Source organism: Nematolebias whitei, chromosome 9 (genome assembly GCF_014905685.2).
Source record: "Nematolebias whitei isolate Nwh7 chromosome 9, NemWhi1, whole genome shotgun sequence".
NCBI lineage: Eukaryota > Metazoa > Chordata > Actinopteri > Cyprinodontiformes > Rivulidae > Nematolebias > Nematolebias whitei.
The window spans coordinates 26,205,097-26,257,753 of NC_056506.1; the positions used below are offsets into that span (position 1 = coordinate 26,205,097).

The 52,657-nt window shown below is 39.3% G+C and overlaps 3 protein-coding genes across 3 annotated transcripts; all 3 read left to right on the plus strand.

Moving 5' to 3' along the window:
* The first annotated feature begins 944 nt into the window (after window positions 1-944).
* rgs18 (regulator of G protein signaling 18) lies at window positions 945-11,968 on the plus strand. The gene is made up of 5 exons (XM_037681602.1): window positions 945-1,102; window positions 1,492-1,596; window positions 1,814-1,875; window positions 7,838-8,004; window positions 11,714-11,968. The coding sequence occupies exons 1-5, from the start codon at window positions 981-983 to the stop codon at window positions 11,966-11,968; spliced, it is 711 nt and encodes a 236-aa protein (XP_037537530.1). The 5' UTR covers window positions 945-980.
* A 22,375-nt stretch (window positions 11,969-34,343) lies between these two features.
* Window positions 34,344-35,177, plus strand: LOC119414508 (regulator of G-protein signaling 21-like). The gene is made up of 4 exons (XM_037681603.1): window positions 34,344-34,376; window positions 34,549-34,633; window positions 34,715-34,881; window positions 35,001-35,177. Exons 1-4 carry the CDS (start codon window positions 34,344-34,346, stop codon window positions 35,175-35,177), a joined length of 462 nt encoding a protein of 153 aa, XP_037537531.1.
* Window positions 35,178-44,331: 9,154 nt separating this feature from the next.
* Window positions 44,332-45,354, plus strand: LOC119414509 (regulator of G-protein signaling 21-like). The gene is made up of 5 exons (XM_037681605.1): window positions 44,332-44,476; window positions 44,574-44,633; window positions 44,717-44,778; window positions 44,875-45,041; window positions 45,169-45,354. The coding sequence occupies exons 1-5, from the start codon at window positions 44,394-44,396 to the stop codon at window positions 45,352-45,354; spliced, it is 558 nt and encodes a 185-aa protein (XP_037537533.1). The 5' UTR covers window positions 44,332-44,393.
* The last annotated feature ends 7,303 nt before the right edge of the window (window positions 45,355-52,657 follow it).

Here is a 52,657-nt window from a genome sequence, read left to right on the forward strand (position 1 = left end):
CTGGGTGGAGTTTGCATGTTCTCTCCGTGCATGCGTGGGTTTTCTCCGGGTACTCCGGTTTCCTCCCACAGACCAAAAACATGCATGTTAGGCTGATTGGTAAGTCTAAATTGTCCCTAGGTGTGAGTAAGAGAGTGAATGGTTGTTTGTCTCGTGTGTCTCTATGTGTCCCTGTGATGGACTTGTGACCTGTCCAGGGTGTACCCCGCCCCTCGCACAGTGATTGCTGGACATGGGCACCAGCGACCCCCGTGACCCAAAATGGAATAAGCTGGTAAAAGCTGGAAATGTATAGATATATATAGATATATATCTATATATATATATATACACAACAAGGAAGAGGGCCGGCAATGGAGGAGGGGGCGTACCAAAGAGACCATCTTATCACAAGCAGAACTGGTTTGTTCCACTTTGGAGTAAGCTGCTGGAGGAAGAATCAGTTTTGTTGTGTGTTTTCTCTACTGATGAAGCCTTCTGGACCAAAGGCGAAACGTTTCAGCACAACAAAAAAAAAAAAGACACTGTCCAGATGACTTGACTAAAAAATGTTGGATGATATGACAGACGGACGAACGGACGGGTGGACAGACAGATAGATAGATAGATAGATGGAGGCACTGAAACAGCATTGAAGTACAACTTTGTTTTCTGCTAAATTTTACAAAAAGGCGTCAGCACAAACCAAAACAAGAAATACCACCATGAGATCCACAATAAAACATCACTGCAGATGAGATGGACACGTTGTTTTACCCCCAAATTTTATGCAAACTGTTGACAGGATGTTAAACTCACAGGGGGTTTCTGTGTCACAGATGAAGCTGTTACACCATTACAGGAAGTGGAGCAGGTATGAGAAATGAAATGCGAGCAGGGTTTATAAAAGATGAGGTGGTTTGTCAAGTCATGGGTTAAACAGCTTTTCGAAGCGCTATTTGTGGCCTGCCGCTTTGCACACCAGACACTGAGAGGACAGCATGGAGACGCTTCTCTTTCTATTTCCTCAATTTAACTACATGGCCCCAAAGGAGGAAGCATATTTCAAAATGTTTGCTGTAGGGAACTTGCAGACACCAGCGATGAAGGAAAATAGCAGCAGGTTGGTGCAAGAACATACATTTTATCTGATATTTAAGATTGATTTTTTTCATTTGATTGACTTTATTCGTGTATGCATGTACATGTATACATTTTTAAAGTTCGAGTCAAAGATCTGACAACTACAGGTTTTAAGAATATAAGCAGCAAAAAAAAAAAAAAGGCAGTTTTCTTTTAAATCAACAGTGAAACTTTTGCAGAGATGTGTCAGAACATGTTGGATTACTTGCTTTTCAAATCAAATTTGAACACAAAGATGTGTAATTTATTGTGTGCTGCCACCACAAAATGTCTGAGAAGAGGAAAAGTCTGCGATGAGTTGCTGATTTGGTAAATAGTGCCACAGCAGCAGATCAGACGGTAGAAGGTGATATATTTTCTTGTTTGCAGACAGAAAAACAAGGAGAGGAAAAGCCGACTCGGCCTTTTTCTCACCAAGTCAGGCTCCCATGAAAACGTCAGCCCCCATAAAACGACAAATACAACATCAAGCAAGTAAGGCACAATCTATTATTGTTCATATTGAGCTACTATTATTTTAGACAAGCAAGATTATTTTTTAACCTGTTTCCAGGACACTCTATTACTCATTAAACACACACAGAGACCTGACATTCAGACCTTTCTCTAAAAGCCTGAACACTGTTAGCTGCATCATTAGGAAGAATCTCACTGCATGTTCGATTTTCCATTTATTCTTTCCCATTTGCAGCATCTCAGTGGAGGCAGCCTTACATTGGAGCGATTCCTTTGAAGAACTCTTAAAGCACACAGGTCAGATTGCTGTCTTAAACTTTTCAATGATGTTAGGTTGAAATTGTTAAATAAAAAAAAAAAAAAAATCAAATAAAAACTGACGGATTTCTGTTGTTTTTATCAATTTTTCATATCCTGGATGATTGAGAATCACGGGCGAATGTTTGAACTGTTGTTCTAAACTTGTCAGAGCTTTTTCTGCATTAGAGGTATAGATTGCAGCACGGGACTAGAAGCAGAAAATAGAAAATAGAGATTGCAGGAAGAGGTTTGCTGCATTTTTGTAACGTTCGTCAGAGCCGAGAATAATACAGAAACTCTGCAACTTCCTCCTTATCAAAAAAGCTAGACTTTAAGTGAACATTTAAACAATAGAAACTTCTGTATTCGTTCATTATTTTGGAAATGTTTTGATTTTTGAATATTATGCCATTCTATATGTTGGAGTTAGGCCGGCCAGCCTCTTACAGCCTGGTTCAGATCACTGCAGCTTGTCTTTAACACAAACAGAGAAGTATGAACATTTTTACCCAGTGCAGCTTCCCTTTATTGGCTTCCTGATCATTTTAGAATGGTCTTCAAGTTTGTTTTTTAAATTCTTTTTATGACCTGAGGCCCTGAATGGACAAGCTCCTGTGGACCTGTCTGACCTCTTGCAGCCTTTTGGTCCCTCCATACCCCTTACATCAGGGCTATTCAACTAAACTGCTCAGGGGCCACAGTTACTGAAAGCCAGCAGCTCAGGGGCCGGACATCCATCCAAAGTCATTATGTAAATAAACCAACAATGATCTGTTGCCTTTTAAATGTGTTTATTTTATTGCATTGAATCATGAATGCAATACTCAGAGCCCAAAACCCAAACCCAGAACCCCCCCAAATTATAATTATTTTTATTTTTTTATGAAGTGGGATTGAAGTCACCAGTCTGCGTGGGCCACCAGTTGAATAGCTCTGCCTTAGATCAATGATTACTTGTTAGTTGTCTCTAGGTCCAAGCTGGTCCACAGAGAGGATCAGTAATGCCACTTTTCCACCACTCCTCCTCAGCCCTGATCAGATCAGATTGGATCTCCACCGCACTTCAGGATCGGTTCTGGAAGCGTGCCCAAAATCTAAAATCCTGCTAATGAGAGTTCTGCAATGAGTTCAACTCAAAGCAGTCTGCTCCTCAGATAAATAATGTTAAATTGTAATTTTTAAATATGAATGTTCCTGTTAACTTGTTTTATATATGAATATTTTTGTTTGGTTCCCTGAGACGACTTCTGTTGTGACTTGGTGCTATAGAAACTAAATTAAATTTGATGAACTGGATTCTACAAAAATATCTATGTACATGTATAAAATTATATATTTTTCTTCATCATTTGATGTATTTGCACTCATTGTGTCTACTTTTATTGTTCAATTTAGATGTATGGTTTTGTTTCTTGTATACAGATTATTTTATTTTAGCTTTGATTTAAAGTGTAATTCTTGTTTTGTGATTTGTACATCTGTGGGTTAGAATAACGTTGAACTAAAGGCCGTAGATCTTCTTTAAACATATTTGAGGGAAATATTCCTGAGAGATCCAATAATTTTGCCTTTTTATGATTTTTCAGCTGAGTTAACTTTAATTAACTGATTATTTGATAAAGTCAAAGTGAAAACAGGATTTCATGATAAAGCCGGCACTGTTTATTTATTTTTAATCTTCACTGATTAAAAAAAAAAAATTTTATACATAAAATGTTTAAAAAAAATTAAAAAACATTTATACCCTCTGTTACGGTCCTCCCGCCTGTCAGGGCTCGGAATCCGGCCTTTGTGAGCACGCGGGGCTGAGGTCCGGGCCCCGGCCTCGCATGCTTCAACAGGTCTGCAGCTCGTATGATCCTCCGCAGTGACTCCGCTCGCTCTGAATTTTGTTATCGGTCACCAAACACAAAAAAAAAATCGCCTGGACTTTAGCATTAAACACGGTGTTGTCGTTCTCGTTTTTAAAAGCTTAAAAATAGATCCAGCTGCTGCTCCGAGTTCCGAGAAATTGCAAATGGCGGATCGGTGAAAAGTTTCTGAGATCCAGTGACTCCTCCCCCTGACCAATCAGTGACCAACAGTGTTCTGACGTCACGTTTAGATGCCGACTCAGCTCGAACGGTTCCACCAGAGAAGCAGGGACAAAAAAAGGGTCAGAATCAGCCTCGAATCGGCTAAAAAGTACTGTGGAGTAGCGCTGTTACCGTAGCGAGGTGAGCAGTTGGGCCTGAGGAGGAGTGGTGGAAAAGGAGCATAATTTGGTTGTTGCAGGGCCTCTAGGCTGATCTATAGAAATGAATGGGTCTTTGGTTGTCCCAAGGTCCAAGCAGGTCCACAAAGTGATTAGGATTTTAGATATTCTTTTTTTATTATTAATATTATTCTACTCTATTAATCCCCAATGGGGAAATTAATTCTCTGCATTTTTCCCATTGCACATGTGAAGCAGTGGGCTGCCATCTAAGGCACCCAGGGAGCAGCTGTGGGTGTTAAGGACCTTGCTAATGGGCCCAGAGTGGGGCAAATGGTGGAGGCAGGTGTGGGTGTCTCACCTTTTCCACCCACATTTTGATGTTGTCTGTTGGGGCCGGGAGTTAAATCGGAGAGTTGACCAGCGACCCTCCGATCACAGGCCCACCCCCTCTAACCTCTGCAAAACCACTCCCCACAAGGTCTGGCTGGTCTTTTCAATTCAAATCAGCTCCTACACTGTGGAACCAGCTGTCCTTTCATAGACTAAAACTGGTGTTTTTAAGTCTCCTTCTGAAACACATTTGTACACACTGCTTTTTATTACAGCAGGAGAGTTGACATTTTTGTATAATTTTAATGGTTTTATGTTTTTAATAATGTATTCTTATTTTTAATGGTCTCTCGTGTCCTGTATTGTATTTTTAATAACAGTTTTGTGTACAGCACTTTGGCCAATGACAGTTTTGAATATACTAAATAAGTACATTTGATTCGATTCTGTAGTTTTGCTATAACATATAAAACTTAGCCACTTTTACCAAATTTGGCTCTATGTGGAAGTAATTTTATTGTAAAATCAAATCAAATCTAAATCTTACTGGGCAGTACTGGCATAATAATAATAATAATACTGTGGCAGTACCCCAGTATCTTAATGGGCTGTGACTGCTTGGAGTCAAACCTGCAAAAATTTACTTTAAATTTCATTTAAAATTACACTGAAGTGGAATAATGACAACATATGTGCATATGTACAGGTTCATTAAAAAATAATATTGTGAAAATGTAAAATCCATTTTATCAATCATTTCAGGTAGTTAAACTCATATATTACATTATATTATATTCATTATGCATGACTGAAATATTTCAAGCCTTGATTTCTTGTATATTTGATCCTCTCAGCCCCTAATATTGGGGGATGAGATGGTGTAGGGGCAGGGCAGCCGACCCAGGACCCAAAAGTCCTGTGCTGGATCATTGCACATCTTGTGGTGTCTCTGAGCAGGACACCTAATCCCGAATTGCTCCCCGGGCGCTTACATAGCTGCCCACTGCTCCTCCTGGTATATCCCAGGTGCGATGGGTTAAATGCAGAGAACCAATTTTGTCTTTGTATGGAAACATACAATGATGACAACACATAGCGCTTTATTTATTATTATTTATGATTTATTATTATTATGGCTTACAGATAATAATAAAAAAAAATTAAAAAATCACTGTCTCCAAAAATTAGAATATTCCACAGCCACGTTTTGGTACCTTTGTCAGTGTGGGCAGGAGCCAAGTCCTGCTGGAAAATGAACTCATCATCTTCATAAAGCTCATCAGCAGAAGGAAGCATGAAGTCTCTAAAAATGTCCTGGTAGATGCTGCGTTAACTGGACTTCAGAAAACACAGTGGACCAACACCAGCAGAGGACATGGACCCAAACCATCACTGACTGTGGAAACTTCACTCTGGACTTCAAGCAGCTTGGATTCTGGACCTCTCCACTCTTCCTCCAGACTCTGGGACCTTGATTTCCAAATGAAATGCAAAATTTACTTTCACCTGAAAAGAGGACGTTGAACCACTGAGCAACAGTCCAGTTCTTTTTCTCCTCCAACTCTTCTGATGTTGTCTCTGGTTCACGAGTGGCTGGACTTGAAGAATGAGATATGTGTAGCTCATGTCCAGGAGTTACTCCGCTGATTAGGATGTGACACCAGGAGTTTACAATATGAACCACTTCACAATATTCTAATTTTCTGAGGCACTGAATTTTTTTAATTTTTTTATATGTAAGCCATGATCATCAAAATTACAAGAAATGAAGGCTTTAATGTCACTCTGTGCGTAATGAATCTATACTGTAGTATGAGTTTATCGTTCTGAAATAATTGACAAATAATTGAACTTTTTCACGATATTCTAATTTTTTAGATGCACCTGTATGTAACTGCAAATGAAATGCAACATTATGCAATTTGTTTCAATCAATTGATGAATATTTTTCTTTATATCACTTTTCATCCCAATCGAATGCAATATAAAGAAAAAAGCTGTCATATAGGAGAAAACTATCCCATGTCTAACCAAACAGGTTGGTTTTTAGATACAGATACAGATATTCTTAATTGTCATTTGCATCACATGTGGTACATGTGGTGGAACAAAATTATGCACACAGGGTCATATATATCATATGTATTAGTTGACAACTCAGCTCCTCTCTTAACTTGAGTGTCCAAAACAAATGCCACAAATCAGATGACACAACTACAAAGTCAATCATCAGTTTACGACCTGAGGTGTCCTGGTGCCAAGTGCACTTATGGACATCCTTATGTTTGAATATTGTGTTCATGATGGACAAACTAGGACTAGCACTTGTGTCAAATTTAAAAAAAAAAAAACACTGCTCAAGTTCATATCATAAAGGCTGTTCCTCCCACGCCCCTCCAAGCCACACTGTCATTAACCCTGTGGGCTTTGAAGTCCCACAGCAGAATAAAGGAGTCCCCAGCTGGAGCACATTTTAGTACCCCCACTAAGGACTCCAAGAAGGCTGGATACTCTGAACTGCTGTTTGGCATATAAGCACAAACAATCTTCAGAACCCATCCCCCCCACCCAAAGGCGCAGGGAAACTACCCTCTCATCTACTGGGGAAAACTCCAACACACACGCATCAAGTTGGGGGCTAAAGGCTCCAGTATACTCGCGTGGACCTTTTTCCATGTGGACTCGATGCACACTAGGTGGAGCTTGCAAGTTCTCACCGTGCATGTGTCGGTTTTCTTCAGGTACTCCGTTTCCTCCCACAGATCAGAAACATGCATGTTAGACTGATTGGTAACTTTAAATTGTCTCTAGGTGTGAGTGAGAGAGTGAATGGTTGTTTGTCTCGTTTGTCTCTATGTGTCCCTGTGATGGACTGGAGACCTGTCCAGGGTGTCCCCCACCTTTCACACAGTGATGGCTAGATATGGACACCAGTGACCCTGTGACCCAAAAAGGAAGAAGTGGGTAAAGATGATGGATGGATGATACAATATTTGGGCAAAAACTTTATAAAATCCCTAAAAGACGTGACCCAGACTTTACCTGAAATGTTAGTGCTATAGCTGCAATTTGTGCTTGTAAATAAACCCCAGTAATCCATGCAAATGTCTATGTAATGTCATTTAGACAATGCACTATGAAGGTCTATGAAATAACATTTTCATGAGCAGGACGTTTATAGATTGGAGCTGTTTTATGGTGGTGGCAGTACATTTCCCTTAAACCTGTATACAGACTAGCTGTTAGATCGTCAGTCCTGCCAGAGTTAAAGTCCATTTTTTGAAAAGTTATCACCAACAAAAAAACACAGCATTTCTCTAACTCTTCCACAGAACCCTGATTCAAAATAAACCAAATGTTGCTCTAATTCTCTCTTATTATCTGTATGAGTCATTTTAATCACCAACATCCTGATTTCTGTTTTCTCCTCAGATGGGGTGGAAACCTTCTCTCAGTTCCTCAGGATGGAGTTCAGTGAGGAAAACATTGAGTTCTGGTTGGCCTGTGAGGAATACAAGACCATTGATTCTGAAACAAAGCTGCTGTCCAAAGCCAAATATATTTATACTGTTTTTATTGAACCAGAGGCCCCCAAAGAGGTATGCTGTGGCATGTTTATGTCTCATAAACTGCATTGATTTTATGCTGTAGCGTAGAGCTGCAAATGCTTTAATGACATTTAACGTTTTCTTGGCAGTGAGGGCTGTGAGAGTTGAAATATTTATGTTGCCGTTGTAAAAATAACTGCAGGCGAGTTCTAATGCTCTCTACGGTCACGAGCTTGTGGTGAATTGACCTTTTAAGAAGAAACATTAGGTGCAACAGCTCACTGAGGTCATGTGCATGCATGCTGCAAAGCCGACTGAGTTATTTCTGTGTGAGACGGTTGTGGTTTAAAACGGTTCCACACACTTTGTGAGGAGGATGTGACAACCATCTGATGCAGTTTGGGCTGCTGACGAGTTTGACTGAGGCTTGACCGAGCTTTTGCAGAACCAAAGGAAGCACCTCCCACACACTTTCAGTCTAAGCTGAATGCTTGTTTAAGCATGAGTATGTGTGTGTGTGTGTGTTACTACAGCAAAGTTGTGCACTGTAGTTATTGTGCTGTGATAATTTGCACGTGCAAATGTATGAGTGGCATTTAATGCAAACAAAGAGAGATAAGACGTATACAATTTCATACAAAGAGGATTTTCTAGATCTTTGTGCATTAAGTTTAACACTGCCTATTTAAAATAATTACACTTTGCATGGTTCAATACAAACAGCAAAAGCAGACGAGCTCAGAAAATCTCTTTTATACTGTAAAAGTGCCCAATAAGAAGGAACAAAGTCTTTTAGTTTTTATTCACATCTTTTGGTGACATTAATCCAAGGTTGTCTGTTTGATGCTTTAATGTGTTTTATAAAACAATTATTTGAAGCAAATTTAAAAGATTGAGAAAAAACATTCTGACCATCTGGTTAGGTAAAAAAATAAAAAATAAAAAATCATGAACAAGTTCGACCGTCTGAACTCTGAACTTTGGGTTCTTCTGAGACAAAAGTCATAAAGTCAGATACGTTGCTCCTTTTAGTTTATTTTTAAGGGTCACAATGCATCATCATAGAAGCACCCTTTTTACGAATGACCTTTTTTGTTTTGTTTTCATTCTAATCATTTTTACAATTAGTAGTATATTGTCCAAGTTCAGATACTTTTGCAAAAAACAGGTAAAAATTTCCCCGTGAAGAAAAATGGGATTTTAGTGGGAAAAGTTGGAGCTCAGTGGAAATATCATTCTAAGTTTACGAGTCACCAAAAATCAGACTGTACATGACTGAACTGGTGTTTTGATACATTTTATAGTTTTCACCCAGTTGAAGATTAACTTTAATAAATTTTGGAGAAATAATAAAATGTACAATTTTGAATGTGTGAGGTCGTCACACACCAACTTTTGTTTAAACGTTCCCACTATTTAGCAATTTTTTTATTCCCACAAACTTTATACTTCTCTTCAGTTTATGCAACAAAATGTAAACGTGTTTGTCCTTTTGTCACACAGTGTCCTGTCGCTGCCATATGGTAAATAATTATTTTATTTCACATCTGCTCAGTGTACAGAAGGTGCCCACGCACACTCTTGTTAACGCGCATTGTATTTGAGCTCAGAATTTTCTTCTTAAAAAAAATAAGTAAAGTCTTTCACTTTGACATATCTCAAATATATGTAGACACAAAAAATCACAAGTGTGCAAACCAGATGCTTGTGTCATGTCTTCTTCTGCACAAAGTTCACTTTTCAGTCTGTCTGTCTGCCCTATTACGAGTGCTGTCAGGAAGTGAGAATTGAAAGAGTGAAGTTACTATGGTGATCTTTAATGAGCCTCTGGTTCTTGCTTCCCTTATACAGTTTTATCATAAAAAAGTTTACATTTTGTTATCTTAGATTAAGTCTCAAATTACTGTTGAGCTTCACCGAAAACAAGTGATGGATGTTGGTATTTTAGGACGTAGCTGTATTATCACCCTTAACATTTGTTTTCAGATATTTTAATTCAGTTCAGTTCAGTTGGTTTATACAGCGCCAAGTCACAACAGAAGTCACCTCAGGGCACAGAACAGACACATTCATATATATAAAAATTCAGTTTTTAACATTATTTATCTGAGGTAGCGTAACCAGCAGATTGTATTGTCTTCATTTAGTCACAGTCTCCCATCCTGAGCTAGTACAAAGGCAACAGTGGAAAGGAAAAACTCCCTCATAACATGAATAAACCTCCAGCAGAACCAGGTTCAGGATGAGCGGCCGTCTGCTTCGACCGGCTGGGTTTGAGAGGAACAGGAAGGAAAAATGGACACAGAACAGTAGGTCCAGAATGGAGGTGATCAGGTCTCTCACTAGGAGGAAAGACCAAAAAAAAAAACATGTTAAGATAGAAATAATTACAAACAAAAACCATTTTTTAAAATTCATTTGTAACTATTCATTTAAATTAGTTCCATTTGGTTCCAAAACAAAAGGATCCAAAACAGGAACAGACATGTTCCTGTTCTTAGTATTTTACATCACTTTATAATGTAACTGCTTTTGTTTCATTTATTTATTAATTTCTTTATTAACCTTTATTTAACCAGGCAAATCCCATTGAGATCACAGATCTCTTTTGCAAGGGAGGCCTGGGCCTGAAGGCAGAACTAACATGCATGTTTTTGTCTGTGGGAGGAAACCAGAGTACCCAGAGAAAACCCACGCATGCACGGAGAGAACGTGCAAACTCCACCCAGAAAGACCCCAGGTCCAACTGGGGATTGAACCCAGGACCTTCTTGCTGTGAGGCAACAGTGCTAATCACTGAGCCATCGTGCTGCTAAATTTATATAATTTCTTCTATTTACTTTTCATTTTATCTGCTTTTGTATGATTGTCTATTGTTGTCTGTGCCTCATCTGTGCTCTTGGTTTAAAAAAGGTCTCTTATAAATGAGTCCTCAAGGCTCACTGAGAATAACCTGTATAAATAAAGGTTGAATGAATTTGTCCTCCAGTAGTCTAAGCCTGTAGGTAGGTAGGTCAGGAAACCCAAGCCAACCCTAACTATAGGATTTATAAAAAAGAAAGTCTTAATCCCAGTCTGTGGGGAGTGGTGGCGCAGAGGTTAGAGAGGTGGGTCTGTGATCGGAAGATCGCAGAACAGAGGGTGTAAATGTACCGACAACATCAAAAATGTGGGTGGGGTAGGTGAAGCACCCACACCTGCCCCCACTCTCATTCACCCCACTCTGGGCCCATGAGCAAGGCCCTTAACCTCCATCTGTTCCCTAAACAGGTCTCTTGAAAATGAGTCCTCGTGGCTCAATGAGACTACCTGGATAAATAAATAGTAAAAAAAAATAATAATCCCAGTCTTAAAACTGGACAATGTGTCAGCCTCATGGACAGAAACTGGAAGTTGGTTCCACAACAGAGGAGCCTGATAACTGAAAGATCTTCCTCCCATTCTGCTTTTCAAAACTCTAGGGACCACAAGTAAACCTGCAGTCTGACAGCAAAATGGTCTGTTTGGAAAATATGGAACAATAAGATCTATAATATAAGAAGTAGCTAGGTTGTTGAGAGCTTTGTAGGTTAGAAGTAAGATTTTGAATTCTATTCTGGACTTGACAGGGAGCCAATGGAGAAAATCTAAAACTGGAGAGATATGATCTCTCCTACTCCAGTTAAGACTCTGGCAGCAGTTACATGGACTATTGATTGTTTTTGTCTTCGATTGTCACTTGGGATGGTTTATCATTATGTTCTACTTTCCTTTAACTCAGGTCAACATTGACTACAACACCAAGATGACTGTCAAGAAAAACATGGAACACCCAACAAGAAGTTCTTTTGAGGCAGCCCAGATGAAAGTCTACAGTCTGATGAAAAAAGACTCGTATCCCAGGTTCCTGCACTCTGACATTTATATGCGCCTCACTAGGAGGAAGGGCCCCGGATCCAACATGTTTCGTCGAAGGTCGCGCTCCTGTGTGTTAAACGATAGGGGAGACGCATCGACTGAACCATCAGCATGGTGACTGAAACATCAGAGAAGTGGGACCTGACCATGTGGATTCGATTGTTCATAGTTTGCAGCACAAGTGCTCATATATTATGTAATTTTATTGTTTTAATTCTGCAAGTTTGTATTTGCAGAGTGCAATATTTTTGTGTAACAGAAGAGTTTTTCAAATGGATTACTGCACAAACACAACATAGCAAATTGTCATTATTGATTGTATGAAGAAATATCTTGGGAATTGTGCTGTACCAAGATTTACTACTGATTACTTTAGTCTTTTTATTAGAATAATGAAAGTTAACTATTAGTTGTTGATCTCAGCCTTCATGAAGCCCATTAACTGGTAACCAGCGCTGACATGAGTCACAGACTTGGTCAGTGTTAATAAGACCTTAAATGCTAAATTTGATGACGTTTCATCAGTCATGAATTGAGTAAGGCCAGTTGCATACTTTTCTGGCCTAGTAATTACTTAACATGACACAGTAAGCATTTTTTGTTTTCCTATCAACCTAACAGTACTGACAAGTTTCTTAAATTACTTACCACAATATTTGAGCTAAGGTAACTCATGTAGACATTAATGTGGTATCAGTGTCCATCACTCAAGTGCAAAGTTGTTTTCTTACACAATCTTCAAATGTCCATGTTATATACCACAAATATAATGACTGAGACCAGACATCTTTAAGAGGATACTTTGGCCGTGCTGAAATAGTCCTGATGCATGCTCCAGGTAGAAATATCTAACAAGGTTGGGTCAGGTCCTCTGGACGGATTCTTCTTTGTTGAAATATGTTGTCTTTTATCCAAGACTTCATCAATTTGAAACCCTTCAACCAACTCAGTCTTTTGATCAGCACCTTCTCATACTGGATGCACCAGTTTGCAGCTAAAAACCTAAACTAGTTGTTCACATGCGAAAGAAGGACCATGTGCCTAACAATTGATCTTTAGTGCCCTGATGGCCACTTGCTATTCCTGTCACATGCTGAAATAGGTTTCTGTAGAGATATTTTGAACAATTAATGCTTTTATTGTTGTAGATAGCGTCATGAATGCTCTCAGACAGGAATAAAAAACTTTAATGTGACAGAACTGACAGCTAGCAGCAAGTTTCGAAAGAAGTCAAGACCATAATTTAATGCTGTCGTCCTAAAACAGCTTCAATTTTCAAACACTGATGGTGGTTTGATGTGAACATCATTTCATAAACATTTACATCTCTATCATTTTCACGTTACAGAGTAATTTACAAAAACTTACATACTGTATTTTCCACCTCATAAGTCACAGTTTTTTTTGCATAATTTACATGCCGTACAACTTATAGGCAGAAGCAACATATTTATGGATTTTTTCCCATATTTATAAACCAATTTTCAGCTGAGATATGACCGTTTTCATTCATTCTGACTGGAGAAAAAAACACTTTCAGCCACTTGATGGAAGCAGAGTAGTAGTAGCAGTTTGGCATGCTGTTGTATCATGTAATAGATAAACTTTGCTATAATGACAAATTCAAAAAAGTTCCATTCAAAAACAACTGGACTTTATTTATTATACTTTACTTTATACTTTATTGGGTTGTTTTGTTTTACATTTTTGAATTTACTATGTCCTGGATGACTGAGAATCTTCACCAGCTATTAATGATGCAATCTGCCTGCCATAGACTCCCCATATACGTTCTGTTCGCTGCTTGGAACCGTCAAAACATCTGCACCGCCCCGGTGAAATGCAGCTAACTTGATCATTAAAGTGCATTTATTAAGCAAACGTTAGACTGAGACTCACCTTTGCTATAACTTCGAGCAAACAAATAATTGTTTAGGTGCTTTTCTTGTTAAATTTCTAAAAAATTATCCGCGTTCCTCCTGCCTTTTTTCCTCCTTCTGCGTGCTCCCGGGAGCACCGAGGCAGCAAAACTAGTTTTGAAATTCAGCTGATTTGACCATTAAAGTGCATTTATTAAGGAATGGTTCAACTGAGACACACCTTTGCTACAATTTTGAGCAAAAAAATAATTGTTGTTAGGCATTTATCTTGTTAAATTTGCACAGCGACTCGTCGCGTGCACACATTTACTTCTGCGTATCAGCTTTTGAAATCAGGCTGATTTGATCGTCAAAGTGCGTTTATTAAGCAAAAGGTTGACTGAGTGATGCTGTGACAGGTCACTAAATTATCTTAACACTGAGACACACATTTACTATAATTTTGAGCAAACAAATAATTGTTTTTAAGTGTTAATGTTGTTAAATTCTTGTTTAAGTCCTCCTGTGCACATTCCTGCATCCACCATTTGGCAGCCCATCAATTTTTTTTACCACATTTCCGGGTTGTCAGTGGTGATGCGTAACAAACATGATGCGTCAGCGGTGATGCATAATAGATACGATGTGTACGGCGAAGCAACATATTTGTGGATTTTTCCATTTTATTCGACAAATATGGACTGATGCGACTTATACGGCGGTGTGACGTGTATGGCGGAAAATACGGTCATTTTTGGAAAATATGTTCTGCTACTTGCACCTGCAAATAGACCTCCATGTAAATAACAACATACTGAGAAACTGATGGCAGTAAAAAATATATAAATAAATAAATAAATAAATAAATAAATAAATATATATATCAGAGTCAGAGTCAGAGTTTCTTTATTGTCATTCGCACCTCATGTGGTACATGTGGTGGAGCGAAATTATGTACACAAGGTCCCAGTTACATCCAAAAATAAAATGTATAAGAAAAACAGTAATAACATCTAAGATATGAACTAAGAAAAACATCAACTAAATATACACTTAGCACTCATAACATAAAACATTGAACATCAGCACAAACATGAACATGAGTCTGTGAGCAGATGCACACGCATGAACACATCAACATTGAAACAGATCAGCAGCAACATGAAACAGATCAGCAGCAACATGATATGGTTTTTCACAGTGATTATTCTAGTTAGAGATTCATGAGTCTAACAGCCTCAGGGTAGAAGCTGTTCCTCAGTCTAGTGGTTCTACACTTAATGCTCCTTAACCTCCTTCCTGAGGGGAGTGGGGCAAAAAGTGTGTGTGCTGGGTGAGTGGGGTCCTTCATGATGCAGGTGGCCCTCTTCCTGCATCTGGAGGTGTAGATGTCTGTGATGGTGGGGAGGCTGATTCCGACAGATTTCTGTGCAGTCTTCACCACTCTCTGCAAAGCTTTTCTTTCTGCAGCTGTGCAGCCTCCATGCCACACATTGATGCTCGAGCACAGGATGCTCTCCACTGCACACCTGTAGAAGGAGGTGAGGACTGAGCTTCCCAGACCAGCTCGTCTCAGCCGTCTGAGGAAGTAGAGTCTCTGATGAGCTTTCTTGATCAGGCTGGTGGTGTTGTTGCTCCAGCTGAGGTTGTCATTCATGTGTACACCCAAGTACTTGTAGCTGGAGACCACTTCCGCCACAGATCCTCTTATGTTCAGGGGGGTGTAGGTGTTTTTGTTCCTTCTGAAGTCCACAATCATCTCCTTTGTCTTCTTCACATTGATGTGAAGGTTATTCTCTCTGCACCAGCTCTCCAGGTTTTCCACCTCTTGCCTGTAGCTGGACTCATCATTGTTTGTGATGCATCCCACCACCGCTGTATCATCTGCAAACTTTACAATGTGACAGCCTGGATGGGTAGCTGCACAATCAGAGCAGTGAGCAGAGTAAACAGGAGGGGGCTCAACACACATCCCTGAGGAGAGCCAGTGCTGAGGGTTATGGTGGAGGAGGAGAGGTTGTGGATCCTCACTAACTGTGGTCTGTTTGTTAAAAAGTCTAGTACCCAGTTGCAAATGGAGGGGCTTAGTCCTAGTGTGGATAGTTTGTCCATCAGGGTTTGGGGGATCATGGTGTTGAAGGCAGATGTGAAGTCCACAAAGAGCATACGGACGTAAGAGTTTTTCTGTTCCAGGTGGTTGAGCGCAGTGTGGACCACAGAGGAGATGGCATCCTCTGTTGATCGGTTCTCACGGTATGCATATATATATATATATATATATATATAGTTTGTATAAATCGCTATGAAATTTTAGAGATTTAAAATTTTGACAGCCCCAAATCATTTTGGTCTGGTCTTCATTCAACCCAGCTGTTTGCTCATCTGTTTGGTCAGATGTAAACTTTATTTCTCCAAACTGAAGCTGTTCAGAGAGCTATCTACAGCATTTAAGATAATAATTGTTCACTACTTTTACACAGAACACCACTTTAATATGGCCAAAATATGTCTTTACAATATGAATATGTCTATAATATACATCCACTGACTCATACAATGTATTTGTGATCAGAATTTAAAATCATACGGCTCGACTGGAATCATGGATTATGTGATCAATATGTTGAGCAGCCTTGTATTTATTTTGGCTCAACTTTCAATAATGTTTTTTTTTTTTTAGAAGTTCTCAGTTATTTTAAAACTTGAATACAGATGAAGAGCTGAGAGATCACTTTTAGCTGAAGTGTCTTCATGCTAATAGCTTGTTTCGAGGGATGTGTGTTAGGATGATATGCATGTTCATGCAGTTGTTCATGCCGCCATTTTGGATATCGCTCACATCCACATAATTTAATTTCCCTCTGGGATTAATAAAGTATATTTGAATTGAATTGAATTGAATTGAATTGAATAACAGGGCACACATTGTGCAAAGAGAATTTACAATTGTAACAATATGAAACCAGATTACTAACCAGGACTAGACAGTGATGTCACTATGATGTCACAATTAAGGTTGTGGGTGAACAAAAAGCTGCAAAACTGTAACATCAGAGGTGAAATTAGAGACGCTGATATGAGATACTAGTTCAGTTTTCTATTAGAATAGTCCTACTGTTCTTGTACAAATATTTAATGTGACTTACCAAGGACCTGAAAGTAAACTGTGGAAATTACCAACATAGATACAGAGATGACGAAAATACACATTTACTAGGGCTTCTTGTTTATTTTCCTGATGTGAAACATTAATTGTTATTTTGGAGTAATGAGTGGGCCTCCAGTCTGTCCTCTTTACAGCTGCAGCCCACTTATTTAATTAATCTGTTCGTCCATCCATCCATCCATCCATCCACCCATCCACCCATCCATCATCTTTACCCACTTCTTCCTTTTCAGGCCACGAGGGTCACTGGTGCTCATATCCAACCAACCGGGGGACACACTGGACATGTCTCCAGTTCACCACAGGGACACATAAAGACAAACAACCATTCACTCTCTCACTCACACCCATAGGGTCAATTTAGAGTTACCAATCAGTCTAACATGCATGTTTTTAGTCTGTGGGAGGAAACTGGAGTACCCTGGAGAAAACCCACGTATGCACGGAGAGAACATGCAAACTCCACCCAGAAAGGTCCCCGGCTGAGATTTGATCTGGCAACTTGCTGGCTGAGAAGCAGCAGCTCAACCAACCAAGCCACTGTGCCACCCCACCTATTTGTTTGATCCTCATAATTTTAATGACATTAAAACAAGAAATCTATTTAGTTCTGAGTAATTTGAACAGCAGCACAGCGAGCCATTTAGTTTTTATCCTTAAAGCTTATTTTGGAAGTGATCATCTTACAGGCAAGCTAAGACTGATAACCAGAGATGATGGCATCAGCTGCGTACTGTCACTGATGTCACTGAAGTGACTCTGCTGAAAATCCTTTATAAGAAGCAGCCACACTGAGGGAGTTCTTCATTTAAAATATGTTACACATCACTTTGCTTTTCAATCCAGCCGCTGCACCTCATGCAACATTAACATTGCTGACATGATGCATAAACTAACATAAGCATATATTAACAAAACTGAACGTTTAATCTGTTGCACTGTCCAGCCTCCTTCATTAAAACTGGCAGCGAAGCTTACAGGCTGCACTTAAACGGTTTTATTTAATACAGTAGATTTCCCTTTTTCAGTTTTGCAAAAGAGGTTTTCATTTCCCCACAAACATAAAATAAATATGCAGTATATTTCCAATACTAATAACACAAGATATTAATTATTACTGCTGTTTTCTTGTTCGTATCTACCATAATTTATGTATTATTTGATCGCATGTGATGCTTTCTGTTGTAAAATGTACACATTTTTATATGTGGACAAAGTCAAATAAACACATTCCTGTACAAACAGTTTAAATGAGACCCTAAGTGGCAATAATTGGTTTGAATGACCACATCTAAACACGACAAATTGAGCCAAAATGTGTTTGTGTAGTGCACAAGAAGCAAACACTGTGTTTGCATGTAGCTCTCAATCTTGAATCACTGAAAAATTAATATACTTTATTAAGCCCAACTGTATGAACACAGAATTATTAATGCTACTTTCCATGCATGCATGAGATGTAATTATTGCAACACAAATAAGTAATAATTTAAACCTGTCTCCACAGAATTCCTGGATGTTTAAACAGAAATATGTTGACGACAAAAAGGTGCTGGTCTGGCTCATTAACATAAAAGTCTGTGTTTCTGGTAGCCTTCAAAAGGACAAGTTTTTCTTCTAATTTAATGGGAGTCTACCTAAATCCGTGTAGACGATGGCACAATGCACATGAATCATTGTTTCTGTTAGGCAGCAGCAGCATGTGTCTGCGCTTCCTGCTGTCTTCTCGCACACGCAGCGAGAGGAAGGGTGGTGAAGATGGGAGCCTGGGGTTCAGATTTACGGTAATGGTCCGTTAACAAATGCAGAAGCTCAGAAACATCTCAACCAAAGATTAGTGTCTCGCTAAGACTTTGCTGGCACATTCTGGATTCCCTTCGCATTGGTATTTAAATTTGTAACTGGGTCTGAGCTAAAAGCCTCTGAATTCATCTACATTTTTAAAGCTTTATTGTGAGGGAAACAAATGAGCAGGAAAGCAGTTTGGCTGCAAGATAAGAGTTGTAAACAAGATAAACTCTGTTCTGAGAGGAGTTGTAGGCTTTGTCCACAAGGATATGCCATCTTTCCAAAACGGTCTTCTTTGTTAGCATTTTGAAAATTATTCTGGTGAGCACAGCACCATGTCTACACAAGAAAATCTATTTCTTTACCTTCTTTCAGGAGCTGGTGCCTTTCGCCTGTGGTCGCTGATGCAAGGTACACCCTGGACAGGTCGCAAGTCACAGCAAAATAAATCACTGTTTAATAACCTGAAATAGTGTCTATGTGTCCACTTTATTAAGTGGCAAGTTAACAGTAGCAAACTGTGCATTTTGGGTTGAATAATAGTTTAACTAACTATTGCAAATTTGTTCTTACACTGGTACATTATTTTCTGTAGATTTGCTGTGTCTACATCACATATTTGCCAAAGGTTTATAATTTTTGTAAAAAAAAAAAAAAATGCTACACTTAAAGTCTTCTCTTAATGCTCAAAAGAGTGGACACATACATTACAGATACTCTTTTGTGTTATTTTAACACTGGTAATAAAACACATTTCATCCACAGAAACACAGAACAACTGAAGATACTGTCACTATATGAATGTGTGGCTGTAAGGTGCCCTGAAAATGTACGAGAACAAAGACAGGAGACATGGAGCGTGTCATCCACATGCATTATAAACACATGACAAGAAGCCTGGAAGGTTTTAAGTATTGGTTTATAGTTTGTTTGTTTTATACTTGTCCTTTCGACATTATCGCCACAACGAGTGCACTTGCACTAAAGATTTGGATGTTTTCCATTAGATGTCCTTCCTGACACAAACTGGGCTCAAACCTGCATCCTCTGACTACAAAACTGTGGCACTGACCGCCAAGCTACCACAGCCTAGTTAGTGAATGGGACTAGTGTTAGCTGCTTTTATTTATTTTTTATTTCTGTTCTATTATTTGTTGTGACTGTTCTCATTTATGATGTGTTTTAAGCTTTAGACCAGGGCTATTCAACTGGTGGCGTGCGGGCCATTTCCAGCCCGCGGGTGACTTCAATCTGGCCCAATTCTCTTTTTTTTGGTGTTGGGTTCTTTTTGTTGCATTTATGATTCAATGCAATAAAATTACCAAATTTAAAAGGTAACAGATCGTTGCAAACTTTGGTTTATTTACATAATGGTTTTAATCGCTGGATGTCCAGCCCTGGAGCTGTTGGTTTTCAGAAACTGTGGCCCCCCCAGAGCGGTTTGGTTGAATAACCCTGCTTTAGGCTGTTCGTGCAATTTAAAAAAGTCTTGATTAGCTTCATTTAAAGCAATTCTGTTCATTAGATTTGTTGTTACTTGTTACAAAAATGCCTTTTGGGGTTTCATGAAACATCATTTCTATGTGAAGCAAGGCTGAACTTAAACCACATCCTTTGCATATCCATCCATCCATTATCCTGATGCATGCTCAATAATCCAGGTAGAAAAATCCAAAAAAGTTCAATCTGGTCCTCTGGACATTAAAAAAAAAAAACAACAAAAAAAAACAAAGCTTTGTTTTGTTTTTTGTTTTTTTGAATGTCCAGAGGACCAGATTGAACTTTTTTGCATCCATCCATTACCTTTACTCACTTCTTCCTTTTCAGGCCACGGGGGTCACTGGTGTCCATATCCAGCAGGCACTGTGTGAGAGGCGGGGGACACCCTGGACAGGTCTCCAGTCCATCACAGGGACACATAGAAACAAACATTCACTCTCTCACTCACACCTAGGGACAATTTAGAGTTACCAATTAGTCTAACATGCATGTTTTTTGATCTGTGGGAGGAAACTGGAGTGGAGAAAACCCACGCTTGCACGGAGAGAACATGCAAACTCCACCCAGAAAGGTCCCCTGCTGGAATTTGATCTGGCAACCCGCTTGCTGAGAGGGAACAGCTCTACCAACTGTGCCACCGTGCCGCCCCACCTTTGTATATTTAGTTAAAAAATTCCTTGTTATGGACGAGGATTTACAAGAAAAGGGTGTGTTTAAAATGTCCCATTGGTGGAATTACCAAAGATTTTCTTACAAACGAGCTGAAAGGCTCCATTTTCAGTGTAAAGTCAAAGAAAGTTTGAAGTTTTGTGCCCCTGACCTCTGTAGTTTGCTCATTTTTACGCAGGTTCATCATCTGTAGCTCTTTTATCCAACTCTCCATGAGTCAAATTTAACAGGAGATTGACTCCTAGGCTCAGATATTGAACTGTGAACACCCCCCCCCCCCCCCCCCCACACACACACACACACACACACACACACACACACCTCAGAATCTGTTTTCACTTAATGAAGCTGGCCTGCAACAGTATTGACAGCCCTGGATGAATTTCAGAACAACTGTAGACAGAAAGCTGCATTCAGTTTGAAAAGCTCAAGGTGAGAGCTTGTATCTTCCCTTCCAAGCAATTAACCTTCAGTCAAGATGCAGAAACATTTTTAGAAGGTACAGTTAAAATCCAGCTCAGTGCCAAGCTCCCCCGTTTTGGAAACTGTGACTGCATGTTCAGCAGATGTCATGTTTCACTTTCAGCTGGCTGAGGACTAAGCATGACCAGAGCTGATTCTGTGAGGATGCCAGCTGCATTATGCATCTGCAGGAGCAAGCTGTAAAAAAATAACAAGTTTTACATCCCCACTGCCAAAAGGAGGAGGCGAACCATGATTTGGCCCGAGTCTGCATGTATGTTCATGTGTCTGTTACCAACATAACTCACTAACTAATAACTAAAGTTAGTGACTCTGTGAATTTTACATATATTCACCAAAGATCTGGCATGAGTAGGTAAGACTGAGCCCCTCGAAACTTTGAGCCCTGACAAGATGTTCAACATCTTTGTTTAAAATTTTGCCATTAACTTTTTGGAGTCAATGTTGTTAACAAAATACCTCGTGAACCACTTGTCAGATTTACCAGATCGGTAGACAGACAGACAGACAGACAGACAGACAGACAGACAGACAGACAGACAGACAGACAGACAGACAGACACTTTATTACAACCAGTAGCATTTTCTAATTATACAGAAAAATGTGTATGAAATAATAAAAAAGAAGCAGAATACACAAATTTGAAAAAGGTAAACATGTACAAGATAATAGGTAGTACTACATTCATGATTAATCTATAGATTTGTATACATACATGCAGATTTAAGCATATATACATGTATACATATACAGTATGTACATATACATATGTACATATATACAAACACTTTCCAAAAAAATTAGAATATCATGGAAAAGTTGTTTAACTTCCATAATTACATTCAAAAAGGTTAATCTTTAATAGATGATAGCTTTAGAGCCCACAATTTAAATTATTTCAAGTATTTATTTGTTTATTTTTACATAATTTGTGCTTCCAGTTCATGAAACCCACGAAAACAGGATTTAAAAAAAATTAGAATACTGTGAAGACATCAGTCCACTACTTCTCAGTTTTTGCAACAAAAAATAAAGAAATTAGGATCACAACAGATCAATCAAAATATGGTACTTTCAAAATGATATGTCAGTACTTGGTTGGGAATCAGTTTGCCTTAATCACTGCCTCGATGCAACGTGGCATTGAGGCAATCAGCCTGTGGCATTGACTGGGAGTTATGGAAGCCCAGATTTCCTTGATGCTGTCAGCTCTTCTTTGTTGTTGGGTCTGGTGCCCCTCCCTCATTTTCCTCTTGATAATACTCCATAGATTATCAATGGGGTTTAGGTCAGGTGAGTTGGCTGGCCAGTCAAGCACTGTGGCAGGGGCATCAAACCAGGTTTTGGTGTTTCTGGCAGCATGGGCAGGGCCAGGTCCTGCTGGAGGATGAAATCTGCATCTCCATACAGATCCTCAGCAGAAGGAATCATGAAGTCCTCTAAAACATTCTGGTAGACTGTTGTGGTGACCTTGGATTTAAGAAAGCAGAGTTTACCAACACCTGCACCGGACATTGCACCCCAGATCATGACTGACTGTGGATATTTCACACTGGACCTCAAGCAGTATGGTTCTGTTCCTCACCCTTCTTCCTACAAACCCTTGATTTCCAAATGAATGGCACACTTTACTTTCATCGGAAAAGAGGACCCAGGAACCCGACAGTTGTAGCCCATCTCCCGAATGCGTCTGAATGTGGTGGTTTTTGAAGTTGTGACTCCCGCCTCATTCCACTCTTTCTGGATCTCTGCCAGATTCTGGAATCTTCTCTGTTTGATAATCCACTGAATCCCACAGTCATCTCTTTTGCTGGAGCATCTTCTCCTGACACATTTTGCCCTTCCACTAGACTTTCCATTGATATGCTTGGACACAGCACTCTGTGAACAGCCAGCCTCCTTAGCTATGAACTTTTGTGGCTTACCCATCCTATGGAAGGTATCGATGATCTTCTGGACAGTTATGTCTGCAGTCTTCCCCATATTGAACCGAACTGAGACAATTGAACCAAACTGAAACAATTTAATGACACCTGGGGAAACCTGTGTAGGTGCTTTGAGTTTAGTAGATGATTAGTGTCACACTCAGTTTAAAACATTCATGCCCTGCAAAATTAAATCCTGTTTTCGTGGGTTTCATGAGCTGGAAGCCCAAGTTATGTAAAAATAAACAAACAAATACTTGAAAATGTTTAAATTGTGGACCCTGAATCTATCATCTATTAAAGATTAACTTTTTGAATGGAATTATGGAAGTTAAGCAACTTTTCCATGATATATTTTTTTTGAAAAGGGTCTGTATAAATAAATAAATTAATTAATAAAAAATATATATATAAAAAAAAAAATATATACCTACATTTGTAGAAAGTAATCAATGTACATTTACAACTGATTAACTTTTAAAATGCTTGCTCAAGATGAGAGTCTGCCATGAAGTTAAACTCAAAGCAGTCTATGAAGCTACTTAGAGAGGTCAAGGTCGAGAGCTTCAGCTCTTTTTGTAAGATATTCCAGGAAACAGGAGCGGAGTAGGAGAAGGCCCTGTAGCCTAGTTCAGTCCTCATTGAGGGAACACTGCAGGTAATAATGTCCTGAGAGCGCACGCTGTAGCTGCACTCACGCAGAGACATGTAGGAGGAGATGTATGAAGGCAGCAGACTAAGTATTGTCTGCAATAGCACATTGTGAGAGCATCAAAATGCACAAGATCTTTGCTCAAATATCATGGCCATTACCTGTTACAGTCCTTCCAGTTTGTTTATTAGCAAAGTATCTAATGAACCACATGATGAATTTAATGAAACTATCAGAAAATAATCATTTTCATCAACACTAAAGTCCATGCTCAATAATCCAGGTATACAATCCAACAATGTTCAGTCAGGTCATGAAGAATTTTTGGATGGAAGATGAAACGTTTCAGTACATAAAAAAAAGAACACGTCCAGATGACCTGACTGAACATTGTTGGATTTTATACCTGGATTATTGAGCATGGACTTTGGTGTTCTGAACCAGTTTGACATGACTGTTGACGAGGAAGGGGGCAGGCACCAGAGGAGAGGGTGTGCCGCAGAGACCATCTTATCACCAACATAACTGGGTTTTTTTTCTTCTTTTTTTCACTTTGGAGAAAGCTGTTGGAGAAGAATCAGTTTTGTTTGGTGTTCCCTCAGACTGATGAAGCCTTCTGGATGGAAGGTGAAACATCTCAGCACAAAAAAGAAACCGTCCAGATGACTTGACTGAACAATGCTGGATCATTTTCATCTTTTCATCTACATCTGATTTGTTTTTGAGCTGCAAAAATACAAGATGGCTACAACAGCTAATCAATTAACGTGCACATAACCAGCAATAACAGTGAATTTTGCAGATGCTGAGCTAAAATATGTCATGGTAGTGGCTGAGAGTCATCCTCCACAAGATAGAGCTAAAAGATCATGTAAGATATTACAACAAGTATGTACATGAGACAACACACAATGTTTTTTAAGGTTTGACCAAAGTGTCCATAACTCATTTTTCATCATGATATAACATCAGTTAAAAATTCTGGTATGAAAGTTGGCAGTTGCATTCCTTCCAGAAATGCTAGGCCTTTATTTATTTAAAACGTTGTATTTTTAACAATTAGTGACCATGGTGTCTGCACTTCTTGTGCTGTTAGAGGCAACAGGTTATGGTAGAGAACATAACTTTTTTAACGAAACAACACCGTTTTGAATGAGACTAAAGCATGCTTACAGAATTGGTTCCAGAGCTTTCAGATCAAGTTTAGTTTGGTTTTCTGCTGCCGTCTCACTCCACATCAATCTCTTTGAAGTGATCGACCCAAAAATCCTCTGAAAAAGAATCCAGACTCTATTCAGGTTCAAATGAATGAAATGAGCATGACAAAAGGGGAGACAGACAAACTCAGGGTGGCTGTAATTACAGAGCAAAATGGGTTTTATAAAAGCAGGAGAGAAGGCCTGAAGAAGCTTAGACTGCCACCTTGTGGAGAGTGTGATGAATGCAACAGAAGGTTGACCCATTTTTAATTGTGGTAGTTTGTATGAAAACTAACTGTGGGCGGTACAGCACAGAGCCTCAGTCTATGGATTATAAAATGCTCCAGTGGAGATCAGCAGCGTTTAATAAAAGAGGATGGTCATCTTAACTAGACGAAACATCCTGGAACCTCAGCACCGACTGCACGCCCTGCGCCCTTTTTTGACAAGCAAATTACTTGCCTTGGCGCTTCTGCACGCATGCAAATCGGGATAGCCTTGGTGTTTTCCATTACCTGCTGTGATTTACATTCCTTGTTTGTTTAAGCCCAGAAGGAGGTCATGAAAGGTGAAAAAGCGCTGGACTTATTTACGTATCTATATGTTTAGCCTCTATGCAGCCAACAAACTCACACAAAAAAAGACAGCTTTGTGTTTATAGCTCAGATCAGTCATGTTAATCTCTGCTGTGATGCATTAGCAAGTCTGAACAATCTCCATGGTGACTGTTTTAAATTGCTGAGACAGATACGTTTAGTGAATGTTAAAATGCTGTTAGGAACTGTTGAAAATTGTATTGTGGAAAAATCTGCTTGACGCGGTGAGATAGAAAAAAGAAAAAGTACCAAAACACTGCTGCTGGGTCCTCTCCAGTGAATAATACTGCCGGTGCAACTCATTTAGATGTACCTGATGGCTCATTTTGTAAAAATGTTTTGTTCTTCTTTACAAAGAAGTCTGAGAATACTTTTTGTCAAGGTAAAGAGGATTGGCTTCATATCAGATATCTGTAAAACATACAAATGTTTTAAGCCACAGTCGTGTGTTTGCAACTTTCAACGTGACCGACGAGCCTCTTTGTTTGGATGGATTGGAATTTAGAGCATTATCGTTGATCTCTGTGTTTTTCCTCCGCAGCCATCAACGTGTTTATTGCCTTTCACTTTTTTGTGTGTGAGCAAAATCAAAATTACCTGCAAGTGTGTGCATTTGCCTGTTTGGTAGCAAAATAATTCACGAACCACCGTGGACTTCGGTGAAACTCTCAGAAAGAAATCATCGGATGTACGTCTACAACTGGATAACTTTAGGAGTTAATGTGATTCAAGATGGCCGCTGCAATTAGCTAACACATAAATGACTATGACTCATTCAGTTTTAGTTGTGAGGTTTATAGTGTGCCAGTAGCTGAAAGTTAATAACACATACTAAGATAGTCTTGGACTAAAACTCAAGCATAAAGGCGGTAAACATGTGGGCCAGTGCTGCAGATTAGATTAAGCCAGGAGAAGGCCTAATCTGGACTTGTTAAACTCAGACATTTAAGCGGCTTGCATGAGCGAGGCTTAAATTAGTTTTATTTCGTCTGAGACTATGGAGTGCTGGAGCAAGTCTAATGTGAACACCTGCGTCAAGCCTCATTAGCCTGAGCAGGAGCACAGCCTGTTGGTCTAACCTTGCTTGTAAAATCCAGAATGGAATTGAGGACAACATTTCTGGAGTGAATTTTAATACCAAGCAACGTCTGAAGCTAAAGGAACTCGTTCAAAACACAATACGACCTGTGAAAAATCTACTTAAACAAATTGTTACAAATCATGCTGTCATTGAAAGTAAGAGCCATGCTGCTTCTGCTGAGCATAAGGAGAGAATGAATTCATTGCAGAAGAAAATGTAGCGCAAGAGAAGAGCAACGGCTGCAGGTGCCCATTATGATCAGTATATCACCAACGTCCTGTGCTTCATTGTGATTATCATCTGTTATTATGGAGTTGTTTTAATTGTATCCTTTTATAACAGGGGTGTCAAAGTCAAATGGACGGAGGGCCAAATAAAAAATTTAGCTACAAGCCGAGGGCCGGACTGATCGAATGTTCATTGAATTTTTTTTTAAATGACGCATATAGTCTAGTGAACCTAATTGAACCTACTGAAAACCTAACAAATATATTCCAATATGATCAGATAAATAAAGCAATATTTTCTTATGGCTCTGTCAGTAATCTTTAATTTTCAACAGACACAAAAGACAAATTTCCTTTATATAAAAATCCCCATAACATGAACATTAAATGAAAGAAACCTGTATTATTCAAGGCACCATCAGTAGCCTATATTTTCTATTTTAGCAAAAGTGGGCTAAATTTACTTCAAAGAAAAAATAATAGCAATTTTCTATCATCCACTCAACTGAAATATTTTTAAAATATAATTGGATTGAAATACAATAAAATAAAGTGCAAAAATCTATTAATCAAAAGCAACACTTTCCTCAAGGAAAAGTAACATGCAGTGAAAACAAATATTAAACTTTAACTTTTAAACTTGAACTGAGTAAAAACTCTAAATATGTGATTGCACAGTAATGTTCACTTGTTTGAGGTTGAGGGTGATACTTGGTGGTGTCCCATCTTTTCCACAAGTTCATCAATGTTCGGGGTAAGGCTCTGAGCTGAGGAAATCCTCAGAATTGAGTGAAGGTGTTCAGCAGTAAGTCGACTTCTGTGTGATGTTTTGTTCAGGTTCATCAAAGAAAACAGTTGTTCACACAGGTATGTGCTGCCAAACATAGACAACGTTTGATCAGCCTGGATGCGCAGCTGGGGCATTGTGTCGGGGAGGAAACGGGCAAACTCCGCAGCACCCACTGCCGCATATTTTGCCCTCAGTGCATCATTGCATTGGAGGTCAATCAACTCCATTTGGAGGTTTGGTGGTGAGCTTTCCACGTCAACAGCAAATGGATTACCGAGCAGTTCAAACCTGTTTTTTTGTGCTTCAAAGTCAGCAAATCGGCGTCGAAAGTCAGCGGAAAGCATACCTATTTTATCAGCAAACTGTGCGCTCGAGAACGCACTGGTAGAGAGCTTCTCTTTCATGGTCTGGCAGCTGGGAAAGTGGCTCAAATTTTCTTTCCGCATCTGCGTCTCCCACAGAGTCAGTTTGGTTCTAAATGCCTTCACTGTACTGTACATATCAGAGATGACACAATCCCGACCCTGCAGCTGCAAGTTCATTGCATTCTAATAAACACTGAAATGAAGCAGCCTACTGCTCGGTGCGTCACAGTTGCATTGTTGGAAATGTAGTATTGGTGCGTGTAAAAGATCTGCGGGCTGCCGGCTTGCTGCGGTCTGCGGGCCGGTTCTAATAATAAATCAAGATCATCCCAGGGGCCGTAAAAAACCTTCTCGCGGGCCGGATGTGGCCCGCGGGCCTTGACTCTGACATATGTGTTTTATACTGTATAGTGAATTGTCTTATTGTACTGCATACGTGGTGGTTTTCATTGTAGTGACACTTTTTGAACTACATATTTGATTTAAAGGTGCTTCATAAATCAGGATAAATAGTGATTCTTCATAGGAATTATTATTGTTGTTTTTATATTCAATGTATTGTTCATAATTTTTTATATCTGCCTTCATAGACTCTGTGGAAGAACATAAAATTACACCTGAAGAAAGGATGCAGGGGCTAGAAGAGACTGATTTACTACTGGTGGTGGACCAGCACCAAGGAAAAACAACACACATTTGTTGGGTGATGTTGTCTGGAATAATAGAGGACCCGCAGCCTACAAATATTCTAGTGTTTGTCTCTGTCTTTGTTTTTATTTAGGTCTAAGGACCATGAGTTTGTGTTTAACGGTGAGCTTTACCCAGAGGAAACTACACTTATCCTGATGGAAGAGCCAGCGCACAGTGCATTTGCAACCTCCACATTTGACGTGACATCCCAGATACAGAAGATGCTGCCCCTACCTGCCAGCAGAGACCAAAAAGGATTTCTATGTATGGAAAGCTAGCCCTACAGTTCCATGAGCAGAAAATTAAATACCTGAAAGAAAAGCATCAAGTTCAAGTCAAGTTTGTCATTCGCATCACATGTGGTACATGAAGTGGAATGAAATTGTGCACTCAGGGTCCCAGTAACATCCAAAATAGCAAAAATATACAATGTAAAAAGAAACAGTAAATAAGGATCTGATATACACTAAGATATACGCTAAACACTAATAATGTAAAAGAATATGTCGTTTCAACAGCAGCCTGAAGCAGCATGACATGAAACTGAGAATTTTACAAGTAGAATTAGATATGAAATTGGAAGAGAGAGCTCAAAGTTAAATGCATGAGGCAGCTCTGCTGAACAACGTGATTAATTAAACTGTGAAAATAAAAAGGTTACCTCGTTTTGCAAGAGTGTGTGTATTGTCTCCATAAATTGTATTTTCGATCAGCCTTTGTTGAGTTACTCAGTTAATTATCTGCAAACTTTAACATTTTGTACACAACAAACACTATTAAAGCAAAAATAAGCCATAATCACTAGTCTATAATTAAAGACATCTTTAACTGGAGTGCTGCAATGTGGTAGCAGCTGTGTGTGCAAGTCCTCGTTGGTTATTCCCTGCTAAGTCCACATCTGCATCATCCTGATATTCCATCAGAGGATCCGAACAATCGTGCTGCTTCATGTGGTTGTGCAGCACAGATGTAGCAATAATCACTTTGTAGCATCTTCTTGGCTCAATATGAAGTGTATTCCATAAACATTTTAATTGAGATTTCCATACTCCAAACATCTGCTCCACCGTCCTACTTGTGTGAATATGAGCTCTGTTGTATCGTTGTTGCTCAGCTGCTGTGCGATGTAGATATGGCGTGAATAAGTGTGTACTGCCCATAGCCACTGTCGTAGTAGTCCACTGTGCTGTCCTCTGTCAAACTGAGCACACAAGTTCAGAAAAATCATGGAATCATGAGTTGCACCTTTTCAACAGCAACAGTGTTTGAAAACTCCAAATAGGGTGTGCATACACCCTGAACACTGATGGAAAACCAGTTCTTATGGTTCCTATACTGTTCCGCATCAGGAGTTTAATGGACACTTGATGGCAACATGGCATCTGTACAGCCGATCCCTCCTGGGAAATGTCCATATTCATAAAACCACACTTTATAGTTGGCTTGCTCAGCAGTATCAAGGAATTTGATGTACAGGGGTCGCAGTTCATAAATGGCACTGCAGACTCTGTGGACTATTCTACACACAGATGCTTCACTGGGACCACTCAAATCCCCAGTTTCACGATGAAAGATTCCAGATGCCGAGAATCTCAAACTGATCAAAACTTGGAACAAACTGGGTACAGACCTTCCTCTTTGATTCAGAGAGGAACTTCAAGGCTCAAGCAGAGCAATTATTTCCAGTGCATTTTCTTTGTTCATACAAAAGCTCTCAGATAGTTATTTCATCTAAGAGGTTCAATGTTTAATCTTATCCACACGTGCTGTTCTGGTCAGTCTACATAGTGTATATTGATCTTCATTTAGATGTTCTGAAAACTTCATGCTGCCAGAAAAACTGTGGTCCCTTTCACAAACAGTAATAAGCAGAAGTTAAACCTGTCCCTTTGAAGGATTATTTCATGTTTCATTTTAGTTGCAGAGTAGCTCTGATCCACTTTCTTGCAATTGGTTTTGTTTCATAGCCTTAGTCAGCCTCCCCACCATCACAGACATCTACACCTCCAGATGCAGGAAGAGGGTCACCTGCATCATGAAGGACCCCACTCACCCAGCACACACTTTTTGCCCCACTCCCCTCAGGAAGGAGGTTGAGGAGCATTAAGTGTAGAACCACTAGACTGAGGAGCAGCTTCTACCCTGAGGCTGTTAGACTCATGAATCTCTAACCAGGATAATCACTGGAATGACACTTTATATGTGCTGCTGATTATCCATGCTGCTGATTTCTTGTCTTTAATCTGCTGTATTCATACCCATCTGCTCACAACAGACTCATGTTCAGACTGCTGTTTAATACATCGTATTATATTACATTATTATTCTTTAGTGTATATCTTAGATCCTTGTATTGTTTCTTTTTATACTTTATATTTTTGCTATTTTGGGTGTAACTGGGACCTTAAGTACACAATTTGGTTCCACCTCATGTACCACATGTGATGTGAATGACAACAAAGAACCCTGAAACTTAAATTTGTGATGATTTTAAGATAAGGCTGTGCCAGGGACAGAGTGAAACCAGTGTAAACTGCATTTTAGTCTGGGACTATCCTTGTCTTGTCTGTGAAACCAGACCAATATATTCATTCAAGGAATGCTATGCCTTTGATCTTTATATGCTTTCTACACCATAAAACTACAGAAGGGATGACAAAGTGTTATTACTAAAACTATAACTATTCCACAGATTGTTACATCCTCACTGCTGGGCAACCAGATCAAATATGGCATTTCAAGCCCCAATCAAGACCAGTGATTGTGTGAAGGTTGTTGTTTGTGTATCTAAATTGAGCAGAGGCGAGAATCTTTCTGACTGACAGTTTTGATGTAAACAGATAAATGCATTAAAAATTAAAATAAAATAAATTTAATGATGAGAGTTTAGTGCCTGTGGAAAAATAAAAAAATATTCCACTAATAAAACATGTATTTGATCAGTTTGGGTGTATATACACAGCATTGTATGTTAAGGCAGGGTGTTGTGGTAGCTCGGTCTACGGTTGTAATCCTGAGGCTGTGAATTCAAGCCCACATTGCATCATCAAGGGTTTCCAGTGAAAGAAATAACCAAATCTTTCATGGGAGTTCACTTGCTGTGGTGACCCCTGTAGAAGTGAGCAGCTGAAAGAAAAACAACATAGGAAACATAAAACATCTGAATATGAAACAGGTTGCACCCTGATTTTGCCTGAGTCACAGTGTACAAAAGTTAAATTAGAAAAAATATACAAGGATGAATAAGTCTGACCTTACAGAATAATTTCCATCCATCCATCATCCATGAGATGCGCTCTCAAGTTTATTTTCCATCAGTCCAAAACCACATGCTGCTGCTCTGCAACATATTGGCTCACGGTTTAATTGGTACGTCGTGTACATTGTGTAAGTGTGGGTCTGCACACCAACACATCACAATTGGGAACAACATTTATTTCAGTTGTAGCCATGGCTTCATCAAGTATTGTCCATCCATCCATTTATTAACTTTATTTGCTTCTTATTTCTCAGTGGCAGAGGTCACTGTTGCCTATCTCCAGCAGTCTCTGTGTGAGAAGTGGGGACGATGTTGGACAGGTCTCCAGTCCATCACAGGGACACATAAAGACAGAGACAAACAACCATTCACTCTCTCACTCACACCTAGGGACAAGTTAGAGTCACCGATCAGACTAACATGCATGTTTTTGGTCTGTGGGAGGAAACCGGAGTACCCGGAGAAAACCCACGCATGCACGGAGAGAACATGCAAACTCCACCCAGAAAGGCTCCAAACAAGGAAGCCAGTTTCATAGATAATGAACATTATGGTGGTGTGGCTGACAGACCGACAACATCTTTGTTTAAAACTTTGACGTGAAAGATGACAAGTGATATGCATTCCTTCTAAGAATGCCACGTTCAATGTTTCTGCTGTTTTGGGGGTGCTCTAAGAAAAATACATGAAAAATATCTGATGTAGCATGAAGAATAACTTAACATGCAACATATGTTTTTTAATCAAACTCATCTACATCATATGATGTATTGCTGCCAAGACTCACTGATTTTTTTTTTTTTTTTTAAGCTTCAGAATCAAAATTTGTGAAAGAAACAGAAAACTAGCATCCAAATGACGGTGCTCCATTGTTTATGCTGTGGCATCCTTACAGAAATATTCAAACCCTTGCATCTAGTCAGTCCTAAAGTTTCCTCAATTCCCATCAGACCGTTATCACTCATATACATTTATGTAGCAACATGAATGTTGTTGAGTTGAGAAAACAACAACAAACAAAACAGCTGGTGTGAAATAGTGTAGAGTTCTAATGTAGCTGTTGTACATTACATTTGCTAACTAATGTAGCATTCTTTTATGCTTGGATGTCCTTTTTGAGAAAGGGGTTTGTAACTTTTGAGTTAAGCTTCATAGATTATAGTTAAGCTTAAAGTTTTCAAAATACTAAAAAAACAATATAAAAGCAGGTCTTTGTTTGGTTAGAAATAAACATAACCTGGATGAAGACCTCTTCAGACTCTATGCTTTGTGGCTAATGTTCCAGCTAATAAAGTCCTAACTACTGATATCATTTTGACAGCCCATTTTTTTTAAACTATTATTTTGAATTATGAACATATGTATTCTAGCAAAAGCTATACAATGGTATAAGATAGCAACTTTCAATATGGCCGTACTATGTGCTACTGCTCCTAGTCAAAACCTTTCACAGGTTTACGCCCAAAGACTTTCAGTCAGTTGAAAATAATCCTCGTGTTGTTCAACTCTCCTGTCATTTGTCGAAGCCGTACGCATTGTTAGTCACTCAGTGCTTGTTCAGGTCTTTGTCGCCCAAGTAACGCTCCTGAGATGCAAACAGCAGGATGAGTCTTTTTCTTAATAGTCGATTTGTTTACGATATTTGCGTATGGTCAGGATCTTTACCCAGAGCTTCCTGATCACAAGTCATTGCTGTAATAAATTATCTTCTTACACTGAATTCGTGGAGCTCCAACAACTCTTTCTTTGTGCCTGATTTCACTCATTTAGCTCTTGTCTTTCTAATTCGGCAGTACGGCTGTCAAGTGTAAGATCTTTAAAAATACATGGCCTCTGTTTCATTTATGAATAACTTTGTGATGGCTCATGAATTAAAGCACATATTCCTTAAGTGATAACCAGGGTTGTGGCCAGCAGGTGAGATCATCTTAAATCACAGCTGAGCTCTCTTTTCTTTGTACCGATCGAGACATGGTAGGATGCCCCGGCTCTCCCAACAACACTTTGCATGCACATTTCCATATATTCCATTCACGCTGGGTGGGGTGTTGTTGGTGGTGGGGGGGCATTTAGATTTTCTCAGTCACTTGAATCCCTCATTCCCAAACGGTCACAACCCCAGCTTCAGCCTGGCAGGATCTTATCTCTGTCTCCCATCGTAGAGGACTAGGAGATGGCGATAAAGTGAGTTACTGCATATTTGATTATTGGTGCTTTACAATTTTCAGCAACACGCAGCAGCCATGTGGAAATCACCCAGGAGTTTTTCACTCACTGTAAGTCTCCTTTTACACTGTGTTCACTTGTGACAAAGTGACTTCTTTCTAGGGTTACCATAAAATTTATACTCTGGGAGTGAACTGCTGAGCAGGCCTGGCAGAGTGTTGTTGGTGGATGTTGAGTTCATTGATAACTGGGCTAGTGATAGATCTAAATGCTCTTTTCAAGGGTAGATTGTGTTGCTTTCCCAAGGATCCACTGGAGGATGTTGAGTCCTGGAGTGAGTCGGTGGATAAAGTCCTCAGTAGTAAAGGTGAAATCTGATTGCACACGGTCTAACGTTACTAGATTACATGTACAAACTCCAAACTTATTGTCATCCTCTGATATCCAGCTGGACAAATAGCTTTACGGGAGTTCCTGAAGTCTGAGTACAGTGAGGAAAACATATTATTTTGGCTTGCCTGTGAGGAGTACAAGAAAATCAAAACAGTTCCAGAGATGATCTCATCTGCCAACAGGATCTACTCAGAGTTCGTCCAAACAGAAGCCCCCAGGCAGGTAAATATACGAAAAGGACAGTGTAAGGATCTTGTCCCATTTGATTTTATTCCTTTCAGATTGAATGAGATGAAAAGTGCTAGTTAAAAGTTGCCCTGGGCCATGTTGTTTGATTCCAGATCAACATAGACTGTTCAACCAGAGAAAACATTACAAAGAACATCTCCCAGCCAACCCTGACGTCCTTTGATACGGCGCAGAAGCTCGTCTACAGCCTGATGGCCAGGGACTGCTACCCACGCTTCCTCAAATCTGACATCTATCAGGGACTTCTGAGGAAAGCCAGTTCAAGGTGACTGTATTAAAACCGACAGCCTCTCAGACGGCGGCTCATGAAATCTTCTGTTCAGCTCTGATCTGCCGTAGCGCTCTTTGATGCAGTGTGGATAACAGGTTTACGCCATCCAGATCTCTAGCTGTAGCTGATGTAGTTGTTCCTCAGCCTGTGTGATTCAGTAGTTCCAGCTAAAAATAATTTATTACTTCAAATATGTTAAGACAAAAAGATTGTGCAGATAAATCTTCCTTGATTATTTTTTAATTTCCTGTAGTTTAACTCAGAAGGCTTAGAATACCAAACATCCATTTATTAATTGTAAAGTATTATAGCGACATTAATTGATTATGCAGAGTAGGTAATTTGTTGAGCAAATTTTTAACTTTGAATGTGCAAAAAAAAAAAAAAAAACAATCCCTAGTTTTGGTCTCTATCCCAAGTTTACTTGCCAGCCTGAATTGTAATTTAAATTTTAAAAAGTAAATATATTCATTAAAGTGTGATCTTTGTGAATGTAATGCAAATCACTTATGTTATCTTATGGTTGTTAGTGATTTAAACAACAGGTGGCAACAGAGTCCTAAAAACTAAGGTATAACTAGGGATGGAAGGGAGGTTGTTCTACATTTCCTTAACTTTGTGCAGCAGCTGTGCTGCAGTTTAAGTCTGTACATAGAATGTATGTAATAAAGATGTGCATGAATCAACTTTGTCTCAGTTACATTTGCCTGGAATGCCAAAAAAGCTAAAGGGTGGGATGATGGAGGACTAACACTGTCACTCACTGTGGAAAAGTATCTAACAGAAAACATAAAACTGAATGTTAATTGTTAGATAAAATAAATATCCTTTCATCATATGCTTGCTCAAATAAGCCACTCTGAGGACACGAGAAGATTTTTTTAATCGATCTTTACTTGCAAGGGTAGACGGTCAAGAGGAAGCTGTCACAGATGTACAAAAGTTACACGCGTTGAGCCTCATCAGTGAGAATCTGCGCCAGACCCAGAGGCAGGAAATGCTTAAATACACGCTTACCAGACTGAGGCGAGGTCAAGACGACCTCGGCTTTCCAGTTCACAGACTCAGGGAAGGCCTTGGAGTTTAGCATGTGCGCCTTCGTGCACCTGCAGGCTCCTCTCTGAGTAGACAAAAGACTCTCTTGACCTCGCACACACGATTCAACATTAAATTAATATTAGTTAGTGATAACATCCGTGACCTTTACCTAAATTCCCTTGACATTAATTACAGAGGCCTATACGTTTTGTTCAAACAAACTCAACTTACCCTCACATTCGTTTTACTTTTTATATGGTTTACACTCTTTTTGTTTTATCCCAGTGTGCCGCTCACTTCTATTGATTTCTCTCAATTCCCACTAGAGTGAAGCCTGCACACATCTATTTACTCCCATTGCATCTGAGCTCTGAAGTCTCTATTCAAAACTGGAAGTGAATGCTCTTCTTAACTCTTCCACTTTTTGTGCATCAATACATGGATGATTTGTCATATCAGGTTATTACCAACGTCTCAGATTACAGCAGGGCTACAGAGAAGAAAGTTAATGGGTGCTGGAATTAGGCAGTGGCTGCATCGACATGCTTCAGCATTTCTTCTGAAATCTGAAGGGTTTTTTTCCTCCCACGATTTGTACTTAGTTGTAAGTGATAGACTTGTTTTTGTTTATTTCTCATTGGGACATAATGACTTTTACAAGCTGATGTAATAGTACATGCAAAAAGCATGCAAATACAAGAGCACAACATGCTCATCATTATTATCAGACAAAAAGAACTAACAAAAAAATAATTTAAATTCCCCATAGGAAATATAAATTTCTGCACAGCTTGTGTTAATTGTACAATATTGTATTCTAAATAATAAAATGCTAATCCATCATATTTCTTGTGGTGTTTTTGTATGTTTGGAAAGTAGAAATAAGCAAACCATGGTCCCCCCCCCCCCCCCCCCAACACACACACACACACACACATTTTGGTAAGTGCACGTAGGTGGCAATGAATGAACATTGGCTTTATTTTAAGAGATGCTTCATGTGGGGCAGCACGGTGGCGCAGATGGTAGAGCTGCTGCCTCTCAGCGAGCAGGTTACCCCGGTCCGGGGGCCTTTCTGGGTGGAGTTTGCATGTTCTCTCTCTTTGCATGAGTGGGTTTTCTCCAGGTACTCCAGTTTCCTCCCACAGACCAAAAACATGCATGTTAGGCTGACTGGTAAATTGTCCCTAAGTGTGAGTGAGAGAGTGAACGGTTGTTTGTCTCATTTGTCTCTATGTGTCCCTGTGATGGACTGAGACCTGTCCAGGGTGTCCCCCGCCTCTTGCACAGTGATTTCTGGACATGGGTATCAATTACCCTGTGACCCGAAAAGGAAGAAGAGGGTAAAGATAATGGATGGATGGATGGATGGATGGATGGATGGATGGATGGATGGATGGATGGATGGATGGATGGATGGATGGATGGATGGATGGATGGATGGATGGATGGATGGATGGATGGATGGACGGACGGATGGACGGATGGATGATTAATGTGTTTGACAGACGCTGCTTTCTGGGTCGTGCAGACATTGAACCACAACTTCCTCTAGTTTTGATGGCTCTGGGTGCACTCGTCTTTGTGGGAGGGTGGTTAAGTTTGTTGGTGACAGTAAAGAAAACTCAGAAAAAAGAACAACAAACTTGCCTTTAATAAGTATTTAATACAATTTAATGCATAGTAATGTTAAAAATGTATACTAATGTGTTGCCAAAGAATGTGCCAAAATATTTTATGAGAAGATGAAAAGAAGCTATACAACCTCTTCTAGATGATATCTGGTGACAACAGTTCGCAGAGGAAGTGACAGGTTTTGTAGCCGAAAAAGAAAATGTGATAACAGCTAATGTCACCACTGCAAGTCATCAACATCTGCATTCTGACACACAGCATTTCCTGTCAGACGAACAAATATCTAGAGTGAGACAAAGTAGGCGTTTACATCAAGAACAACATGAGTGTTTTCTCAAGCGTTTCATTTTATTCACCTCATGCACTGTACGTCATCACACTGAGCTTGGAGCTGTGCAAGTATGCGTTGTAGCTTCACTACAGTCAACTGATTCAGAGGAAAACCTGGTGGGCAGATGTTTCTGGATCTGTTTCAGACAAACAATTTCATTTATTTTTTTTATATCATGTATATAACATACATCACTTGTATTTATATACGCTACATTTTATTTTTTTAATATTTTTAATCTCCTTAAGGCTGCAGTGTATTCTAGGAAACATCAAGGTTTCATGTGACTTTATTGTCATTTGCATCACATGTGGTACATGAGGTGGAATGAAACTGTGTACACATGGTCCCAGTTACACCAAAAAATGGGAAAATATCAAGTATAAAAAGAAACAGTATACAAAAATGTAAGATATACACTAAACAATATTAATATAGTATAATATGATATGATGTATTAAACAGCATGAGGATGGAGGGACAGACGTCTTACACACAGATCTAAAAAAGTTAATTTTTCTACCTGGATTATTGAGCATGCATCAGGAGATCTTATGCACAGAGATTCTGCGCAGTCCTTCACTTCTCCTCCTCTCCAAATATTGTCCCTCCTCAGCGGGTCCACGCACTGGAAAACACCCGCCTCCTCCTGTCAGACCCCCGAAACAGAAACGATCATTTATTTAACTGAATACATAAATTCCCTGTGCGTACAGTGCACGTTATACACAGAAACGTCCCCAGACAGCTCTAGTGTGCGCACATCAGCAGATGTCTGAAATGTTACATTTCAGTCATAATAAATAAAAAAAGCTTACTGTAAAAAATTAATTAAAAATACAAAGATAGAAATGTTCGATGTGAAGTTCACATTATACGTCACATTTCAAAACAACGGTGCTAATTTGTCAAAATAACAGCAGCGATGAAACTGTCAAAGAGACAGACCAATTTACTTTAAGAAAAAATGGATGGATGGATGGATGGCCTTAGTTGGACAACAGAGAACTGAAGCCTTCAGGTGCTTCAAACGGTGCCACAAGATTGGAGCAGGAGCGGAGAAGAGTTCAGCTCAGAACCACGAAGTGTGTGTGTGTGGGCGGGGGGGGGGGGGGGGGGTTTAGGACACCTGACAGAATCGGAGCTGCTCATTCACACACAACCTGTTGTTCCTCTCCAAAATAATAATTTTATTGAGTTTACAAATGTAGGTAAATGTTGATGTATGGCAACCAGTTAAAATAAACCAAAATGCAAGAAATGTCATCTCTGTTATTCAAAATTTTCTGAGAGGACCCATGGACCCTGAGGCTGAGTGGTTAGAGCAGTCGTCCTCCAATGTAAGAGTTGGGGGTTCGGTTCCACCAGCAGTCACATGCTGAAGTGTCCCTGGGCAAGACTGAACCCCTCATTGCCTCTGATGTGTGTCCCATTGGTGTATGAACGTGATAGAGCATTGATTAGTCTCTGTATAGATAAAGTAGAGTGATGTCTGAATGCTTTTTCACAGTGTACAGTTTACTGTATGTTCTATAGTGGCATTTCGGGATAAAAAAATAAAAAAACATACATTACCAATGACCCAAAATACACAAAATAATTTTGCCCTCACACCCTCTCCTCACCACACACACATGCCCGTGCCACTCTCACCATGAATGTGAAACACGTAAGACGGACAGTTGGACACAGAGCTGGAGCAGCACTCTTCGCCTCTCCTCTCCTCCGCAGCCCAGCAGTGCCCTGGTGGCGACGGTTAACCAGCAGGTAACAATCAATAATGGATTTGTCTCATAGATCTCAGATGCCCAAGTTCTAACTTCATTTGCATCTGTTTCATCTCGTCTGTGAAGAAAATCTCGTCCAGCGCTATTAACCCTAAATCATCATGCACAGCTGAACATTGATTTAGCTTATTTGCAGCAAAATGCCAAGAAAAGAAAGGCAGAGGAAAGAAAAAAGAAGAGAGCTACAGCAGGCAGTCGGGGAGGCAGCACTCTGTGGATCAAACCAGCAGCATCTACAAGAGGATGAGGAGGGGAAAGATGAGGAAGAAAAGTCAGAGTCAACACCACAGTCATGTTAAGAGATAAACTGTCTGTAAAGAGCCCCTCCATGCTTAGGTTTGTTCTGGTTTGATCATTTTTATAATAATAATATAAAATCAAAATGACTCTGTAGGCAAGTAGTTCTGTGGTAGAATGATGAATTGTGGCCATGACAGTCAGGTACAGTCTGGTGAGTCTTAACGTTGTAATTAATTGCATTAGCTCTTGTCAACAAGCAGTTTTACTCAAATAAACATCGTATTTAATATTGTTTATTTTCTAGGCAGCTACAGCAGGCGGCTCTATGCTGTCGTGCAATAGACCATCTGTCAGCATGGAAGATGAGGGAGACGAATCATTAGAGTCCAGAGTGTGGACAGCTTTGAAAAAGCAACACTAACAAGACAACTGCATGTTCATGTCTGCCATAACTGCTTTAAATACGAAGAACTAACAATACAGCAGGACAAGACGAGGGTCATCTTGAAGGCGTAGCTCCATTTGTGTATGTCCTGTCCTCTCTACATCAACACTGTGATTAGTTACTTTTCCTGTTAGTTAATAAACAAACTCATCCTGGAGAGCCTCTGACTGAGCTGTGCCTTCTCTCCTGACAGTGAAGTCCTAACTTCAGCTCCTTCAAACATGTTTCTGTAAAATAATCTAATTAGATAACTAAACTGAACTAGGCAAAAGGGCCTTCTCCTACTCCGCTCCTGTTTCCTGGAATATCTTACAAAAAGATTTGAAGCTCTCGACCTTGACCTCTCTAAGTGTCTTTAAGAATCTGTTGGACTCCTGGCAGGGTCCAATGCAGACATGTTCCTGTTTTTAGTTTTCTACGTTTGTCTTGGAATCTAGCTGTTTTTTGTTTTGTTACCTTGTCCTTTTAGCCATCCTATTTGTTAAAAAAAAAAAAAAAAAAAAAAAAAAAAACTGTAGTATGAGTTTTTATAATTGTTTAGTGTTGTTGCTGTTGTCCATTGTTGTCATCTTTCTTTGTTGAAACCAGGTCTCTCTTGTAAATGAGTCCTCGAGGCTCAATGGGATTTACCTTTATAAATAAAGGTTGATTGATATTTTCATGAAGTAAAATGGTTTATTGCTCAAAATCTCAGTAATTTACAAAACTAAGAGAATTCAGTTAAAAAAAGAAAAGGAAAAGTACACTGAAATATGTGTTTCATTAAAAAATAAATCTTAAATCAAAATTTAAATGTAAAGTTTCATATGTGCTAAATTATTGGGCCTTCTCTGAAGGCCCTGAGGGTTTCCCACTGTCTCCCTTAAATTGTCCATCAGTTTAAGCAAAAGTAGTATTTAAAAAAAAGATTAGTATCACTGTAATGCAAAAGAAGATGTCTAAAGTGTATCTGTAAGGATTTTCAAAAACTGCCACTGAAATCAGCTAAAAAAAAACATACAATTTGTTTTTCACATTGTTTCACTTTTTTCACAAACATTTCTGAAACCAACAAGAACACAACAACAGGGGAGTTGCTGAAGTTGATACAAGCCCATGAATTGCAACTCAGTGGAAATTAAACACAAAGTTAACACAGTCGCGCACGCACACACACACAAACAGAACTCATCGCAGCAAAACAATAAAATGTTTAAGCAGTTACAATGCTCACGTCACTGGAACTGAACCAAATAATAACAGAGGAACTACAGGTGGTGTGCATAAATTTAGAGGGGGAAAAAATGTTCATTATATTTCACTAGAATTTTATCAACGTTTGTGAAGTCCAGAGAAATGTTCAAATGAAAGGTTACATTACACCATACCTTTTAAATTATTTCACCATTTCAAAGAATCAGCCTCCCCCATCACAGACATCTACACCTCCAGATGCAGGAAGAGGGCCACCTGCATCATGAAGGACACCACTCACCCAGCACACACACTTTTTGCCCCACTCTCCTCAGGAAGGAGGTTGAAGAGCATTAAGTGTAGAACCACTAGACTGAGGAACAGCTTCTACCCTGAGGCTGTTAGATCCATGAATCTCTAACCAGAATAAAAATATCACATCATGTTGCTGCTGATCTGTTTCATGTTGCTGCTGATCTGTTTCATGTTGCTGCTGATCTGTTTCATGTTGCTGTGTTCATTCTGCTCACACAGACTCATGCTCATGCTGCTGTTCGGTGTATTGTTTTTGTACTTAGTGCTTAGCATATTTTTAGGTAACGTTTTTCGTAGTTCATATCTTTGATCTTATTGCTGTTTTTTTTTTTTTGCATTTTAATATTTTGTTGGATGTAACTGGGACCCTGTGTACACAATTTCGTTCCACCACATGTACCACATGTGGTGCGAATGACAAATAATGAAGCTCTGACTCTCTGACGCCCAAAGCTGCAACCAAGCTTTGGTTATAAAATGAATCACTACAATTTGATGCCAAATTCATGAAAATAACAAACAACTGAAAAGTAAATCAGACGGAGACTTTGTTACCATAATGAAGGACTTTTACTGTGAAAGGCGTCTACGGTGGAACAGATCAACAACAGAGAGATAACAGGGATACTGCCTTTTCTAAGCCATTGTGTTAAATGATGGGTCTGATTATCAAATTTAAACCCCTTCATGGCATTTTATCAAAGCCAGAGATTTCTTCATTTATGTATGTGACATAGAGAAGAGATCACAGTCTGTGCATTCACAAGCTTCAGTTTAGTCTAAACTGGAAACACTGAGGTGTCTTGGTGGTCTAGCAATTATACCACATAACCACAATGCCTTGGTTTAGTTCCCATGAATGACCTTTGTTGGATTTCTACCTCCCTGTTCACCCCCATGCTTCCTGTTTGCCCCCGCTAGCACAGATTCAAAAGTGCAAAGAAGCTGAAGAATGGAAACTAAGACATAAACAGAAAGAAGAGAATCCTGAAGACTGAATATATTGTAAAAGTTGAAAATATTAGAAACAATAATGGAAATGAGAAAGAAAAGGTTGAAAAAGAGGCAACGCTGGAACCGTATTTTGTAAGAAGGTATGAACACTTTATATTATTGTCAAAATTGTTGACTAATAAACTGTATATAAACACCAGGTTTAAAGACTAAAATAATTCCTCTGGTGCGATTAATTTTGCAACCCACTATAGTAATGCACAAAAATCTAATGTTTATTTTCTGCTGCACTTTGTTTAAAATGTAGCAACTAGAAGCTCAATGTCACATTAGAGAATGCAAAGTTACTGACTTTTTAAATTAAGTGAGTTCAGTTTCTTGGCAGCACGGTGGTGCAGTTGGTAGAGCTGTTGCCTCTCAGCGAGAAGGTCGCCGGTTCAAATCCCGGCTGAGGGCCTTTCTGGGTGAAGTTTGCATGTTCTCTCCGTGCATGTGTGGGTTTTCTTCAGGCACTCCGGTTTCCTCCCACAGACCAAACTGTTAGACTGATTGGTAACTCTAAATTGTCTTGAGATGTGAGTGAGAGAGTGAAGGGTTGTTTGTCTCGTTTGTCTCCATGTGTCCCTGTGATGGACTGGAGACCTGTTCATTGTGTCCCCTGCCTCTTAAACAGTGACTGCTGAACATGGGCACCAGTGACTCCTGTAACCTGAAAAGGAAGAAGCGGGTAAAGATAATGGATGGATGGTTTCTTTGCTTCTACTCTCATTTCTGTTTCAGTGTTTTTATGAGTGTTTTCCACTTCAAACTAAAATATGAACAGCAATCATTAACCGTACAAGTCAAAACAGGACTTAAAATGTTTTATTAAAATTTGAGTGCAAATGAGAGTACTTAAATAGTCTGAGTATCTAGCTCACAACATGTATCTAAAACCTGAAACAGTGGTTACTGGCTCTCAGTAGAACAGATGCTAAAGCATTTGCCTATGCTGCTGAACTTTCCACCTGCCAATTTGCATCTTCAGGCTCTAAACCAAGCAACACAAGTTAGAGTACAGTACAATCAGACAACTGTAGCTCCATGCTGCACATTTGCTCAAACGCTTGCGTCATTCACAACTTCCTCTTTGACTTGTGGTTAGTTCAGACTGCTGATGTGACGTTACTCACCCTACTGATTTCAGACTTCTTCCCTACATATATAGTGTTGCTGCGAGTGTTGACGAGACAGACGCAGTCGATCACCTCTACGAGTAGCCCAACGTAAATCATACATGTACAAAACATTATTGCCATGCCAAGTCTAGTTTCATTACCATCGTTGGAACTGCCGCTTTTTAATATGGAAACTGATGACAAGAAGACTGGAAGATGCAGGTACTTTTTAATGAAGTTAACACAGTTTAAGTACTGTTGATGTCCATTTTGTACACTATGTAAGTCTTGTTGGTTTGTGTTTTGTTCTGTTAACCAGGACAGGAAACTTAAAGTCTCGGCTGCAAGCTAAATTACTACAGGCAACGAACACAGAGGGGTAAGTTCAGAAAAGTCTACTTTTAATTGAACATTCATGTTGCTCAGTTCAAATGATAATAACAATGCTCTCCTATTTTGTAGACTTTGTTTGGAAGAGATGGCTCAGTGGTCACAGTCACTAGAAAGACTTTTATCTTCAAAGTGTAAGTCGACAAATAACTCCTTCCAAACTCTATATTCAGTCAGTATGTCTTTCCAAACATTAGTTAATTCGTATTTAATTTCCCCTATGTGTTTAGGTGGGATGAAAATATTTCAGGCTTTCCTGAAGTCAGAGTTCAGTGATGAAAACCTTGAGTTTTGGGTGGTTTGTGAAGATTATAAGAAGATCAGGAGTTCCTTCAGAATGTCATCCAGAGCCAAAAAGATCTTCAAACTCTACATTCAAGCTGAGGCTCCTAGAGAGGTACATACAGAGCTTTTTATTTTTATTTTTTTTTTTTTTACAAACTAAATGTATCTTTTTTTTTTAAAACGGAAAAATGACACCACTGTGGCTGCTGTAGTTTCCATTATAATTTCTTTGGTTTCAGATCAACATAGATCACAAGACCAGGGAGCTGATCCAGACAAACATAAAGGTTCCTTCTGCGGTTTGTTTTGATGATGCCCAAAAGCTCGTCTATGGGTTAATGGAGAAGGACTCATACCCTCGCTTCCTAAAGTCGGACATTTACAGGACGTTAGTGGACTCTACATCAGACTCAATGAGGATGTAAAGAAAATCTGCTATAAATGCTGTTCGAAGCAGGACTGTACTGTAAAGCTGTCTATCGCTGGACTATACCTGAGAGACGCTGCGTTGTGCTTGTGTTTGACCGAGGGCGACCACACTCAACCTAAACCACCCTTTCTAAATGCTTGCACCTTCATCAAGAGCTTGAGAATACTTTGGGGATTCTTATTACAACACAAGCCCCTCTTTGAGACTTAAATTTTTTTTTAAAGTGTGAGAGATTATTCAGAACTGAATTGTATTTAAAAAAACGAGCTATTTGTCTTGGTCCACAAATGACTTGGCAAGAGCAGCTAATGTGACTGGAACTGTAAAGGAAAGGATTTCCCAGCGATGTAGACTTGTTGAAAATTGTGGGGACTTTTTGTAAGTGACACCAAAAAAACAGTTCTTTCAAGCGAAAATGAAAGTGTACAGACAGCAATGGTTATCTACATTAGCACATCCTCTTAAGTGTGTTAATATCTCACTAAGGCAAAAGCTAAGTAATAGAGGTGATAAAATCTTTTTTTTTTTCAAGCCTATTTTTATGTGTGTGCCTGTTTTACATTTTGATATCAATAAGCTATAAGTTGAAAATGTGTTCAACGTGTGAAAAATAGTTCAGGTGTTTGAATTTAAATGAGTTTGAAGTGTTTAATAAAAGAAAATTGCTGTACATGTACTCAAAAACTTTGTCAGACAGAAAATGAAATGTGTCTTACTAACTCAGGAAGTACCTTTGTTCAATCGTGTACTTACTCCCACTTACAGACTTTACAGCTGAATGTCTTGTCTAAGGTGTAAACATGAGCAACTTAAAAAAATCTGGCTTGTCTGGCACATTAAAGCTTTGAAAACTAATTTATATTGTTGCAAAAAAAAAAAATAGGGAAATACCAGTACAGGCACTGGCCCATTTTAACTTTGGCGGTGAGCTAAATAAAGCCACAATTTGATGCTAAAATGAGCTGTACTATTGAAGAAGTGTTCAAAACAAATCCATGATTATGTTGTATTATTGCACATTCACCCATATGATTGGGCTGCAGCAGTCCTCTGATTACAGAACCAAATGTTTCATGATTTACTTTTTATCTAAATTTTAAACAGACTGGACTCTTGCTTAGGTGGTTTTTTTTTCTACAGCATACAATTCATCTCAATTTTTTGTAAATCTGAAGGTTGAGTTGGGCGTATAAGCATACAACCAAACAGCATTTGTTGTGCTGATTGAAATTCAACTACAGATAGTTTGAGTCAAAAGCAACATTTGAAAAGCATTTCAATCAACACTGTAATTAATAGAAAAGATTATCAGTATGGTTTTCCAAATGACCTTACTCACACTGCATCATAACCCTGCTAGGACATAAAAATGTGGCCGGTGGTCTTTGCAGTGACTTGGCAAGGTCTACAGCAACATATTAAAAATGTAGTGTGATCTCTGTAGAGCATGATACCTTATATTGAAACAAAGTCATAACTGTGTCAAAGTGATGGAAACCACCTGGTGCAGATGTGATACCCATGGCTTTTGCTTTATGCTAGAGTATAACTATCTGCTAGCACCTAGGGAAACGTCATGATTCCCATTCACACTGAAGGCCAAGTGTTATTCTTCACAGCGCTGAAATAGGCATTAGAACTGAGCTGCTCTCTTATAAATAAATTTGTTTCCATCAGTTCAAAACCACATGGTGCAGCTTTGCTACATTTCGGCTCACGATTTATTCGTTCATTGTGCACATTGTCTGAATGTGTCTGCACATTGCAAATGTCTTTCAAGTGTAGCCATGGCTTCATCAAGTGTTAGCCATCCAGCCATCCATTATCTTTACCCACTTTTTCCTTTCCGGGTTGTGGGGGTCACTGGTGCGCATGTCCAGCAATCACTATACGAGAGGCGGGAGACACCCTGGACAGGTCTCTAGTCCATCACAGGGACACATAGAGACAAATGAGACAAACAACCGTTCACTCTCTCACTCACACCTAGAGACAAATTTGAGGTTTTTGTTGTTGTTTTTTTCAACCTTTATTCCTACAGGTTAGTCTCATTGAGCCTCGAGGACTCATTTACAAGAGAGACCCGTTTAAAACAAAGAACACAGATGTCAACAGTAGACAATCATAAAAAAGCATATAATATTAAAACTAAATGGAAGAAATTATATTATAAAAAGAATCAAAAACAGCTACATTTTAAAACTTAGAGAGGTCTGAAGCTCTTGATCTTGACCTGTCTAAGGGATTTTACACAACTGTGAAGTTCATGGCACAAACCAATGCAGACATGTTCCTGTTTTTAGTACTTTATATCACTTTATAATGTAGCTGTTTATTTTATATAATTTCTTCCATTAATTTTTCATTTTATATGTTCTTTTTATGAATGTCTGTCTACTGTTTTCATCTGTGTTCTTAGTTTAAACAGGTTTCTCTTGTAAATGAGTCTTCGAGGCTCAATGAGGCTTTTTTTCCTTTTAAGCCTGAGATGATCACATAGCAGAGTGATGATATTTCAAGGACATGTACGCATTCAGATACTTCAGTCTATTTTTCAAAAATTGTATAACTTCAATTGTGAACTGAGGATGACGTTGGATTGCTCCTACATGTTGAAAATGGTCTGTAGCCCAAACAGCGCTCTGCCGTCCACCATTGATTTGTTTTATCGGCAAGTGAGCAGAATAACAATTGTTTGACTCAGACCATGAGTGGGATTTAACATAAGTTGTGTTTTTTCTTGAAACCATTCAAAAGTCTTCCGAGTTTTTTTGTCAGTGGAAATGGCTGCTGCTGTTAGCCAAAATGCAACAAATCTTACGGTTTCACTTAAAAATTGTGTATATATGGCCTCGTAGATGGCACTTTCATAGCTGTAGGAGTTCAGTAGGAGTTCAGTTTTGGTTCACAGCTCAACATTGCATGATAGTGCCATGATGGTGCCAACCAGTCACACCTGGAGATCAGCTCCCTTAAAGAGAGGCTAGAGTATAAGAGGCAACAGAAGACATTCTTGCATTACACGCTTTAGGACGTATGCTTCTGGGCAACTAAACCTTCTTCCTAAGTTTTGTGATTTCTAATTATTACTTCTCACGTTTTACAGTTTGACTCCAGTTGCTTCCTGATTAGAGTTGCATTTGGACCTAAAAATTCTGGCCCAGCTCAGCTCGAACCCGTATCATTTTTTTCCAAGCCTGACCAAAAACAGACGGATTAACTATAATTACAGGCCCGAACCTGAAAAAATAAAATAAAATTAAGCTTTTACTGCTTTTGTAAGCAAATCAGTTTGACATCCATCCATCCATTCATTATCTTTTACCCACTTCTTCCATTTTGGGTCACGGGGGTCGCCAGTGCCCACGTCCAGCAATCACTGTGCGAGAGGTGGGGTACACCCAGGACAGGCCTCAGTCCATCAAAGGGACACAGAGAGACAAACGAGACAAACAACCATTCACTCTCTCACTCACACCTAGAGACAATTTAGAGTTACCAATCAGTCTAACATGCATGTTTTTGGTCTTTGGGAGGAAACTGGAGAAAACCCACACATGCATGGAGAAAACATTGAAATTCCACCCAGAATGGCCCCTGGACCGGGATTTGAACCAGGGACCTGCTCGCTACGAGGCAGCAGCTCTACCAGTTGTGCCACCGTGCTGCCTGGAAGATTTCTTGTTTCACCAAATGGATATTAGAATGCAAAACAAATAGCCTAAAAAAATCAACTCTAAAGACAGGCTATTATACAGAGGAACAAAATTATTTTTAAAGCAAAATTATTTGCAAAAATATAGAACAAGGCTATTTTGATTGAACGTGCTGCTCGTTTCGGCTTTTGTAGATGCTGCTATTTCTTTCACTGTAGATGACAGCATACCATACCATATCATACCATACCACTTTATTTCTAGAGCAGAGGTGGAGATGCATGCAGCCAGTGATCAGCTGATCCATCTGAGCTTAACTGGACCTTTTTTAACCTCTTTCAACCGGCCGGTCGGACCTGCCTCCTCCTCAACAAGTAGATAAACACAATTTTATATTTTGCATTCTTATTTAGCTAATTTGTGTTGTAGGATTCATAAAACCGTATCATAGAAGCCCGAGCCAACATGCATGATTACTGCGCATTGCGCCAGCCGCAGCACTACTCTCTTTTCACAGTCTGATTAACTGCTGCACTCTTCTTTCTTTCCTCATCCACTCAACATAGTAAACTTACTGCCTCCTCCTCTACAAGTAGATTAACACTATTTTATATTGTGCATTCTTATTTAGTTTTCTTTGCGCTGTATGATTTGTAAAACCGTATCAAAGCCCAAGACCGGCCCGGCCCGCACATTAAGCACATTATTATGGCCTGGCCAATTTGGGCCGGGCTTCGGGCCCAGGTTAGAAATGACAGCTCTATACCTGATCTCCTTGTGGACTTGGACCTCCTTGTGAACTCCCCAGCTGTCGCCTCGCCTTCCGACCACTGCCCAACTGTTAATTGGACTCTCCTCGGATTATTCCTCATACCCTGTAACCACTGGATATTAACCCCCGTGCTACTCTACCAGTCTAACTGTAAGAACAAGATCAATAGTATCGTATCTCTTAAAATCAACACTCACCACACTCACCTCTCTCCTTGCTCTTCATGGTTCCAGCTCCTTCCAGTGACTGTGAATTAATTTCCACTGTAAATAAAACACTGTATTTTCTACTATGAGTCTTTGAGTTGTTTCTTCAGTTCATGCCCTTTGGGTATTGTTTGAAACCTAACAATAGCTCAACAGGGACTCTCAAATAACAGATGTGATGGGTATAAGTGCACACTGATTGACAGACCAAATTAAATGCTTTTATAGCATCTCAATTAAATTCAATTCAAAAATACTTTATTAATCCCAAAGGGAAATTAAGTGTTGTCATAGCTCATCATCCTGGTTTCATTCAAGAGTTTTTATAGATGCTGATAGCTGTGGGCAGGAAGGATCTGGCCACAGATACCGATCTGTCCACCTGGATCCAGCTTGCCGTCAGATCCGACGGGCCTCTCGGTCCAGGCAGCAGGACTGCCCAAAAGCTCCTCGTTGCCACAGACAGACAGCTGAAGGTGCTGGGGTGTAATCGCGGTTCTCCTGTTGTCATGAGACAAGTTTCCCCAACAACTTCATGATGTTGAAGGTCAGGTACTCAAGCACCGCTGCCAGGTTGATGGGAATTCACCCACGGTGCCTCTTTTTCAACTCATTTAGGATTTGGGGCTTAGTTGAGGTATTTGAGCTTTGGAGATGATAATCAGCTGCTCCTGGTTGTTAAAAAAAAAACACCTTGTTGCCATGGATACGCATCATAACAAATGCCCAAAAGTAAAAAGGTTTCAGTAAAAATCCTTCTAGATGCACAGCATACAATACCAGAGGAAATAATCATCTGAAAAAAGTGATTTACATCCACAAAAAAAGAGGAATTAAAGTTTTCAAAAGCAATAACTCAGAATGAATGTAACAGAGCTACTCCAACATGCAGCCACCCCAAGCAGCGCAATTCTAGAACCTGAATCTGAATCTAGAACCTGAATCTGTACTACAACTGCAGATTTTTTCACATTGCTAAAGTGAAGGCTGTACCTGTCTATGACGTGAACCTCTTGCAATAATGTGATATTAATTCAGAGATATTTGCAACATCTAAAATATTAATTTTTAAACTTTTCTCTGGAACCTGCATTTCAAAATGTTTGTAGAAGACACATCTCCCACTATGCCGTCTGTCGTTTTGAATGTCGTATGTATGACATGATCATGTTGATTGTAGGCCCAGTGTTGCACAGTAACAACGTTCACACTGTGGTATGAAAGCAAACACAATGGTCATGTAATGGTTACATAGTAGGACTAACAGTCTTTATAACCCTCAAGAGTCCTAAATACTATTTGGTCTTAAAACACCTACATAAAATATGTCATCTTCTCATTTTTCATAACTCATGACACAATCTTTAAATGTTTTCTCTTAAGTTTTGTGTATGTTGTCATTTTACATCCGACCTTAAACAAATATTTTGTCCCTTTTGTTTCTTTACTAATTAAATGTGTTGATACAAATGCCTTCCACATATTTGACTAAAACTGATGTTTATCTATGAGAAGTTTCCACAGTGGAACACTTTAACCTGCCACTGACATACTTCTGGAACAAAGCCTTCTTTGTTAAACAGGTTGGGCAGCATCCCAGTTATCTCTTGTTTACAGATCACATGATTCTAAAGAATAACTTCTGCCTCGTCACACGTGTCAGCCAAATACAGGGCTGTTAAAAATAGAATTGTGTCTGTAGTGGAGATGACATTAAAGTTTTGCATCAATGACATGTAGACAGAAGTCCTGCAGAGCAGGTTGTCCTTAAACGATGTTCATCAAAGTTTTGACAACCACTAAACTAGAGAATTGCAACAAAGATATTGATCTCAAGTCAACCTGCACAATTCATTTCAATCAGTCTGGGCGAGACACCAATTATAATATTAATAATAATAAATCTAAATCTACAAACAAATGTCTGTACCAAAAAGAATTCATAATTTGGTGCACATGGGATTATAAAGTACAAAATGTGTCACTGCTGCGTTATGACTGTGTTTCGGTCCACATCTGTACGAACAGGAAGGTACGAGTGAAAATAAAAAAAGATGTGGTAAAGCAGTCAGCTCTGAAAACTTCCTCTTTAACTGGTGTAACCTTTGGAGTGATACCTGCTGGGTTCTCACAGATACACTTCCCTTTTGGAGATTTTGTTTTTTTCATACAATTACAGTTTCAGTTGTAATCCCAAAATAATAAGAAAATTTGTGAAGGCTGTTGTGTTCTTAGGCTTATGCAGTGTTTCCAGTGTATTTGTTCTGTTGCTGTTATTACTTCTTGTCACTAGAGGGTGCTGCTGTAAGAGTGTACGGCATAAGAGACTGTTAAAGTGAATAAGTATAAAAGAGAATGAAATGAGTATATTTTGTAATGGCATTTTTCAAAGTTATTATAATAAAAACACAAAGTTTGTTTTCTCAGTCATCCAGGTATATAACAACAAAAAAGGTTGAATCATGTCATCTGGACTTCGTTTTTTGTTAAAAAGAAACGTTTCACCCCTCATCCAAGAGGCTTCGTCAGTCTGAGGCCTAGCCATCTGGTATTACCCAGAAGCCACCCTGACTCTTGTGTTTCAAGCCTGCCTCAGATACCCCTGAAGTCTGGCCTTTTCACTAATGGTTTCAAAAACACAAAGTTTGTTTTCTCAGTCATCCA

Excerpts from the sequence above, each read along its gene's own strand:
- LOC119414508 (XM_037681603.1), top strand. The coding sequence starts at position 34,344 with ATGTGGAAATCACCCAGGAGTTTTTCACTCACT. Across the intron at positions 34,634-34,714 it reads TAAAGTCCTCAGTAGTAAAG|CTGGACAAATAGCTTTACGG; the intron begins GTGAAATCTGAT and ends TCTGATATCCAG. Across the intron at positions 34,882-35,000 it reads AAACAGAAGCCCCCAGGCAG|ATCAACATAGACTGTTCAAC; the intron begins GTAAATATACGA and ends GTTTGATTCCAG.
- rgs18 (XM_037681602.1), top strand. The coding sequence starts at position 981 with ATGGAGACGCTTCTCTTTCTATTTCCTCAATTTAACTACATGGCCCCA. Across the intron at positions 1,103-1,491 it reads ATGAAGGAAAATAGCAGCAG|ACAGAAAAACAAGGAGAGGA; the intron begins GTTGGTGCAAGA and ends TCTTGTTTGCAG. Across the intron at positions 1,876-7,837 it reads AGAACTCTTAAAGCACACAG|ATGGGGTGGAAACCTTCTCT; the intron begins GTCAGATTGCTG and ends TTTTCTCCTCAG.
- LOC119414509 (XM_037681605.1), top strand. The coding sequence starts at position 44,394 with ATGCCAAGTCTAGTTTCATTACCATCGTTGGAACTGCCGCTTTTTAAT. Across the intron at positions 44,634-44,716 it reads CAGGCAACGAACACAGAGGG|ACTTTGTTTGGAAGAGATGG; the intron begins GTAAGTTCAGAA and ends CCTATTTTGTAG. Across the intron at positions 45,042-45,168 it reads AAGCTGAGGCTCCTAGAGAG|ATCAACATAGATCACAAGAC; the intron begins GTACATACAGAG and ends CTTTGGTTTCAG.